Source organism: Centrocercus urophasianus, unplaced genomic scaffold, assembly GCF_019232065.1.
Source record: "Centrocercus urophasianus isolate 14NV4802_14NV808 unplaced genomic scaffold, USGS_Curo_1.0 seq_26, whole genome shotgun sequence".
Lineage (NCBI taxonomy): Eukaryota > Metazoa > Chordata > Aves > Galliformes > Phasianidae > Centrocercus > Centrocercus urophasianus.
In genome coordinates, this window is record NW_024884822.1 from 7,197,030 (window position 1) to 7,268,811 (window position 71,782).

General features: G+C 46.5%; 1 protein-coding gene across 1 annotated transcript; it reads right to left on the reverse strand.

Annotated features, from left to right (window-relative positions):
- Positions 1–15,870: 15,870 nt before the first annotated feature.
- BOD1 (biorientation of chromosomes in cell division 1) lies at positions 15,871–21,025 on the reverse strand. Its single transcript, XM_042826677.1, is given in 5 exon segments — positions 15,871–16,747; positions 17,921–18,121; positions 19,675–19,799; positions 20,785–20,988; positions 20,990–21,025. Coding segments are annotated over 4 exon segments (564 nt in total). The 3' UTR covers positions 15,871–16,747; positions 17,921–17,922.
- Positions 21,026–71,782: the final 50,757 nt, after the last annotated feature.

Sequence of the window (71,782 nt, forward strand, 5' to 3'; positions counted from 1 at the left end):
TCCAGGGACAGCTAAATGGACACATCTGGGCTGGCCTGAGAGGATTATCACAGGAAACAAGAAGTGTATATGAGACAGTTACGTTCTGGGCAGTCATCCAAACAGGTCAGAAAAAGGATCCAATGACACTCATCAGATGGCTGTTTCTGACCTCAGATGTTTAATCTTGCAGGTATGTGAACTTCCAGTTCTGGGAGAGCCACAGCTCTAGTTTTAAGTGCTGCTCTTTTTTTCCCATCAGTTTTTGAACCAGCTTATCAGCCTCAGTGTCAGCATCACATCTGACCCTTTGCTTTAGATTTGCAACAGCAGCCACAGGAGAAGAAAAGGGGCAGGAGTGTCCCCAAACAGCTCCAAACTGATAGATTATATCGGTGCTTGCATTGCGGGTTGTTTAATGAGGAGTGTGACCTTACTATCCAGTTTCTTGATGACAGCAGGGAGGATGTTCTTTTAGTACCTGTGCACAAAAATACAGGATTTGGCTGTGAGCTCTGACTTATGTTCTCTTCTGAAGCTTCCATCATGTCCCTGAGACATGGCCGGGGACCAGGAGACAGCGCGGTGAGGAGGATGATAACTGCACCCATCCTTGTGCCTGTTCATTCACTCATGTGCTGTCTCCCTAACTCTTGATAGAAACGGAGCTGTAGCATTAAGGAGACTTAAGGATTATATTTTATGTGTTAAGGCTGAAAAAGGCGCAGCTAATTGTGTCTTGAGACACTCTGCCAAGGACAGTGACTGTGCAGCGTAGCGCAACGGAGGGGAGAAAATATTTGAGGCAAGGAGCAGTGGTGTTACAGAGGATTATAAAACAGATAGGATCTCCCCACCCACTGCTGTAGGAAGCTAATATGTCATATGTGTGAAAGCAAATGAGAACTTCACAAGAGGAGGGTGTAATGACTCAGGGGAAGGCCTAGCTGTTATACAACCAGGACCTCCAAAATATTCTACAGCATAATATTTTTCCCTATTGTTGAAAAATCCAAGCAAGCGCTCCCTTTCAACATCCGATCCAGAGGTAATCTGCTGTCTTGCACTTTGAAACAGCAGTTTGAATGTTTCGTCTGTTGTGCAAATTTCAAGAAAACTGAGGCAAAAAGAAAATGCTGAGGTTTGAAAAATGTTATTATTCCCTGGCACAGTGCATAGTCTTCGTGCTTTCTGCTTTGCTGCCACCTTTCAGGCATTTGGGTTCCAGGAAATGTGTTCCAAGAAATGGTAGGCAAAAAGCAGGGTTAGCTTATTTCTAACAGAAAAGACAGTCTGGAGACACCTGTCCAATTCTATTGAGATGACCTCAAGTGATAACGAAGGGAGAAGTGTATTGTTAAAGTGCAGTGGTGCACTTTCAGACCATCCCCTACAAGGAAGAAGTAATGCTGTTGCAGCAGCACACTGCAAGAAAGGGACGAGATACCTCTTCCAGAATGATAATTTCCGTCAGGAAAAAATGAAATGCTTTCCCAGAGGTGGCAGCTCTGCAATAAGGATCTGTGTGCAATGAAGCTGCTGGGAACTCTCCTTCAGAACAGTGCTGGGCCTGGCAGAGAGCGGGGCTGGGGGCAGGTCTCTCTGCTGCTGTGAAACCCTCCTGCCAAGTGCAAGGGATGACAAAGGCTCATTTCCAGCGACAGCTGTGTGTGGTCACTGAAGCTGTCATCAGTGCAAACCTGAGCGGGTGAGTTCCTGCTCTGTTGCTGGATTTCCAGCCCCAAGAACAGGGTGTGATGTGCAGCATGAGATGCTTACCCCGTGGTGTTGCAAGTCAGGTTATGTTTAGCCTCTTGGAAAAATTCCCAGCCCACCAGTATTCACTTTTGACTCACAGGCACCCCTTAATCTGTCTTAATCTCCTCTATAATTTTACACTTGTTTAGCCTCATCCCAATAAAAACCTGCAGTTGCTTACATAATGATTAATGCGACCTCCCATCTCTCCTGGGAAATAAAAAGTATAATCTCTGAAGGAGCAAACTATCCCTTGGTAAGGTGAATAACATCTCAAATGTGGGAAAACCAGCTCTGATGACAGACGCCAGCATCCCGTACCCACAGATCCCACTGAGAGGCCTGTGGGCAGGCTGTGGTGTAGGGAGCACTGCTGGGCCAACTGTGGAAGGGGACAAACCACCCCCGATCCCCAGTGGTGTAAATGGGAGCAGGGCTTGTGCATTCCTGGGGGGCTGTTGGGAAACGCTTGTAAAACGAAATACTCCAGAGATGCCACTGAGTACGGACTGTAATATCTGCAGAATCTGGCATTGTCAGCAAGCTATAAAACATCCCGGCTAGTTTGCTTGCAGCTGCTCCCAATTAAAATTTGCCAAAGGTACAGAAACATCAGGACTGATTGCACAGCACCTTGCGCTGCCCCTTGCTCGAGCTGCACTCATTCCAAGGAGACAGTGGTGTGACAGAGCCATGGTGCTTCTGCTGCGACAAGCCCTTCCCAGGGACTTTTCCAAGTGTTTTTTTCTTCTGCATCATTTGCTCACCAGGATGTAACTCTTTTTTCCCTTGGCAAGGAGAAAGAACAGCATGTATTCTTCATCTGCTGCTTTGCAGTTCTCCTGGAATGAGGGATCTGAAGGCTTTTGTGGGGTTAGACTGCACTATCTGTAGCTGAGCTGAACTCTCATGGCTTTCCAGAGAATATGGGCGTGTTTTTCACCTGCTGTGAGATGTGTAAGGACAAGCTGCTGGAGGAATCTCTGCATGGGGTGTCCTAAGTACTAGAGAGCTGCCAGCTTGGAAGGAAGGAACAGGCTCTTGTGCAGGTGGTGGTTAGATTTCATAGAACTGTTTGAGTTGGAAGGAGCCACTAAACTATTTAGTCCAACATCCTGCAATGAACAGGGACACCTACAGCTCAGTCAGGTGCTCAGAGCCCCCTCAGCGTGACCTTGGGTGTCTGCAGGAACAGAACATTCATAAAATCATAGAATCACAAGGTTGGAAACGACCTATAAGATCATCCAGTCCAACCGTCTCCTCATCACCATTGCCACCACGAGCACTAAACCATATCACGCAGCACGTCATCCAGACACCTCTTGAACACTGCCAGGGGCGGCGACTCCACCACCTCCCTGGGCAGCCATTCCAGTGCCTGACCACTCTCTGAGAAAAGAAGTTCTTCCTCATGTCCAACCTAACCCTCCTCTGATACAACTTGCGGGCATTGCCCCGTGTCCTGCTCGTTGCCTGGGAGAAGAGGCCAAATCCCTCTTCACCACAGCCTCCCTTCAGGAAGTTGTACAGTGCAATGAGGGAGTGCAATGCAATTCATCACCTCTCAGGCAACTTGTGCCACTGCCTCACCACCCTCTCTGTGAAAAGCTTTCTCTTTATATCCATTCTAATAGACACTCTCTGAAGAAGGCTCACACTTGCATAGTTTGCTCTGGTAGCAGAACAAATAGCAGTGGCTGGAGAAGTGGGGGTAAAGATTCAGAGTTGATCACACAGCCAACACCTGAAACAATTTCCCCTCTTACTTTTATCACTTGAATCCTTAGGTGGTGAAGCTGCTTGTACAGCTGAGGGAGGAATTTGACCTTGTTATCAACTCTTTTCTGGTGTGGTGGCTTCCTTTCTGCAGCACAGAATGGATAGCAGAAAAGAAATGGTGATAGATCAATAGGCATGGTTGAGAAACTCATTCCTTGCCTTGCTGGTGTGCCTTGTGACTGCCAGATATTTCTCTGAGTTATGGGGAAGATGGCAGGACTGACCTAAAAGTTTTTCAGGAAGGTGAAAGAGAGGGGATAATTTTCAAATCATTTTTTTAATCAATCCCTCATCCCAAACATTATTCTTTATTATAGAATGTCCTCAACTTTGATGGAAGATACAAACACAACAAGGAAAGATTTGTTCCTTTTGAAACTTTTGGTGGAGAATAACAGAAGTTGTTTTGTTGGGATTTGGTTTTAGCAGCTTCATGACACAAGGCAAATCCAAGTCAGGAGGTCAGATTACTCCATGTTTTGGTTCTAAAACATGAGACTTAATTTTTGTTTTTATCTGTCATAGTGATGCAGAAGAGATGGATGAGCAGCACAGTAATTAAGTTTGCAGCTAGTTCTAACTGGGGGAAGCACTGCAAAGGGTGGCGAGGTGAGAAAAGTGGTAAGATAAGGTTCAGCAAAATCAAACCGTGGGCAGGAAACATATGATGAATTTAAAAAATGAAATACTGTATTAAAACAAAAGAAAAGGGAAAAAAAAAATCTGAAATTCAGAACTCGTGGCTCTAGTGGTCAGGACTAGTAAGTAAGGGGAATGGGAGAGAGCATGAACTTGCTCTGCAGCATTTTGGATGAAGATACAGGTGTGGAATCTTGTGCAAAAATGAAGAATACAGGAACGGGTGCAATTCTGGAGGATGAGAAAGACATGGCTGTGCCGCTCTGGCTGTGAATGTCAGCTCTGAGCGCAGCTTCTTTCTGAGCCACTGCATTAAATACATGCAGCAGAGTATTGGTCACAGTCTGGATACAGCCTTGGCTGAAAAATTTGAAAGGAGAGTAGCTGAAGTGGAAGAAGCTGCCTCATATGGATGTCTGGAAGACTGAAACCTAATACAGGCGTAATCTCTCACATCCCGTCACAGTGTCTGGACTGGCATTCAAAAGGGCACTCTCAACTAAGGTCAAAATTTGAGGTGTTGGAGAAAGGCAGAAAAATGTACGTGGAAAAACTTGCCAATACCAGGCAGCCTTTGGCTCTCCTTCCCCAATGGGGACTTCACTTCTTGATCACAGACTGCCCAGTCTGGGTGCTGAGGACAAGGTTTCCCCTTTGCTCTTTGCAATCCAGACGTAACTGGGAAGTGGAAAAGTGGAGAGCAAACCCCAGGAATTATCATAATCACGGTTAAGGATCATATTCGACCACTAGACCAGGTCCTTCTGGTGCTACCTGTTGCAGAGTTTGCTAAAACTCTTAGAGTAAGAAAGGGTGCAAGAGGAGTAAACGGGGACAAAGAAATCTGACCATTCCCTCACTGAGGGGGGCTCCGAGCCACCCGACTCCAGGGCATCCCAAATGCTGTTCCTTCCATTAATGGGGAGCAAAGGGACTGATCCAGCAGTAAGGAAGTGCCAAGGGGCAAATACACCCAGCATGCTGCCCAGCTGCTGTAGCCTAAGTCTGTAGGGCATTTTCCTTATTTTTTTGCTCATGTGGGGAGATCACTTGCCTTCAAAAAGATCTTTGAGATGTTATTCCCAGGCAAACGACATGGTCAAATATGTCCACAGTGTGCAGGCAAGAACTGACTTCAGTCACATTTCCACCCGAGAGGGATGGAGCACCCCAAATATAGACACAATCATCAGTGTTCTTCCCAAGCTTGGAGAGAAACCACCTCCTATTAAAATAGCTTAGAGTTAACATAGGAACCAAATTTTGGGGGCATTATTTTGGCCGCACCGCTGTTGGGGAGCAGCTGTGTGCTTAATCACTGCCTCCTTAAAATCAATGGGATCCGACCCACAGCCTACCCGTTCCTGTGGCATCTGGGTACGTGGCAAAAGAAAGGCTGAATGATAAAGCAGCAGTGAAAGTAAGGGGGGGCTGAAAGGAAAAGCCTTCCTTTGAACAAAAGCCTGCCTCGAAGGTACAGTGTTCCTCAGAGCTCTGAAATGCACGAACTGTTGCTTTCTTTTTTTGGCTTTTCAGCGTTCTATTTTGTTTCTTTACGGACAGTCTGTTCTCGCTCCAGTTATTACTCTTAAGTACTGCACCCCCATTGGTTGGGGGTGTTTTGTAAATGACTTCATTAGCATTTATTTAGACCTCTGCCTTAGGAAGCAGCCTTGATTGATGGGCTCATTGTCTGGACTTTCCGAATGACTCTGTGCCTGTACTTATCTCCATTATTCCATTCAGTTTTAAGTAACTGTGACCTTTTTTGGGGGTGTGTGTTGGGGCTGTTTTTAATCTTTAGTACTTTCTTCAGACCTTAATTCTAACAAAGCTGGTCCGGGTGAATGTTATTGCCCCTTTCCCTTTTATAAGTTCGGGGAATAGATGCAGAGAGAGCAGAGGTTTTGCTATAAATCAAGCACGGCATCCCAGCTGGAGCTGGAATCAGAACAGAGGAGATCCTGGCTCCATCCTCAGCGTTCGGGCTGTGTTCTGGGCTTTGCACTTTGTAGCAGAGTTAGGAAACACAAAGACAGCAGATATGGGCACGTGGGGATCAATCCCATCTGCTGTGAGTTTTCATACCAGAAATAATCTCCCTGTTTCACACCCAGGTTTTTTGTAGGATACCAAAGTGGATATTAAAGGGACACAGACTGCCCCGTGGATAACCTGCAGCCATAGGAAGTGGTGTGTCTGTGTGGCAGCTCCATGGTGGGCAATGGCTGAGTGGACTGGAAGAGGTCATCTGCCTTCAGCTGAAGTTAGAAGGTCCTGAAGCTACTTAGTGATGCTGTGAGCCTATGGTGGCTGCTGTTAACTGTGTTTCTAATGGGAGGTACAAGAGATATATCAGCCTGCAGGAGCAGTGAAGATCCCACAGTGTACTTGGCGTGGTTTGGGTTGTTACTTTTACAAAAACAGATTCTGATTCTGGTCTTCTGATTCTGCAAAATACTGCATGTTTTTGGGTAGCCATGGTTTCATGGAGAATGGAGTTGTTGGCTGCTTAGTGCCTCACAGACCTGGAGCCCCTGTTGGATGTAAAAGATGCTATGAAAAAAAATCAAAGTAATTCCTGTTTTCAATAATTTATCTCAGTATCCGAATTTACTTTTAGCAGAAACTAGTACAGATTTAGTACCTATGGAGGAAAAGGGAAGAAAGCGAGTGACTAACAGGCACCTTACGTTCGGCACATGTAGCACAGAGTGTTTCACAGAGGATGAGGACAGCTGAAAATTCTCACTCTTTCCTGTTGCTGGATCAGATTCCTTCAGTAGAAAGAGGGCAGGCTGCCCTGGGAAATATCTCCGTAGGCCCAGGCCCCCTCTGACATGGGGTCAAATATTCTGGGTCGTATAGCTGAAGGCCGTGTGATGAAACTCAATATTACAATAGATCAAGCGCCATGCCACATGGAGCTGATGTGCTGCTGTGTGAGCAGAGGTGCAGTGCCCAGCAGATGCTCAGGGAGGACCAGGGCTCCAGGCAGAACCACGGCTTGGCTGGGCTGCAGGCAGGAGCCTGGGCCTTGGGGGATTGTTTTCTCTGCCCTACATGGAGTTTGAAAAACTGGAAGCCTTGAGGTTCCCAAAAAGAGAAAGTGGCACTTTCCTCTTGTCCGATGCCAAAGTCTTAAATTAAAGCCTATTAAATGTCTGGGTGCAAAGAGTGAAAAATTAACTATCACTCGTATTGAAATGTGACTGACAGGAGTTTCAGGGCAGAGACTGATCCCTCACCAGGCATGTGAGGCAGCCTGTCCCCTCTTCCAGAAAAACAAATCCCCATGACTTGCCTCCAAACCTCATTTTCAATGCTCAGATCACTTTACATCAATTTCTGCTGCAGATATCAAAGTAAGCCCCCGTTTTCATCTTTTTGTTTTCAGATAAAAAAAGACTTATCCTCTGACATTTGGGAAAGGTGAAGGTGTTGCCAAGCACTGAGCTGTCACAGTGTGCTCTCTGATTAAGTCCCATCAGTCAGATTTTGTTCTTCTGCTCCTATCCCTGCCAGAAACGCTGGAGCTGATGGCAAAAACTCCCATATTCTGCAGAAGTGGCACACACAGTTTTACAGCCTTATTCTCTGCCTGCAGCCCAAGGCACGTTGCACGTTAACATCTTGAAATCTCAAAGCAATGTGGAAAAGTAAGATTGAACAGTGAAACCCCAAACTATTTTTACTGCAGTTCACCTAATAAAATGCTCAGAATTCCTAGAACTTTTAAGACTTTCTGAAACTTTATTGCCACTTAGGATTGTTTCTAATTTTCGTACCAATAAAATTCAGATCTTCAGGATAATATGGCAAGTGTCAGCAGTATTAATGTTATTTTGTGGAGTCAGATGAGTGCTGGTGAAAGGAGCTGGATGTGAGCAGACTGCTCACAGTGAGGTGCTGCTATGGCACGGGCAGTTTTGGTGTTCAGTTTCAGCCTCCTCCTTCTGTTTAGGAGTGCCTATGTCCACTCAGGTTCTTTTTCCCTTCGCTAAAACAGATAAAAAACCCTTCTCCTTATTTCTACTAGAAATCTTGGGGTTCTGACCAATTCTTGTCTATGTGTCACTAAGCAGCTTTTCAGTGAGAGTGATATAATTACTATTATGAGCCAGTATCTTGTAAACTTGTTTCTTTTGGAACCCTCTCCCAATCCCCAAGAACATTATTTCCATGCCTTTATTTCTCTTGGATGGGATCTCACACTGCAACCGCCCTGGGTTAACACTACCAGAAGCCTGAAGTGCTGGCGTGGCTGGGAGCTCTCCCATTGATCACCTTCCAGTAACTCCCAGTGCCTCGGTGTCCTGCAGGCTGGTGGCTGAGCTGTGCCTTTACATCAGCCCAGTTGCATTACCATCCCTTTGATTTCGCTCTCTGCAGTCAAATAAAGTGCAATCACAGAAGTAAGGGATGGCATACGCGTTGTAACTACAAACATTACAAATTCTTCATCACAAAAAGATTCAAAACTGTGAGAGAAAGGGCGTGTTCTGTGATTCCTTCCTTCTACTGCCTCTCAGACCTACTCTCCTCCAAAATTTGAAGCCTCTGGGGTGACACTGTTCTTCCAGATGGGAGAGGGATTTTGTTTGTGTAACAGAAGGTGCTGAGCTGGAGAGGGACAGACTCCTAAGCTTGTATCTGTCCTGCTAGGAGCTGAGTTCCAGGCAGCTAATTAACTTTCAAATACATCTAATGGTGAGACAGCAAATAGTCAGAGGAACAACCAAATATGTCCTTAGGTTTGGAAGAATCCTATCCAGGAAATCCTACGGGGCCATGTCTCTTTATTATAAGCCTGGAAGTTTTCCCTGCTTTGTGAAAGCAAGCACTTCTCTTAAATGTGGTTGGGTTTTTGTTTTGTTTTGTTTTACAAACTGCAGAGGAACCTAATATTTATTTCATGGTTTGCTCTACTCACAGCTCCCCAGATTTCTTGTGTCTGGAGTGCTGGCCAGGAAAACTCCTTTCCGTGGGTGTTGTCAGGAGTTTCACAGAAGCTTCTATAAGCTTATGGAACTGCCAGCCTACAGAGGATACCATGCTGTAGAGATGGTTCTTCCTCTCATGGTAGTGCTTCATCCCTTCTCTTCCTTGGATCTGACACACAGATCCCCACTCTCTCTCCCTTCAGGCAGCTCTGCAGTGCAGGGGGTTTTGGTCTGTGCACCACTGCCACCTGTGATGCAAAATCTGAGGGTCACCCACCAAACCTGCACTTCTGTTTTCTGGCTTCCCAAGAAAGCCAACTTGTGCATGAATGCAATCTGAGGGCAAGTGAAGCTTCTGACCACATAAATGGTGTATTTGTGTGTCTTGGTGGATGAAAAGCTGGACATGAGCCAGCAGTGTGCACTTGCAGCCTGGAAGGCCAACAGTGTACTGAGCTGCATTGACAGAGGGGTGGCAGTGGGAAGGGAGGTGATTGTCCCCCTCTGCTCTGCTCTTGTGAGGCCCCATCTAGAGTACTGCATCCAGGTCTGGGGCTCCCAACACAAGATGATGTGGAGCTCTTGGAGTGCATCCAGAGGAGGGACACAAAGATGCTTAGAGTGGAGTAACTCTCCTATGGAGAAAGGTTGAGGGAGTTGGGCTTGTTCAACTTTGAGAAGGTTCCAATGAGACCTCATTGCAGCCTTCCAGCATTCAAAGGGAGCTTATAAGCAGGAGAGGGACCACTATTTTACATGGTCTAATAGCGATAGGACAAGGGAGCATGGCTTTAAACTATAAGAATGGAGATTTAGGTTAGATGTTAGGAAGAAATTCTTTACACAGAGAGTGGTGAGTGACACTGGCACTGCTGCCCAGAGCTGTGGGTACCTCATCCCTGGAGATGCCACAGCCTGATTGATTGGAGGCACTCATCCCACAGGATGGGTTGGGACTGGATGGGCTTTAAGGTTGTTTCTAACACAATCGATTTGATGATTCTGTGATTTCTTGTCCAAAACCCTCAGCAGCTCTCAGTGAGCTGTGCTCTGGCATGATCAATCCTGTTCCAGCCCTTTGCCGAGGAGCCCCACAATGTCCTCAGCAGCTCCATGGTGACAGTGCTGCCAAATAGCAAATTAGCCTTCAGGACAGCATCTGGTTTTACCAGGAAAAAAAATAAATAATAAACAAAAAGAAAAGAAAAATTTCAAGTCTTGAATGATGCCACGGGGTTGTCCTTCCTGTCAAACACTTCTTTGTGGGCTTGCTCTCCCATATGTGGAGCTGTGCTGTGCTGCAAGCCGGGGCCGTGAACCCAGCGGCCGCAGCCCCCCCATGCTGGCTGTACCCTCGCCGGCGCACGTCGGCAGTGGCGGCCGGGAGGAGGGTGAGGGGAGTTAAATCACAGTTAAATAAGGCGTGCTGTTCTCTCAGCAACCCCCTCCCTGCGAGCTGGAGCGAGGTCTTGCCGGACCCCTGCGGCTCTCCGAGACTGATGGAGATGAGACTGGGGAGTCCCTGCCCCGCTGGGTTTCTGGGGAGATTTTGTAAGTTTCAAGGCAGAGCAATGTCCTGGTACCCTCCTGATGCCCCCAGAGAAACAATGTTGGGTTTAATCATTTTTACAAAGCAGAAAGAAATATGTCCCTATAAAAATCTGATGAGGTTGGCTGCCAGACCCCTTTTGCACCTTCATGGCATCCCTACAGGAAAGAGGAGAGATATTCTGGGGAGCCAGGAGACATAGGTATTGCTCCTGGGGTCAGCAGCTGCCCAATACTTTTCCATAGAATTTTTTGGAAGCCGGGCTTTTGCATCAGATGATGGCTCCCTGTGGGAAGAAGCCCTTGGAACCAACTCCAGCTCTCTGGAGGTGACACTACACAACACAACCCCAGGAGGGAGGGAGGACAGCAGCTCAGGTGTGTGCTGGGTGCAGGTGTGCTCAATTTGTGTGCTTGAGCCCCTCAGCTGGAACTGAGTTGGGTGGGAAGCATAGTGCTAGGGCTGGGAGTGAGTGCAGTGGGTGTCTCTCCAGAGCAAGGTAAGGCTGAATGGGGTTTTCTTTGAGTTTTCTTGCAAGTTCTTGTGTTTGTGGCATGGTTTTTACTGGTGGGGAGGCCAGTAGGTGGAAGGCAGGGAGCTCAGGCTGGTGCTGGAGGATGCTCTTTGGGAGAGGTTGTTTTGGTTGGGACTACCCTTGTTTTGCTGCATTTTGGTGGTAGGAGTTGGAGATAACTTGCCTGGGGCACAAAATTGAAGCAAGAGGACTTGGGAGGGGTGATGAACACGCTGGTGCCTCACCAGGAGTGCTGAGGAGGAAGTTTTGAGGCTGGATTTCAGATTTAGTTTTTGCTACAAATGTGTTGTCCCCCTTGTAGAAAACGTGAAATCTTTAGAGGTTCTCTGAAGCAGGATCATTTTATCTCTCTTTTGCAGAGTTGAAATGAAATATGAAGCTCGTAGATGTAATGGTTTTCTGTTTCTGTTACAAATCCTTTCTGAAGTTGATGCATGTACTGCATGGAGTTGCTTGTCCTTCCCAAGGCCCAAGCTCTACAAGGCAAGCTGCATTGCTGTGTCCTGCTGTGGGGGGCATTTCCTGGCTGGGTGGCTGCATCAGGATGCTGCTGTGCTGTGTCTTCCAGACGAGGGCAGATATCAGTGCCGTGGGTGCTGCCCACTTGTGTCTCAGAGGCTGGCTTGGTGCTGGTGTGGGCTCAGCAGTAGAATGACAAAAATGCAAGAACGGAAGCTATGATTCTGACATAATCCTGTGGCACTGACATCTGGGGCTATGGGCACTAGCATAACTGAGCCTCAGCATGTTGGTGTCTGACCAGATCAGTGAACTACAGAGTGGGAAAGGTTGGGATTTATAGGATTTCACCACCTAAATCTATGCTTTGGAGCTGATTGTGTCCTTCCCTCTCCTCCCCAAGCTCTCTATAATCCTGCCCGTTTTGTGGTGCTCGCTATTGAACCTCTTGAGAAGCTGAAATATTTGCCGTGCCATTTGTGTTTGAGGACTTCCTGCACACCTTGCTGCGTGATTCATTCACAGCTCAGTGTAAGACGTGGAGCTTTGCCTCTGCTCTGGCGTTGTGAGCAGACGTGGATTCTGAAGCAAGAAGCAATGGCTTATCTCCCTCTTATGGCCACACTGAGAATGGCCGCGTTGCACACAGCCTCTTCGTAAGGATCAAAGGGAGCAGGGAGTGCTGGTCACCTGTGAGATTTGGTTCTTGTGGTGTGGAGGCTGTTTGCAAGGAATTAAGCTGACCTTTCCACTACGATATGAACAGGAAAATACTGTGAAGCGGTCAAGCCGATCTGGTTTCCTGAGGGTTTGAACTGGCAATAAGAGAAACTGGTCTCCAGTTTGGCAGGAAGATGGAGAATGGGATCCCTTTTGACTGAAGATCCCTGTAGATGTGGTAAAAGAGCCAAATGCTCCCTTAAGGCTCCCGTTGTGATTTCTGGACCTCTTGGCACTCCTCCTTTCAACTGAGATCAAAATGATGTATTGATAAATCTCTATGGCAGGCATATTGTCTGTGCCTTGTCAGAACCAGCCATGCTTGTCCTAATATTAGGAGAGGAAGCAGAGCTGAACATGGTTTGGGTGTGAGACACCCGAACTGCATAGCTATCTGTGTGGATCAGAATACTTTGGCAAATAGTGCCACATAAGCAGCAGCATCCCTGACTGATGGTGAGATGCCTCTTCTGCTGATGATGTTAAATTGATGTTGTAGTGCTGGGCCTGAACCAAATGAGCCTGCTCTAATTGAAGGTTATGGGCAGGAAATCAGAAGCAGTCTTGTTATCACAATTTCTGAAGTTACTGCTTGTTCTTTCAGATGTGTTAACTGATAGAGTGCAGGCCTCTGGTATTTTGTAGCAATGCTTCAGATGCTCAAGAGCCCACTTTGCACTTGCAAAAGGACTAGGAGAATGCATGTGTCCAAAATCTAGGCTCAGGTGACACACTGTGGTCTTGACAAGGTGGTTGGCAGCTGTTTGAGTATCTTGCTGATTGATGCCTTACCAGCATTGGAATGCCACGTCTGTGAAAACTTAAATTCATTTAATAGTTTTGGATTAATCAGAGCACAGAACACAGTTTACTGTATTGCTGGAACTGAGATCCGTAGGTTACAAACACTCCAGGACACCTTGCTTTGCAGGAAAGCTGTAAAGATGTGTGCTATACAGTGTCCAGACTAATTCCTCAAGCCTGCTTTTGCCAGAAGGGTCAGCTGAATGAGCTTAATTAATGCAATCCACTTCCTTGTGCTCTGCCATGTCTGGCTAAAGTGACTAGAGAGATCCATCAAGGCAGCCAGGAAGGTGCAGCAGCTGATGCAAAGAACGTACGAGTATCCACATATGGCTTTTTCAGTGGATTTCCACTGTCTTAATCTTCCTCATCTTCCTTTACTGGGAATCTTTCTTTAGGCTATGATACCTTGCTTTCACTTATTCTATTGCTCCCTCTGAAGATCAGGATATTTTGCTTCACAGTGTTTTGGTCCCACAGGACACGTGGTAACTCCATTAATAGCCAAGCAACAGCTAGAACTTCAGTCACTGCCTAATATACCACTTGGCTGTGATGGCCAGTACAGGGACAACAGACTGCAGTCATGCAGTCCTTCCACACAGGTTTCCTTCTAATTCTGGAGTCATGAATAGACACTAAGTTGTGTAATTAAAGCCTGTATTCTGGTCTGCAAGATGTAGTATGGAATCATCTTGAAATCCACATCAGCTATAATGCCTAACCCTTAAACTTGTACACCATTGTATCACAACTTGCTGATATGCTTACTCTCATTCTCTTTTTTGGTATATTGATCAAGTACAGCATCCAATTCCCTGCCCGCTCCAGGACTTTAGGGAGGTAAAGTTATTTTAACTTTACAGGCAGGCAGACAGGTCGAACAACTTGCCCCAGTTGTGGCTGTGAGCTAGCAGGACTCTTCATCTCCTGGTTCCCCATCCAGTACCTACCTGCTGAGCCAGGCTGGCTCATGCCCCCTCTGCAATCTGCCCGTTTCCATAGGGCAAAGCAGACACTGAGTGGCAGGGCTGGTTTTGCAAGAATGCAACTCCCTGTTTTCTTTAGACTGCAGTTAGTGTCTTGTATTCAGCAGAAGCAAATACATGTGATTGGGGCAGGCACAGCCGAGGAGGCAGAAAATCTTTCAAGCTTCTTCACGTTATTAGTATATCAGATGGGAAAAAAATGTTGGAACTTATTGAACTTTATTGAAAGCACGAATATATTGATATAAGAAAGCAAATCACAGAATCACCCGGGTTGGAAGGGACCTCAAGGATCATGTAGTTCCAACCCCCCTGCCTAGCAGGGCCACCAAACACACACATTCAGATCAGGTTGCCCAGGACCCTGTCCAACCTGGCCTTAAACACATCCAAGGACGGGGCATCCACAACCTCCCTGGGCAGCCCGTTCCAGGGCCTAACCACTCTCCTTGTATAGAACTTCCCCCTAACATCCAACCTAAATCTTCCCTCCTTCAACTTCGATCCATTTCCCCTAGTCCTGCTGTTGTCAGCCCTTTTGAAGAGTTTACTCCCCTCGTGGGTGTAGGTTCCCTTCAGGTATTGATAGGCTGCAATGAGGTCACCCCGCAGCCTTCTCTTCTCCAGGCTGAACAAGCCCAACTCCCTCAGCCTGTCCTCATAGGGGAGGTGCTCCAGCCCCCTGATCATCTTAGTCGCCCTCCTCTGGACCCTCTCCAAAATCTCTATGTCTTTCTTGTACTGAGGGCTCCACACCTGGACACAGTACTCCAGATGGGGCCTCACAAGAGCCGAGTAGAGAGGGACGATCACCTCCCTGTCCCTGCTGACCACCCCTCTCCTGATGGAGCCCAGGATCCCATTTGCCTTTCGAGCTGCCAGAGCGCACTGCTGGCTCATGTTCAGTCTCTCGTCCATCAGGACCCCCAGGTCCTACTCTGCCGAGCTGCTCTCAAGGACCACTCCTCCCAGCCTGTACGGGTGCCTGGGGTTCTTCCGGCCCAAATGCAAAACCTTGCACTTTGCCGTGTTGAACCTCATTAGGTTCACCCGAGCCCAGCCCTCCAGCCTGTCGAGGTCCCTCTGAATGGCAATGAAAGCAAACTTGATGTATTAAATGGCTGTCCAGGAACAGTCAACCTGTATGTGAGTAGGACTGTGAAATCAGGCCATGTGAGGCTCATCTTCCTAACGTACTGTCCTGCCTCTCCACCTCCACAAAATCTAACTGCTTATTGAATTACTCTAGTCTTAGACCTGTCAACCTCACTAGACTCTTTAGATAGCATTTAACATATCCAGCATAGCAACGTAAACCAACTGATCAGTTAACTTTACTCTGACACCCTACTAGACAAGGGAACAATTTCACTTCTTCAGCAGGACCTATCTTGTGTTCTCAACTCTTCTTTGTTCCAGCATGAAGCTATTAAGGCTGACTCTTGTTTCTGACAAATACATATAACCAATGGACATTACCCAGCACTGCTTCTTTGTGATAAAAGACTAAAGATGTGTTTCCAAAGCACATTGTTATCTTATAGACTCTCATCTGAGGTTAACAAAGTGTTGTCAGAGCTGGATTTATCTATGAACTGTGTAAGGCTGCACTTCTGTTAGGGTTCCAGCAATCAGGATTCCTGGATTTTTTAAGCAGATTTTCCTTAGGAAAAAACAAAACAAAACAAAAAACCCAAAAACAACTGAAAGAGCTGGGAGTCATGCTTCTTGAAGCTTTTTATTGCAAAAGGTACGGACATTTGCAGGCAGAATACTTAACTGCATTTTCTATTTGACTGTCGTCAAGGGGACACTGCATGCATTCAAGCTGAAAGCACTGGGCAGTTTCCACTAGGCACCTGAGAAATTTCATGGGAAAGTCTTTCAAGTTGAAAGAGACAAGTTTCAAACTACTTTGGTGCCCTTTGCTTTCCACAGTTACCTGGGAAATAAGAATTAAACCAGCTATAGTCATAGCTAACTGTAAACGTTTTCCTGTGATGCAACAGAAATTGAGATAATTGATCCTGAAGTGGTCTTTCCAGTTTTAAATAGGAAATGTACTTTTTTAGAGCAATCAGTGCAATAGATTACAGCTGACCTGGCCCCTATTCTCCCCACTGCATTATGCAGCTGAGGTGTAAGATTTTCTTTTATACAGTCCCAATAAGAGGAGACATCATACAACTCGTATGTAGTCACCAACAGGCTGGCCCAGACCCCAGAAAGGCTTTTCTCCCTTCTCCCAAGTCTAACATCAACTCAAACCAATTCCTTATTCACTCCAAATAAGATCAAGTTCTTTTTTTTTTTTTTTTTTTTTGTCCCATCCTCTTGCCTGAAGGCATGATTACTAAGAATACACACTGCTCTCTGTACTGCCATTAACACCAAAAATATCTCCATGTTTTTGGCTGTCCCTCCACACACAGAACTCTGGGTACATCTGAATTTCTGTGCCTTCCAACGAGTCAGATACAGGGTAATCATCTTTGACAGACACCAATCCTGCACCAAATGGAACAACTAATCCATTGTCAATCTAACAGGATGTGTTTTCCAACCGCAGCTGCTTAATATCAGGAACTCACTGCAAGAAAGAAAAAAGAGTTTAGAGGATGGCACTTTCAAGAATAAATGCATTCATGTATATAAGAATATATTAATTAACAGCTGCTCTTAGCTGCAGGTCATAATGGGTTTCAAATTAGTTGAACCAGACAAATGCAGAGATGTTTCAAGGCACTATGTCTGCAAGTCACAGACAACTTGGGATGATAATATGGGCGCTTTAACGTCTATCATTTCATTAAAATCCCATGCTAATTGATGTAGTCATTCCAAGCATAAATAACCTACAGTAGCTGTTCCTACTGCCATCATAATAAATCAACGGTAGATGGAAGAAAAAAGCTTGCTTTCAGAAAGCACTAGTAATAGGAACAATTCATAATTAAAAACCACACTGCATGACAAAAGCAAGCTCGCCAGCAAAGCTGCAGATTGGAAATTTGTGTTAAGACAGTGTTCCTCAGTAACGTGCACAGTATGACACAGGGCCTCAGAAACAGGGGTGCACAGTCATCTGTGTGAAGACAGAGTGGTAATTATTGCCCCCTGAGGCCCCTTGAGTTATTTTAATCACAAAAGCCAGAATGAACTTGTCTGTGACAAAGGCACCTTCAGTCCTTTCAGCTGGAAAGATACAGGTTGCTCTATTTAAACCAGTGGATTGGAAATGAAGTTACTTGCTCTGAGACATTACCCTTACTGAATATTTCAGTCATTAACAATTCAACACTCCAGTGTAAGTTCTAAAGAAGAGCTATCTAAAAACTTCAATGCTAAAGCACAATAACATGTCACCACTCTACTTTCAGCTGTATGTCAGTAAAAGATTTATCTTTTTAATTCATTTGATGGCGTTCTGAAAGCCATCCAGCCAATTCCTTGCTGATCACTAGTAGTCATGCTTTTACAGGAATAAAAGGCCTTTTGGTCTGATCCAAAACCAGCACTCACAGAGCCCACGGTGTTCCTTGATAGCTGTTTTACATCATACCTATGTCTTCAGTTCTAATATATTTTTAGCAGATACTTAAGTGGAAGCAGCTCAGATGACAGTCTGACACGGACAACATGCTGACGACCAAAGTGTCCTCCCAGTCAAGCCAGAAAGAACACAACACCTTCTCTATTTTATGTTATACAAACTACAGACATGAGGTACACGAAAACAGTAGTAAGTGCAGAAATACAAGACCTTTAGGACGCATCCTGAGATGGAGCAGGAGGATCTTTATTCTCGGGCTCTGGAGGAGGAGCTGGCACGCTTTCCTCTTTCTTTTGTGCAGCCAAAAATTCATGAATTGCCCTCTCTATCTGGGGCCTGAAGATGTGGTTTAGTTTTGGATCAACCACCTGAGAAATAATTCTGTCCACTCCAGCTTCCAGCATTCCTGACCTTGAACAAAGACAAAGAAGTCATTCAGTTCCTCTGAAAAACTTCTCCCCAATCTCCTCCAGTAACTCTCTAGAGCCCTCCTGTCAACTGCAATTAGCATTAACATGGTGAGAACTGCAGCCCACTCAGAAGATCCTTAACAGGGAACTGTTTCAAACACCTATTTCTTCCCAACCCCCTCTCAATTTTCCCCATGGAATTAATGACTGACATCTGGTCTTCCAGGTACTTACATGGTATGTTGGACAAGAGCCACTTTAATAGGGTTTATGTGGAAACGAGGTCAACATGAAAGCAAATAAACACATTTTGGCACAAACAAGGGAAATAAGCTATTCTGAGAAGGGCAGGTGAGAGCAGTCTTCTTTTTTTTTTGGCTAACTTGAGGGAGAAAAGGCCTTCTCCCTACTAACACTGCTGTCACTCACTCCTTGTAACTGTTAGTCTAGACAGATGGGTATTAATTAAAAAAACAAGCACACGTAGCACACGGCAACGTTTCTGGAACTGAGCACCAGTAACCAAAATGACTTATTGCTTCAGGGGCTGCGTCAGACTCTTGGATTGCAGGGCACAGGCAGTCTAGCGGGCTTAAGTCATGTCTGCAAGGGAGCAGGGGCCAGGAAATGAAGACAGTGCCTGGTGTTTAGAAAAGCAGCCACAAGACTAATAATGCTGTGCATACCGGTGAGCAACTGGGTGCAGGGTCACTGCACATCATGTCACCTCCAAGTAAGAGCATGTGTGTATGTGCAGCCAAAGGACAGCTATCTAGAGGCATGCCTTGACAGCCTGCAGCACTTGATCTTGCACTTGCAGTAGTGACGTGGATTCCTCAAACTCCTATAGCTGCTTGTTTATTCTTTATACCAGTAACCTATATACAGTGAGCATTTTATGTTCTTCTAACTACAGACTCTCTGATACAACATTTTTCTATTGCCATTTTATTTTTGTGGTTGATTAGCACGAAATAAGAGGAAGCTTGAAGTGATAGAAGTGCTGAAGACTTCAAGTATAGATAGGAAATTCTGTACTTCCAGTGAATATCCTCTTCTATCATTAAAGAAGAAACACTGAAACTAACATTAAATACTACTGATTCACAGTATCCATCAAGAGAAATACAGTTTCTTCTGTGTGCAAAACATTCTAATAACTTTCCTTACAAGCATAAATGCCTTTATAAACTTCATTACTTCCTTCTTCCTAGAGCTGTAATGTTCTTATCCATGACTTTTAGTCAAACAATCTAAGGTTTATTCTTCAGGCTGTGATGAGTTAGCAGCAAGAGGTACAAAACCTGAATCTCTAAGCAACAGACTTCAATCAGGCTTTCCTGTTGTGCTAGAAGTGTATCTTCAAGAGATGAAAAAAGCTATCCCTTAGCTGCAGGAAATCAGGCTAGCCTAGTTCTATTACTGCCTGCTAGTGGCTGGAGACAACAACAGAAAGTTGTTCTGCAAATTATTAGGCTTCTGTGATGAGACACATAATTGTATATTGTTTATCAAATAGCATTACCAGTGGTACACAGAATATTGCTTACTTACTGAATCACACTCTGTCTTAGTCCATTTCGTAATTGGTTTTTGTTCATTGCTGGATTCCATTCCTGTTTGTCCAGATGGGTCGATACAAAGTTGTCCACTTTCTGCCTCAAATTCTGATAGGCTGGCTAAAAAAAAAGTAAAATCCCATTAAACTGGTAAAAGATCTCAAATCCCTTGCCAGAATCTTTCATAGTACTTCTTTTGTTGTGTACACTACTGTTTGGTTGTCCACATTCTGCATCCCTTCACTTTCTGAACAAAGGTAAGCCTGTGCTTGACACAACTGGTAACTGCAAAGAACAGTTTGTCAGAGTAGCATTGCAATAAGTGATTAGCAGTTAGGAATAACTTATTAGCAGGTTTCTTTAAAAATTGTTGTCTCCTCATAATGTTACTCAGTGAAATGCAAGCTGCATGTGCAGGCAGGTGTTGTTTAAACAGAGCTGTTCTTGTCTGGAAATCTTCTAACACAGAATTCCTAGGAAAGTGACTCATATTGCAACTAACAAAGAAATAAGTTACTTGTTTCTGTGACACCTCTGCAAAAAATTCAAAGAGCTTCATCAATAGAAGCATGGATCAGTTGCTGGTCACTGGAATTAACACAGTCACTGGAATTAACTACAGTCATCCAGGAACAGCCAGCGCAGTGCAAGGAAAGCATGTGACAACACGTTTTACAATGTGATGGCATGCAGATGGGATTAAATGCACACATAGTGATGAATGAGCGCTGGTAACAGAAGTGCAGCACCACGGGCAGCAAAACCAGCCTGGGTGTCCCAGTCCTGCAGTGCTGATCTCACTGTGGCCGCCTTGTGCAGCCCCCTGGCAGCTTTTGGGACGGTTCTGCAGTTGAGGGGCGCAGGCTGGCATGGCTGCAGGTGCCGCAACGGGGTCCTGGCTCAAAACTGGAAGTCGAAGGGAGCAAAATACGATTCTGACTGGTAGCTGACAGCCGGCAGGCGGCTCGGAGCACGCGTGGTAGCTGAGAAAGAAAGCCGCTCCGACCGCGTTCTGACAGCACCTGCAGGATGCTGCGACTGCGCGCGTTCTGAGCGGATAACGCACCCTGAGGGAGGGCCGGGAGCTCAGAAGCCGCTCCGTTACCTTGGTGTCCACGTCGGCCAGGCAGTCCCGGCGGAAGCCATCGAACAGGCCGCGGCTCTTGAGCTGCTCCACGATGATGGCGATGAGCTGCGCGTCCCCAGGCGGCAGCGAGGCCGGGTTGGTGGCTCCGGGCCCGGAGCCCGAGGCCGCGCCGCCCGCGCTCCCCGCACCGCTTCCGCCTCCCGTACCGCCGCCTCCCCCCCCCCGGGGCGGCCCCACCGGCGCCTCCGCTCTCGGACATGGCGCGCGGCCTGAGCCCGGGGCCTGCCAGCGGTTCCGGCCGTCCGCAACGGCGCGCGCGTTTTGCGTAGAAGCGGCGCGTTGCATCACGGGGAAGCGAGTCCTCCGCAAGGGGAGTCCTAGCGGGCCGTGAGGAGCGGCGTGGCTCGGTAGAACTACAGCTCCCAGGGTGCACCGCGAAAGCACGCCGCGGGACGGCGGGAGGGGAGGAACGCGTGGCTTTCGCAATGCATGTCGGGAACCGTAGTTCGGTTGGGCCGGGACCGGCCTGCCCGCCTGAAGGGCTGCGGCTCACAAAAACGACGGCTGCGGTCCGCAGGGACGCGCGGCTGGAGCGGCACGACTCGCAGGCGCGGCTCGGCCAGTCTCGGCGCCCCGACCCGAGCTCCTCGGGTGCGGCGAAAGGCGGTTCCCCGGCAGAGGGCACCCCGAGGCCGTCACTCGGCTGTGAGCGGCGGCCGGGCCCCGTCCGTGCCGCAGTTCCTGGCACGTCGCGGAGCGGCGGTCGCGGGGAACCCGGCCCAGGGCCCGCTGGGGGCTGCCAGGGCTGACTTGGTGTACTGGGAATTGTAGGTGTTGGAACTGGATTGTGTTGAAGGTCCCTTCCAACCCAAACCGTTCTATGATTCTATGAAATTCTGTGAAATGATCCAAAGGAACCATGAGCAGCTGCAGTGCAGGGAGCCCTTTGTGCGGCCTCCGGTGTCTGAGTGGTTCCCACGAGGTTTCACGCCTCATCCCATGCCTGCTCACTGAACTGCAGTGTGAAATAAAGCTGCCCGGCAGCCTCACAGAGAGCTCTAGCCCTCACCCTCTAAGTCCTATTTCATACGGTACCGTTGGTTTCATACAATTGATAAGGTTTCTTCCTCAGATGATGTGTGATTTTAAGCATGAGGCTCTGCCCATGAGAATTTAGGAGCTATCACTGTGGCTGGAAGAGAAAGTCCACCTTCCCCTCTGGGTTTTCCAGCTCCTGTATCAGTGCTAAATGACTGTACAGCGGAAACACAATTGGTGGTTTTACTTCTGACAACCTTTGTCCACAAGCCCAACAGCCAGTTGTAGAGCCCAGTTTCTGATGGCTTTGTCTTTACCAGTTATCACATACAGAGATCTGGGGCGGGCAGCGTTAGCTGGGCACTAAGCAGGGGATGGTGGGACCACTGCGGAGGTGGCAGACAAAGCTTTGTACGCACGTGTACTCTTGTGCACACATAGACTGCTAGTGGCAGAATTGCTGCTTCAACTGAAAACTTGTAGTGCTTCAGCAACAGTTCTGGCTTACTCAATGAATTAGAGCACTGAGCTGGGACCATGATTTTTCCATTGCCCATGTGTTCTGGGTTTGGGAAGAGGGTAAAGAAAGAGGAAAAAAACATTGTTAGCCCCAATGGGAGATCAGACAGAGCTCATTAGGTATAGAACCACTGAATGGCTTGGTTTGGAAGGGACTTCAAATATGTCTTGTTCCAACCCTCTGCTTCAGGCCGGGTTGCCCACCACTAAATCAGGCACTGTGGTGCCCTGTGCCCCATCCAACCTGGCCATATGCAGACTGTCCCTTCTCTGGATAAATTTTCCTCCCTAAATTCAACCACTTTATATATAAGTACGTTCACATTAATTTTAAAGATTTCCTTTCTGATATCCATGTGGGAAAAGTCCCTGAGGAACCAAAAAATGAAGATAACCCATGGGAAGTGATGCTTCATCACCACTACCACTTTCAGTTTGCTCTGCAGGAGAGGTTTTCTTGTTGGACATGCGGTCACAGGAGGTGGAGAACACTGTGCATGGGTCTCATGCTCTGTATCCCTGCAAGTTGCTGATGGAGGCAGAGCTGATACTGAACAGCTTTAGCCTGTGCAACACAAAAACCCGCTGCTCCGGAGCTGTAGGAACCACCTCCCTTCCTCCCAGCGCTGGGACCTCCAACAGTACAGACCCAAATCTGCTGTGCTCTTAGCAGCTGAGCTTTTCCCTGGTGTGTTTGCAACCTAGATATTACCCCAATATATCTGTGCATGAGAACTTTAAAGTGTGTTTTAGTGCAAGCTGACTTGGAACAAAGGTTAATCTGGCAAGACATGTGCAGGACCCACCGGCTTTGTGCCAGGTTTGCTTGTTCTGCACTGTTACTGTTCTGCAGAAGCTCAGACTCTGCTCCCTTCACCTGTGCTGAGGAGCACAGCTCCAGTCCCCTGTGCTGTGCTGGTGACGACAGAGCCATGCAGAGTCCTCTGACTCAGAGCAAATGTGAGTGTGACAGCTTGTTCCTTTTGGTGTCACAAGCTCCAAGCTGTCTGTTTGGTTTTTCTACCAGACTTTGAATCAGTAAATACAACACTTGCCGTGTGCTCAGGGTGCTGGGGTCAGTGCTGCAGCAGGCTTGCTTTGGCAACCAGGGGAAGTGCTAGTGTTTTTATATCCTGTGGATTTACAGAATGAACAGCTTGGCTACACAGGTGGCAAATTATTGAAAGAGTTGAGAAGTCAAAGGAATGCTCACCAGCCCATAATTCTCTCCTGAAGAATGCACACCATGCACTCAGCTTTGCCAGCCAAAGCCCCTGGAAGAAAATGTGTATTCCCTGCATGTTTGCCATTCATGTTGGGCAACATATCATCCACAGAGCATGTGTTCTAAGTATTACACACATTCTACATTGGCTTCTACTCAAACTAAGCCCCGAACCCTGCAAATGTGGATATGGCCTAAGCATACACCCAGATTTCCTAGTGGTAATGATTCCAAGCACTGATTTATTCCTGAGGTTCAGTTTTCATGAATTGCTTGCAAACTTGGGCCCTATTGCATTATAAGTATTACTGGTGTGATACTTCGTATTGCAGTTCATATGTTGGCTTATTTTGTATGCATACCTGTACATGTGTGTACATATGCATAACAGACCTGCTGAAATATTGGGGTGTTGTAACAGCAGGTACCTCGAGACTTAGGCAAACAAATTCTGAATATAATGTCAATTTCCACATATATACAATATGCGTTATTTTTTATATATTTTATGCACACACTGTAGTTTATACCTTGTGGCCGAAGCATTTGGGAACACAGAGTACTGCATCTCTAAGGACCTAAGAAAAATACGTCTGTGAGGCAGAGCTGCTGCAGAACTTTTCAGAGGTGACGCATGCTGTGTCCTCAAACAGAAATGTCACTGTTGTTCATTCTTATGTCATTGTTTCCATTATTATGAAAGGCTGAAAGCATGTGGGAAAAATAATATAAATATTATTGCCGTATATGCAGAAGGGGGTAATTTTCCACACTAGACTGTCAAAAGAAACCTTGTAGTGCCTCTGTGTAATATAATACATTGGGATAATTGGCTTTCATCTGAAGTTTTCACATGTTTTATAAATGTTTATTAAAAAAATGCTGATGAACTTGTTAAATTCAGTAACTGCCTTGCTTTGCAGGGAAACAAAGGCTTTTTGGTGGTAAGGCGAATTACTTGTGATTGCTCTGGAATGCAGTGTCAGAGAAGAGAATAAATAGTATCTGTGCGAACTGCTGGACGAATTCAGGTTCCTCAAAGTGCAATATTTACCTTTCCTGGAGCCCGTGCTCTCACTGAGCAGTATCTCACTTTCCATGCTGTGAATTTTACCAGTGAGGGCAGTACTGCTGTAGAAACCTCTCTGAGGAGTGGTGTGCGTGGGATAAACAGCTGCTTATTTCTGATCTTTGTTTTAATATCTGTGTCAGGATAACATGATAGTGGTGCATTGCTTGTTCTCACTGCATTACCTTTCCTGAAATGCTTCCCTGGCATTTTCTGTATTGAACCTGAGCAGTGTTTGACCCTTTTCTTCTCCTTGCCCTCTCCTACCTCAGCCTGGGGAATGAAACCTCATATTCAGAGCTTCTGAGTGGGAGGAAAGTGTGACATGCTGTAGCATTTAGGGACCTAATGCTGTCTGACAGCTGATTGGAAATACATTGGTGTCAGAAAGGGAACCAGCTGTTCACTTACCTTCTGGAGGGAGGCAAGGACTGGGCTGTCACATGCAGGAGTGGAGCAGCAATTACCCTGACGTTAGAGGATGAAAAGATGAAAACGAGTAGGCTGAAAATTAATTTCTTTTGCCCCTCTGTTTCATGCATCCATCAGCGGTACATCTGGGCACCATGGATCTAATTTAAATGTGTCATTTCCGTCCCAGAAGACCGTATTTGCTGTACTTTCTGTTCTCAAGTCAAGTTCAAGGGGGAACAAACATGAAGTAGAGGTTATTTCTATGTTCCTCTTTGGCCTGTTTCTTTGTGGATAAGTGCATACATACATCTGTGCGGAGACTGCTAACACATGCAAGTTACTTGTCCCTTATTTACAGCTTGCAGTTTTCCTCCCTTCTCCAAGGACCTGCAGCTCTTGACCTTTTAGCCTAGTAAATTATTTACACATGAAACAGTGAATCAAAATGATGGGTCTCAGGAAGATGCTGCTTATTCTCAAGGAACAAAACCACATTTCTTCATGAAATCCCCTTCCTGAGGCTTTCATGCTAGGCTTGTGTGTCCTGTCTTCCTCATCACGACCCATTATGAGAAGTAGAGGCCCTCCTTTTTCACACGGCTGTTTCATTTGCAAAGGGAAATTCTTTCTGCCTCTTATTTTAAAATATCCCCTTGACATTTTAAGGATGGGGTGAGAAGATATTAATTTGATATCCTTCTGGAATTGGAAAACAGTGACAGAATGCAAAGAAAAGGTGTGCAGAATAGCCTGAGTTGCTACAGAAATCCTGAACTGAGGGAGACACCAGCAGACTTGGAGATGCTTATAGCTCTAAGCTAAAAACCATCTGCTCCGTGGAGTTTCTGGCTCATTCCTTGTGTGATAACTCTGCATGACATGCAGGCTTGTTGGTTTTGATGTGCTGAACGTTGTGTCTGGAGAGCACTGCCATGGCTACACAGTCCTGCTTTCATTGAGACTGGGAGGCCATTGGTGCTCTCGCGTCAGTACTTGGTGTATTTCCCCATCATGGCTTGAGGCCATGCTTTCCAGCATGGGAAGCAGTTTGCTTTAGAGGACATCACTTGCTGGCTGTCCAGGTACTGTGCCCTGGGGCTCACTCTGAAATCACCCGAAGCCCCCTGCTCCATCTCAGCTTGCAGCAACCTCGTACTTTTGAAGTCAGAAATAAAAAATGCTTCGAGCTGGATATTAAAAAGAACTTATTTCACATCAAGGACTTCTAAAAGGTTATTTTTAATGCGCTGTAAAGTACACATAACACTACTCAGTAAAGCTCTTTCAGATTCGTTGATGAAAGGCGCAATTATAAGTGAGACAATTGTGTGCATGGGGTGCTGGGGAATTTCTGTCTTAGAGTTAAATGAATAGAATTGAGAAAATTGTGCCCCAGCCTTTGTAGCAAATACCTCACTGAAAGTCACACGGTTTTATCTGCAGCACAGAGAAAACACACACTTAGAAACAAAGACCCAAAACAAAAGTGGTTTGAAAACAGAAAGTTAAATACTGTGATTCCTTACCATGGAATTTTGCCTGTTGAGGGAATGTGGGAAAAGAAACAAGAAGACAACATTTAAAAAAGCAAAGTTTTGTTTTGGAATTATCTCTATCACCTTTTTTTTTTTTTTTTTTTCCTGATTTATTTAAAAAACAGTGTTTCCCTTCACATTAAAAGCTTGGAACATGTAGAGCACCTCCTTTGTAAAAACAAACCCTGGTTCTGAGTTAAAAAAAGGGAAAGAAAGCGTTCTTATATTATAAAAGTGAGCATTTTCTCTGATTAAAGTGGTTTATTTTCTCAAGAGCGTGAGGAATTTCATAACCATGCATATTTCATGAGGAAAATGGCCACTCTGTGGATATTTCATGAGAATTTCTACATTATTGCATGGCCAGAGAATAAATTCAAAAAGGAACAGGTATGATTTTTATGAGAACTTTTGAACTCGTTTGGTTCACTGGCACAGTTTGTTAGTCCTGCTGTTGTTGCTACCAGTCATGCAAAGGTGAGCACTGTAGCTGACGTGTAGCAATGTGCACCCACATGCTGCGTTGTGGGAAAGGAAGTCTTCCATAAGGGTGCTTCTGCACACAACGTGGCTCTGAAAGGAAAATGAGGATGGTAATTATCTTCAGTTTTATTTTTGCAAAAATAAGAAATGCTGGGCATGATCATGTAATCCTGAGAGTGAAAAACGTCTTATTTCTTTTTCCTAATGTATGACTGCATAGCACTGCCTTCTGCTCAGCTCTGTGCAGTGCTCAGTGCCCATCACTTGACCAATGCAGAGTAGCCACCACACTGCAGCTGCTATCTGAGATCCTTTTATCCATCCTTCCTCATGCACGTGCACACAGAGACAAGAGTTAGTTTCCTTCAGGCAATCCAGAGACCTGGGAGAATGGCAGTTTCTCTGATTGCTTATTGTAGCTGTAGCACCAGAGATAAAAGTTTAATGCATTCTTATTGTCTCAGTGCTTTTACGTATTCAACTGCACTGAGCTATGCATCTTCATCCATGTAACCAGCTGAATGCAGCAGTTTAAGTTTAACAGATACAATGTCAGCATCGTTACCTTTTTTCATTAGTGCTCAAGAAATCTGAGGTAAGCGTAGCTGTAACCACCTCTGGCAGATGGGAAATGTGCAGCCCAGGTACGAGACAACGCAAAGTGGCTGGTTCATAGAGGCAAGAGCAGCGATCCCCAGATATGATATTACTGTAGCAAACGATGAGCAAAATGGCTTGGAAACCCTGGGGCTGACCCAGAAGGGCAATCTGCTGCAGTGGAGCTGGTGGGCTGAGCACGCTGGCTGCTCCTGTCTCCATCGTCCCTTCCATCTTCCCAGGGCGAAGCTCTTAACCAAGACAGAGACTGCAATGCCACTCCTATTAGACAGAAACAGAAGAAGAAGGAAGCCAAGTTTTGTGCTGTCCTAATTTTAGACTAACACCTATGTATCTCTCTTGCCTTTTTGTCACCCTGTTGGTTTCCCCTTGCAGCTCCTACAAAGATGCTTGTTGTGCTATTTTCCTGGTATTTCCTCTCCTCTCTCCTCACCACCATTCAGGTCCTGTTGCAAAAGGGAGGTCAGGAGAGAAATGCCCTTTTGCTGACACTCGGGTAACCCAATCCCCTGCCCTGTTGGTCTGCTGTGCTGAATTTCAACTCATCTGATCGCACTGAGGGCTATTGTACCAGCCCTGCCATCAGAGCTGAGTAATTGATATGCTTGAAGGGACTTTAGCAAGAAAGAAAGCTAATTAGTTAATGTAAGGAGTGAAAAATAAGTCTGACAACCTTGTAGTCCATTTTGTTCCAATGCAGCTTCCCACAGTGCTTAGCATGGAACTTAATTTTGAGCCAAGCATGGCTGAGCTGAAAGATTGGCAAAAAACAAATGCCAGCCGTGGCTGCAGAGCAGAATGGCGTCAAAGCTCCGGGTTTGTGACTTCAGGTTGCATATTAGAAAAAATTTCTTCTGAGAAAGAGTGGTAATGCATTGGAATGGGCTGCCCAGGGAGGTGGTGGAGTCACCGTCCATGGAGGTGCTCAAGATCTGTGGAGATGTGGCACTGAGGAACATGGTCAGTGGGCATGGGTTGGGGATGGACCCGATGATCTTAGAGGTCTTTTCCAACCTTAATGATTCTGTGGTTCTATGATGTCAGTGTGCTTGGCGAGGCTTGGTTGCGTGCTGGCCAAAGAGAGAGCACCAAAGCAGAGGCTGTGTCTGAACTTCAGATGTTTGCAGAAATTAGCTGAAGATGGGAAAGTGGCAAAGTATCTGATCTAGGCTGGGAATGGTGACTTTCAGGCAATGTGGCAAAGGATTGGTTGTGTCATGCTGGAACTCAGGATTCCAGTGACAGTCTTTCTCTCTTCTTTTTTTTCTTTTTTTTTTTTTTCTTCAGTCCCTGTTCAAACAGAAACTGTAGTCAGAACAGTCCCTTCTAGCAGAGCTCAGTCTTCCAGTGATTTCTGAAACCTCCCTGATTGGCATAGCACAGTCCTCACCTCTTTGGCTCTTGGAAAAATAGTCTGAAATGGATCAGAGAGAAAGCCCTAGATCATATATCTCTTCTGGTCCTCATTTAGTTCACAGGTTTAATGCTTTCCCCCCTACTTGGACACTCTAAATGAGGTGATGGGTATGAGGTTTTGGAGATCACCAAACACTTTGGGGCTTTCCTTCCTGACTCTGATGGGTACTGACCTGTTCTTTAGAGATGAAAAGACAAGGAGGAAGGAGAGAAGGATGGGAAAGAAGGAAAAAAAGAAACAGAGTAGGAATATGACGGCAAAGAGATGCACCAACAAATACAGCTGAGCAGGCTTTGTTCTGGGTAAATTTTGCTTCCCATTGTGGCCTTCAGATCTGCATTCTATGCAGAGGGATTCGCTTTCTTCTAGCAAGTCCTGTAAACACCACCTGCTTCTGGTGCTTTAGATAATGAGATGGGCTGGAACCAGACCAGACCTTGGGCACAACTAGGGCCGAGGCTGATCAAAGAGGGGAAGTAGCAAGAACTTATCAATTATTTGAGAGAAAAGTCTCAATACAAAGTCCTCTTCAGTATAAATAGCGTCTTGTTGAATAAGTTGGGACACTGGGGAGTGAGCTGTTCACATGAGATGAAACTCTGCTGGTTGCTGGTGATAAATAATGTTTGAAGACATCTTTGTGATATAGATCTAATGCTATGTCCTTGCTCTCAGCCCTGTCTTGAGAGCCTGGGGACGGTGCACAGCTGCGCTCTGAAGGCCAGTGCATGCCCTGGTCCTGTTTCCCTGTTAATACAGTCATGGTATCCTTTTTCCCATTAACAAATTCTCTCTCCAAAGTTACTTTTCATTCTAGTGTCACATCAGAGCGGGAAAGCAATGAGAAAGAGGTCTTCAGGTTTAGGAGAAAGGTATTCACACAGCCAAATGCCTGCCACCCTGCTGTGGGTGCTGTCACCCTTGGCAGTGCCTTAGATACTCTGTGCTTGAGGGCGTTTCTGCAGTGCTGTGCCCGTTTCTGTGCTCCATAGGAAAAGAGACTATCACAGAAACCTGTGAAAAGCCACTCTTGTATTCTAGGGACTGAAGCATCTCTCTGATGCTGATCTGAGGCTGAGAGCTGGGACTGCTCAGCCTAGAGAGAAGGCTCGGGATCTCATCATTGTGTACAAATACGCACTGGGGGAGGATGGATTCAGAGGGGCTTTTCTCAGTGGTGCTTGGTGACAGGTCAAGAGGAATGGGCATAAACTGAAATGCAGGAGGTTCTGTCTGAACATAAGAAAATATTTCTTCACTGTGAAGGCACTGGAGGACTGACACAGGCTGTCCGGAGAGTTTTTGGATTCTCCATCCTTGGCAATATACTCTCTGGGTATCAGCCTGGGGGCTGGACCAGATGACCTCCAGAGATGCCTCCAACCTCAGCTGTTGTGTTACTCTGTGATGTGTGTTTGCATGGGGCTTCTTTCTCATGAGAGTGCAAGTTTCTGTGTTTAACCACGTGCTCTTAAGCAAAGGTGAGTAGGCAAGTAGGTCAGGTGCATTGGCCCCAGTGCCTGTGCCCCTGTGTATCCCTTGCTCAGAAATGCTTGCTAGCATGCTCACCAGTACTCACATACCACTGCAGTGCGTTCACAGGTGCTTCACGCCCACACTCTCCCTGTGTTGCTAGTGCTGCTGAATGTCTGTTAGCAACCATGAGAAAATTTCCCAAAAAGGCCCTTTTAATGGGTAAACTTGAGAAAGGGGAGGCACTTACTCTGCTGCTTGGTAGAAGAGGTGCAAAGCTGCCGTTAACAAGCAGCCAGCTTCGAGGCTTGGGTTTCTCAGAGCTTTTCTGTTTGCTTTTGTGCTCTGGACCTTGGAATTTTAACGCTATGTCATTTAAATTGCAACATCTTGGTGTGAATATTCATTGCATCAGTGTTCTGCCAGCCACACCTCCGTGTCCTAGGTGTGTTCATTAAATATGTCAGAAGAATCATTATCAGCTACGAATGTGACCGAGTATCTGGGACTTAATGAGCACTGTTTTTCTTTTAACCTCCATCTTTTTTTGCAAAATGTAGGCAGTTCTTCACTGTATGCACTTCAAGACTTATTTCCAGGTTGTGCAGCTTGCCTGTCTGCCTGCCCAAAGCTCCCTGTTTCCCTCAGAAAAAAAGCCTTTGGCCAGATTTCAGCTGGACTCATCAAATCACAAAGAGAATGAAATTTCTACAAATTTTATGAAAGCTGATGACTGGATAGCAGAGAAAGTCCAAAATTAGTTCCCCAACGAGAGTAAGACAGGCAGAATTTAGCAATCAGCCACTGTTTGTAGCTCCCAGCCAGCCAATAAACAAGTTTATAGTTGTGACCCAGCCGTAGCTCCTGCTCCCTCATGCCATGCCAAGCAGAAGGGAAATGGGAAAGGGAGATTCTGGCTTTTGGGAAGATAGCTGGGGACAAAGGACCCAAAGCTGCAGGCTTTATTTCTTCTACTGCATGTGGGACAACTTGTTTTGATATGGAATTCAGAGACCTTAAAAAAAAAATCAGTGATGGTAACCAGTGCTCCCTAGCAACCGTACAAAAACAAAGCAGTCTGTGCAGTTTCGCCTTCGTGAGGAGCCGTATTTGCCTCACTGCAGTAACAGATTTCATCTTGAGCCTTTCAAGGGGTTCCAGCAAGCAGGGAGCATGGGAAGGAGCTCTGGCGTGTCCCTGTGTGATGGTGTCCAACCCTGCATTCCTCGTGTCAGGGCGTTACTGGAGGGACAGGGTGTGCAGGGATAAGGCTGGAGGTTGGTGCTGTGCTATTTAAGCTAGCAGGAGTCATGTGTATGGACAGGAGATAATTATAAAGCTCCTCTGTTGCCTTGCCTTGTGTTTTGCCAGTGGAGCACAAAAGATACAGGAACTTAATCGCATATTAAAGTACTTCTTATATAATAATTACTGCGCGCGTGCCCATGAGATGCTCTTGTTAGGGTTCAGTATGGATTGCTGAGCTGAGCACAGCGCTCTTAAATCCTTTACAGGCTGCAACTGTCTCGCTGGCATTTATTTACAGGCAGATGTATCCTTTTAGCAGGGTAAGTTTTCTGAGACGAAGGAGAAAGGTTTGCTGCTGGATCACATGTGGCACAGGGGGGAGAAGGGGCAAGGGCCCTCCTGTAGAATTCAGTTTGTGCCTGTGTGGGAGCAGCAGCTGCTTGTACATCCCATGGCACTGAGCTCAGAGCCTCTGCTGTAGGTACTGCAAACAGCCCTTGTGCTTTCTGGGACCTGACAGAGCAGTACATGACACAAATTACCCTGTCCCATCCTGGAGTCTGCTTGCCAAACATGGCCCCTCATCTTGTATGTCAGGGAATAAGAAACTTTCCAGATCTGACAAGCTGTATGAGCTCTTGCAAGACAGTTTGTTAATATTTACTAAATTTTGTAATGACCTCTGGGCTCCCTGAGCAGTTTTGGGCGAATCATATGAGGCTTCTATTCTGGCTGAGATTTACTGTGTGCAGAGCAGATTCAAATCCCATCTCGGAAAGGGGGAGCTTGGAGAGGGGGATTGGATTGAGCAACACGTGGAACAGACCTGAAGAAGCTGCTCCAATCCTCTGTGATATGAACCAGCTGAATCTCACATGCACTGAGTGTCTCCGTGGTTGGGCTATGGGGGATCCCTGGAGCTGTAAAACCCACAAATCCCATCCCTTCACCCCAGCATGACTTTCCAGTGCCGTTTAAAGCTGCTGCGTCACAGCATGCCTATGCAGCACGTCAGGCCAGCATCAGCCCGCGGAGCTGCAGCGTGTCCTCCTTCCAGCGGGCGAGCTCCCAGGGGGAAGCATCCCCAGAGCACGCTCCAAAACAGGCAGCCGGGAACGGAAAGTTCAGCGCGAGCTCCGAGCGCCTGCGAGTTCTGCTGCAGTGTCCTTGAGTGCCCTCCCCCTGCCCCAAGCCTCTGCCTCGAATGCTTCCCTTCAGCCTAATCCATTTCACAAAATGTTCCCTTCCTGTTTCTCTCTAGCTCTGTTCCAGTCTCATCTCTTCCAGCCCTTTTCCCTTCTGCCTTGCCTCTGCCTTTTGAGATCACTCTTTCCTACGAGGGTTTTAGATCCCAAGCATAAATCTGTTCCTCGAGCTGCAGCTCTGCATCCTGTTTTTCTCTCATTTTGCTCCCCTGATTGCTCTGTCTTGCAAAGCATCGTGGTTGTAAGATGTGATTAAGACCAGCGTTCGATCCTGGCACATAGGGCTTAATCCCCTGTCAAGCTCTGGGGTGTTGGGAGGGTGTGGATAGCCTGGTTCAAAGGTACATTGTATTATAAAGCCAATATACATTTTAATCTATTTTTCCCTAATGCTTGTCTCTCTAGAATAATAAGGTGATGTTTGCCTTTGCACTCTCTATAATATTTATAGCTTCCTTTGCTAAAAGCCAATTCAGAACGTCTTGCAGGTGAGAATTTCCAGGTATGTCTCCTTAGTGGTCACTGTATCAGGTCATCATAGGCTGAGACAGAAACCTGGAGGCACAGCACACACAGACAAGGGGCTGATGTTACTGAGGGCTGATGTAAAACGGGCAGTAACAGATCCACTGCTTAATGCAGCATTCAATATGAGCAAGCAGAAACCTTTGTATTGCAGCACTCAGCATTCCAGGTACACTGGGTGGGGAATGCTGGCTTCCATGGGCTCAAAAGTGCAGTGCCAATGGAAAGCTGTTCTTTGGAGCAGTATTCTTTCAAAGCTTCCCCAGAACTAGAAATAGGAAACCTCACAGTCACAGCTTTTCCATTAAGGCAGAGACATGCCAAGTTCCTTTAGATCCTCCTCTGTTCTCTGCTATAAAATCAAGCAAAGTTCTGATTTCATTTGGACCACTGGAAATTGAGATCTGTTATTTCTGAATACTTAGAAAGTTTTCAAGCTGTGAGCTGACAGTTGTTCTGGAAATCAATAATAGCAGCTCAGTGTCACTGCGACTCCTCCACATTGACACAGGTACAAATCAGTCAGGATTTGGCCCTTACCAAGGAAGGCTTGTTATGGCTTTGTAGCACACATGACGAGAAAAATTTCTTTAGTGATATGGAAATATTAATTTCCAAACGTTCCCCATATGGATTTCAGTGCACACACCCCAGTCTAGTGGCACCTGAACTGGGGTTACTGGAAATGAATGGTATTAAGAGGAGTAGTGAGAATAAAGATGATGTTTTATCTTTTATTGCATCTAAAGCTTCTGATGCACAGCCAAATCTCTGAGCATCTCCGCTGTCACTGCCTTGGGCTGTGCAGAGCATTGACATTGCTGGCCTGGGGATGCTCCCCACCTTACCAGTGCTGCCCCCAAGAATGCCGCAGCAGCTTGGGAGGAATGCCAAAGAAACCATACAGTGTATGAAGAGCTGACCTTGGGCTGTTTGGCTGTGTGCCATAGGCCAAGACACTGCCATCCTGCAAAATAAACACCTCCTCGTCCTTAGCGCAGCAACATCTGTGAAGGATAAAGGCCAATCCAACTGCTGATGCTGCCAAACTGTCATCCATTGCAGCACGGGGAAATCTCAGCCCCTCATCCCAGCCCTGACGGATGTCGCCCAGCCTCAGCAATGAGATGTGAGTGCTTTGATTTGCATGCCTGCAGCCGGTGGGCTCATCCCAGTGGAGCGGCCATATGTGCAAACTTCAGGTGTCCTCACCGTGGCTGCATATGCTTTAACGTGATTTATTTATTTATTTATGTTTGGAACTGTTGGATCCTTGCTGCCAGGCTATGGAATGGCTTTTCAGCTTTTCCCCTGGCACCCCAGATTGTATTTTAATGGAGTTTGTCTTGTAGCCCTCTAAAATGAGATGTCAGCGGGTGACTTCTCACTTTTCTTGTGAGAAAGAAGACTGCCCTCCCTCCAGTCTGCACAAGAAGCCTACAGGTTCCCAGGGGATTGGGTAGGACTCAGCATCTACAAGCTGGTCTTGTTATAGTTCGGATTAAGGAAATGTCCATACTGGATACCCAGAAGCACATGGAATGAGCATGGGGTGAAGTTCAGTTTCATCCTGGATGAAAGCAGCTGTACCAGGATTTTTTTTTTTCTTTCTTTCTGATTTGGAGCTTTAATTAATGACAGTGGTATTTGGGGCATCCTCAGTCATTATGGCTTGAGGGTGCTGCCCTGTAAAGGCAACAGCTTGTAAAAGGAGCATGATAAAACTTCCTCTGACTTTCTGGCCTTTGTGTGTGCATGTGCAGCTCTGCTGGGTTCCTCTAAGATAAATCTTTCGTGTGATGCCCACATTATACAGGGGAGCTTCCAAACCAAGGCATCTAACAGTGGCATTTTGGGCATTCATTGCCACCGATCCCCCTTTTGTGTGGCTCTTCTTTGAATCAAAGGTGTTTTCTGAATGATGATATACAGTGTTGACATTGCAGATTTAATTCTTTCTTGGAGTACCACCCTGGTGACCTTGCCATGAGTTTCACTCTGCCATGTTGTCTGGCTACCTGTATCCACTCCCCCATATATAACTGTGTTTCTTGTGCTCTCTGAAAGACTCTGCTGTCTTGGAGGACAAAAGATTCACGTACAAAATTAGCATATTTATAGATTATGTAAATAGTAACATAATTTATACCCAAAACATTGTGTGCTGCACAAATATAATCTCCACTGCCCCTGTCGCGCTTACACATCAGATCACAAAGTACCCCGGGCTTTACTCAGATATCCCAGCCAATCAGTGCAAGGATTCTGAGTGCAAAGAAAGACATAGAATATCTATAAGAAAAAAATCACCTCCTATCCTTCCTATCTTTTTTTTTCCCTTAACCAAGAACCTTCCCAAACTCATACAGTATCACAATGTAATACCTATGAAAACATTTGCTTGGTGTTGTGATGGGGCTGGCTCCTGATGTACCAGTGGTGGAGTAGCAAGCAAGGAGCAACCAAGCAACCACACTTGGACCTTCAGGGTCATGCAGCACAGACCTGTTTGCTGCCACGTTTCCCAACTTCTGAGGTACAAAGGAGCAAATTCACATTGTTGGTTATTTTTTTTTTCTTGAAGCAGGACTACCCTGGGGATGAATTTTGTCCCAGGAGAGGGCTATAAAGCGACAGGAAACGACACAGAGGTGGGAAATGAGAGCAATTAAAAAAAATGAACCTGCTTGACCCTAATTTGGCAAATCTCTAGCTGTCAAAGAACGTAGCTCAACTAATTATGTTTCCATGTGAAATTATGGAATCATTACAGCTCTGATTACACAGGTCCCCCAGCTCTTTCTTGCCATGGTGCCAGGGCGTGTGTGCTTTCTAATGTGTTCCTTCATTTTATGTTTGTTTTCTTATTTGAGCTGTCCAGTTCTCCTGTAGTAACCAGAAATAGGCCACCAAAAAAGAAATAATTGCAGCGTGCATCTGAGATGTGCTGCCCTCAACTGTCCTCCCGCTGCCTTCCTTTCTCTTTCTCCTTTTGGCCTTTGGAGACTGGAGCCACCGCTGCAGTCAGGCAATTACACTTCAAAGCTGAGAACTGCACTGAACTTTGCCAAAAACTGCTGAAGCTGCGAGTGCTCCAGCTTTGAACATGTGGTGTGGACGTGCAATCACTTCCCAGCCTGATGCTCTCGGGGTGAGAGCAGGCAGCTACGTTAGAAATGAGCTCACGTGAGTGTTGGGTGGCTGAGGACCTTTGACTTTGGGTGGCATGTTGTGGAGTGTCTCTGATGTAAAATGTTTCTCCAGTTATATACACACATATATATAGCAATATATATATGCTTTATTTGGATTTTTTTTCCCATTCTCTAACATCTCATTACAAAATCCATGCCTTTTTTCCTTCATTAGACTGCCACGATGCACAGTATAAGAATAATTTGGGAATCCAAACCTTTATCAGGACCTTGCTCTGTGAAATCGGTGTGACCTGCCATTCCCAGCAGTGCCAACAAACCAGTGCCTGCAGCTCTGATATCAGGAGCAGCGCTGTGCTTGTTGCTCTGAGCCTCTGTGTCTGTGCCCCAGGGAGGGCACTGGAGCGAGGAGGACGTGGAATCCAACCCCTCGTCCTCGTCAGCAACTTTACATTAACAAACTGTGTGCCCATAACGGAGCAGCTGGAGAAAACAAACCAAACAGCCATCTGCTGCAAAACACTACTCCCAAAATAGAGATTATTGCATGAAACAGAGCGCAGAGAAGGGAAGGTTGATTCGGAAAATAGGTTGTAACTGTCCTTTATACAGCTCAGTATTGTATGGTAAATAATGTAGAAATGAAAGGAAACTGCAGGCTCAAAGTGGAGGTGCCAGAAAGTAGCACCAGCACCTGAGTCTTTGGAGACCTTCCAACAGCACAGAAGCACACTGCAGGCATAACCAGTTCCTCTAACAACCTCTGGCCTCCCTTACTGCTCTGAGGAATCCAGCTACGAGTATTTGGGGAAATCTGAGCTTCAGCTTGGTGACCCCAGCAGCCATGCACAGATGCAGAGGGAAGGCATGGGTATGCTCTGTGCAGTTCCAGCTGCAGACAGAGGTGCACAGGGAGTGGTCAGTCAAGGTTCAGAGGTGAGGAGAAGCCCACAGCGTCGTTCTGTTTCAAGTACAGCAGGATCATTCATGGCTCTTCTGTGCTCCCAGGTTGTGACAGCACTCCTGGGAGCCCTGGCTTCAGCCCACGGGGTGACCTTGCTGAGCTGCAGGCATGGGGCTGCAGCTGCTGCCCAACATTTCTCCCCTGGCACGCAGGGATTGCTACTGGCTTTCCAGGATTCTGCCTTCCTGGCTGCTCCCACTGAGTGATCATATCCATGTCCCAAAGTGATGTGATCTGGCAGCACGACTAATTGGGTTAACTGAACTGATACAGAACAGGTATCCTATACTGCAACCACCTCTGCTGAGAGAGATGTTGCTGTTTCTAGCTCTCATTTGATGACTGGTTTTGATATTTTTCTTTTCTCCTTCTCCCTATCCTTTTTTCCTTTTTTTTTCTTTCCTTTATTTTTTTTCCTCCTCTTTTCTCCATTTTTCCCTATTTTTCCTTTCTTTCTTTCCTTTTCCTTTTTCCCCCCCCCTTTTTTTTTCTTTTTTTTTCCCCTTTTCTTTGCTTTTTTTTCCTCCAAATTTCATGACAGTGAATTAAAACACTCGAGCTTTAATCAGCAGGCTGCATCCACAAAGTAGGGCAAAGCTGCAGACCCAGAGGGCGAGCGCTGCGACAAGAACACAGCAGTTAGGAACAGGGCCACGTGCCCCGACCTCTTATCACCTTCTGCAACAACGTGGTGACATGAAAGCAGCACTTCACTTACAGTGACAAGAAGACTGAAAGTAAGCTAAAACTTCACTTCCAAGGCCTCTTTGTCCTTCTAGAAGGGGGATTTAAACCAGAGCTTGCGTGAGCGCATGGAACTGCCGTGCTGCTTTCCATAAAGAATTCGGGCTCGTTACAGAAATGGGCAGCAGATTAATTCATGTATAGATTTTCTGCGTACTGAAAATAGTTTGTGGAAGCAGGCTGCGTGCTTCGTGTAGTTCCACACTTGCAAATGTATCCTCACTGAGATGCTAATGTCTGTCAATGTGCGTGTATAAGCAGCAGCATTTGCATGCTTAATCGGGCACGTGGCCTTTGTTAATTAGACAGTCAGTTAATGCTTTATGTCTGTGGGTCTGCATGAGCAATCATTTGCCCAGAACCTCATTAATTTTACTGGCTGCCCCTCCTGTTGTAGTTCACAAATCAGGCTGAGCATGCACACAAATCCCTTTGAGTAGGTTTCTCTAATAAAGCAAATCAGGCATCAGAGGAAACTCTCAAAGAATATTGAAAACAACAAAGCTATAAGGGCTGACCTGGTGATTTTGCAAAGCGTCTTTGTGCGATCAAATGAGAGCTGCCAAGAGCAGCTGAGAATTCCAGTTTGCAGCTAGGGGCAGGCAGGGCTGCTCCGTCATGTAGTTATGTGCAGTGTGTGTCTGTGTATATATATACAGCAAAACACAAACATGCAGTCATTGTCCCCGGGAATTTTTGTGTGTACTCAGTGGAGATGTCTCTTCTGAGCCCTCTGCCTGCAGGACACAGCATCTGCCAGTTACTGCATCCACAGAAACAGTCCCAGTGCGCAACAAGGGAGCATAGACCTGGTTGTACAGGTGGGCTGTGTGTACCCAGGGGTACAGTGGTCCCACCTGCCTGTTCCCTCTTGTGATGCCCCCTCAAGCTGCCCAGGAGAGGGGAAGGCAGCCAAGAGGCTTTGCTGAGAGTGCAGTTAGAGACAGAATATGTCACTCACGTTCTAGACTGTGGCTGAATGCAGCAGTGAGGCCCCAGGACTGGTGGTGGCTGTGGACATTTTCCATCCTGGTGACCAACAGGGCAGTAGGGTGGAGGTGTGAGATTCCTGCTTTCTTTCCCCTCTGCATTCTCTCATCAACAAAGCAAAGAATGTCACCGGAACACAGATTCAAAATGATCCTGGGGTGAAATCCTCATTCCCACTGCAGTGCAGACAGCATTGCACTCAGGATCTTCTGGATGTTGTTCCATGTAATTGCTACCCCAGACAGCACCTTCTATAGATAGAAAGATGAAGGTGAAAATGTTCCAGGAGCAGCAGCCTCTCTTTCCCTCCTTGCTATCAGTGTGTTTTGCTTTTTTCAGCTGCTCTGCTTATGCAGTACACCTCGATTGGTGGAGCCACAGTATGAGTTGTGCCTATGTTTTGCCATCTGCACTGCAGTCCCCATTACGGATGCAGCGCTGAGCAGCTTATTTCACAATTGACTGAAGGCAAGGGGAAAAGCACGTGCGTGTGTGAGGTTATTCCTTTCATCATTCAAAACTGATTCGGAGGTTGGCAAGGTAAACTGCTCGCTTAACTGTTCTCTGTGAAAATAAAAAGACCAGTTATCGTTTCCAAAGGGCCAACCTGCAACGCGGATTTGGGCATAATTAAAAAATGGGTCTGTATTGCACCATAAAAAAGACGTGCTTGATGTTTTAACTGCATCCCTACACTGAGTTCTTTGTTTAAACTACCCCTGCACTAGGGAGTGTTACTGCAGTACAAGAATATCTGTGGAAATGTAGTAATTACGTGGCTAGGTTTCGCCTAGATCTCTAAGCTGGACTGTGTTATTACTGTGCAAAGGGAAATCTCTGCTGCAGGGAGAGAGAAATGGTAGTGGAACTGAGGTCTTAAAATAGAGGAGCTATTTTCTTTCTTCCTTTCTTCTTTTCTTCCTTTCTTTCTTCCTTTCTTTCCCCCAGCTGTGCTTGCATAAATCTAGACTTAGTTCAGACATCTCAGGAGTTCCAACTGCTTTGGGAAAAAAAAAAAAAAAGAAAAAGAAAAAAAAAAAGGCATAGATGTTGCGAAATGAATGTCTCTGCCCTGGCTGAGTTGCTGGGAGGACAAGGGTGAGAGAGACATGCTGATGTGACTTTAGCTGCCCTGAGCCGGCTCCAGAAGTAATGTTTAATCAAAGCAAGCTGACATTTGTCTATTGAATTGTTATCAGAATTGCTTAGTCGTTCATGTGCCATTGTGTTTCAGAATGGAGAGCAGGGGATTTATTCAGCTTGACACGAGCTGCTCCCAGCCGTTAGCATTTCCCCAACATCCGACTGATATCTTCATTTCACACTGCTTAAAGAGTCACCTTGAGGCCAAGGTGCTGCTGACCCCTGTGAACGAGGTTCCTTGTTAGAGCATCCCTGGGAGATGCTTTCTTCTTTATTATCAGTAATCTCCAACCTCTTGGAAGGGCTTGAGGGGACTGAGGGTTCTGTGTGCTGTTTGCATACTGCTTTGATTGCATGTCATATAAATAGTGTAAACCTTCTTAGGTTCACCTTTGTTGTAAACAGGGTTGGAGGCTGCAGGATCACTGAGTTTTGAAATCAGTGCTGATGGAAGCCTCTGCTCCCTGTTCTGCTGGGTCTGAATTTTCAGGCTGTGAGTTGGAGGAAGAGCGGAGGTGTTGTTTGGAGAGGAGAAAAGAAGGGATATATCATTTGTGTGTGTGCACATGTGAGGGAGATGCAGACAGACAGACAGCCAGACAAGACAAAGCGGTGCGCTGCTGAATTCATGAGCAAGGGAGCTGGGAAGAGTGTAGCCATAGAAACACTGTGTGCTTAGTTGTGATCACTCGGAACGATATAGCCCATCTCCTCAGCCTGGGGGAGCCAGAATATTTCCTTGAAATTTTGGGTCTGCTGGTGTGCATCTGCCCTGGGCATGCAGGTGCATATTTCACATGTCTGTGGCTGCTGGTAATGTATGGGTGACTATGAGGACAGAAAGTGGATAGGTGGCATGGTGCTGTTTAAAGGATGTAATGAAGGAAAGAGAGAGAGAGCCCTGAGCTTATTGCAGAGCCAAGGAGAAAGGACAGCAGTGTGATGGCAAAGGGCACAGCTGAGCAGAGCAGGTAGAGATGGACTGGGGCTGCCCAAAGCACAGCTATTCCATCTGGGAGCAGAGCAGTACCATGGTAAAAAACTCTGTAGAGAGAGGATCTCTGCATGGATGGTCACAGGATGGGCAGCGGGTGTTCTCTGAGGGTGGAGATTTGTGCTTGGTTTAAGCTGTTCTAAGTCCATGCTGCTGGGTCATGTGTTCTTCTTTGTGCCAAAATCAGCACTTGAGTGATCTGCCAGATTAGGAATCTGATCCCTCTGAACACTAACCCAGCACAAAGGGAAAAGACAAACAAATAGTTTCCAGCTGGATCGCTTCCTCGGCTTGGCTGATGCTCATGCCAGCAGAAGGATGCAGGTAAGGACAGGAGAGAGGAAAAAGCAAAAAAGCACCTTCTCCTGTCAGTTTGAGCTAGGCTCAGCTCAGTCACAAAACCACTGATACCTGAGTCTATGCTGTCTGCACAGAAGAGCCATCAGAGTGGACAAGGAGCAATGGGCCACCTTTTCCTCTCTGGTTGCTTGGTGGCAACACCGGACAGACAAGTGGTCAGCAGCAATGCAACCCGTGTCTCCAACTTCTGGCACAACATGTGTGAAGCCATGCAGTCAAGGTGGACGATGCCTGTGGTCTCCAGTGGTTGCTCTACAGCATTCCCAGGAAGTCTGGGAAGAGTTGTGCTGCAGGTTGTAATTCAGTTTGAAAAGTGTAATGTCAGTTTCTGGGCAACAGGGAAAGGAAAACTAACACCTCTTATAGCATACAGCATGATGCAACAGCATCTTTTAAATCAAAATGGTGTGCTGAAAATTTGGGATCTTCATGGGTGTGTCCTTCAAGGAAAAATTGACATTGGAGTTTGCCCTTTTTGATGCAGTTCCCATTTAGACATGGCCGTGTCCATTCTGTTGTGCAGTGAGCATGCAGAATATATGGGTGCCCATGCCAATTGATGCCACATGTGAATGTTGTGCCTCAAAGAGCTGTCCTGTGCTCAGTGCTGCTGAGCACTGCTGGAAATAGGGCTGCTGTTACCTGGGCCCAGCTGTTGCCTATACTCTGTGGTCACCCCGGGCTGGAGCTCCTACGGCCAGGCCTGGTGTTCTGCCTCTCTCTTGCTCTCCTCCCATGTTTTTTCATTCCTTCTCTCTGCTACAGCCCAAACCCCAAACAATAACCAGAGGAAACCTCTGGTCGCATAGTTCTCATTCCTGGGCTGAGCTGCATGTGGCTGTGCTCAGGATGGAGGCATGTGTGTGTTCAGACTGGGATTTTCTCCTGTTGGTTCGAACCTGAGCAAAGCACAGCTGCTGTAACCAGTCCTATGAGCCCAGACCCCAGCAGCTGTGCAGGAGCAGAACTGGCTAGGTGACATCAGCATCCCCTTGCTGTGCTCTGAGGTCATTGGAACTCTCCCCAGTGCTTGCACTTGTGCAGTTACATCCCTTTTTGAGAACCTGTCTGCATATTTGAGGATTAATGTAAACATGTGATCCCTTACTGATGTGTTAAAGTGTTACATCAGTGATACAACTTGGTTTAGTGGTGTACTTGACTTGACAGCTCTAACTTGGACAGATCTTCTGTTGGGGGAATGAATATAATCATAGAATCACAGAATCATTTGAGTTGGAAGGGACCCTTAAAGGCCATCTGGTCCAATTCCCTGCAACAAACAGGGACACCACAGCTCCATCAGTGCTCAGAGCCCCTCCAGCCTGACCTCGGGTGTCTGCAGAGATGGGGCACCACCACCCCTCTGGGAATCCAACCTGTGCCACTCCTCGCCTCCCTTATTGTAAAAAACCTCTTCCTTACATCCATTCTAAATCTTCCCTCTTTTATTTTGAAACCATTTCCCCAGGTCCTAACAATCAGAGGTGGGATCTCTGATTCTAACTTCTTGTGCTTAATGGTAAATTTTATTTTGTATAGAATTGCTGTGAAATAATCTTTATGTTTTCATAAAAGTGGATTTTTTTATTTTAAATGTCACAAGCTTGGGAATGGTTTTCTAAGGGAAAGTGCATAGACAAGACCTTAATTTCTTCTGAGTGAGCATACAGCAAATGTGCTGCTTGAAATGTCACTGGTGCTCCTCTCAGGAAAGAAAAAAAGAAACGAATCCAAGGTGGGAGACAGAAAATAATCACAGAACCTCAAATTCTTGTCATCTCTTCTAGAAAATACAAGTGCTCCCACAAGTCAGCGCCAGGGATAATAAAGCTGTGCTTGAAGCAGCCATGTGGGAAAAATTGATGATTTAATGGGCAGCAGGAAATCCTTTTTCCTGTTGCTGAAAAAGAAAAAATGGAGTGTGAAACAGATAACTTTGCTGCCTGCACTCCTCTCTAATTGGGATGTGCAGGAGCACTTCACATCCTCTTTCTGGCAATAGGATTTATCCTGGACAAATCCCTGTCGTTTATGTGCTCTCCATGACCAGCAACGGGCAGAGGGAGCAGAGGAGCCTCGCGCCTCCACCAGCAGTTGTGCCTCACAGGAGGTTCAAGGTGTGAAACCAAGGTCTGTGATCCACAGATCTTTTTCCTTGGTCCTGACATGAGCTGGCTGGAAACATCTTGCTGCCCACCCTGCACTCTGCCCATCTCCTCCCAGCCTGCTGCTCTCGAGCTCAGAGGCTTTGCGGCATTTTGTGGTAAACAATAAATCTGATTGAGGTTTATCTCTGAGTGCTGGCTGCAAACGGTGCCTTCAGACACAGCCCCAAAGGCGATGCGGCGCAGCACATGGACCTGGCTTTGCACTGCTTGTTCCCCAAGCTGCCTGAATGGGGCTGATTATGATGTTGGCTTTACAGTGGCAAATAACTGAGGAGTAATTATGATTGAGATACCATTTACTTTTTTTTTTTTCTTTCTTTTCAGTGCTTCCATGCTGTATAGAAATAACAATAGATTTTCTCGTGCTTTCTTTGTTCTGTCTTTCAGCTCTCAGCTCCATATCCCTGCAGCAATGTGGCAATATCCAGAGCCCACGCAGCTGCAATCCCAGGAAAAACTGGGCACTGATGCCCAGCATGGTGTAGGGTGCCTGCCTGCCAAGCCTCCCAGAAAGGGGAAGGTATCACATGGTGCTGCAGCAGGGCTCGTCCTCAGGATGCGCTGCTTGCCGCGGGTGGGCTCGCTCCTAGTCATGCCCTGCCTGAAGGCACCAAGGGAGCCAAAGAGAGGTTTTGTTATCTCAGGAACCCACAGCTGGGGTCTGGGCAGGATCCTGTCATGTGGCCCTGGGACAGCTGCTGGGTGGAGGACCTGGGTGTGCTATTGCATCAGAAATAAGAACCGTGGCCCCCCACATGGTAAACACATTAATTAATTAAAATTTGCCTAAGCATTCTCAGTATCGGTGAGCACATCCTTCATTTTTATGTCTTTCAGGAGGGAACAGGGAAAGGCATTTTTTTTTCTCCTTTCCTTGCAGTGAGCTTGCTGTGTGCAGAGGGTCACAAAGGACAGAGTTGTGTGTGCATAGCAAAGAGCAGCAAACGCTGCCAAAAGCTCTGCATCTACAAATTGAGATGTTTCCCTGCTTCTTCATTGAATTATCCAGCGCTTGTGGGTCTGGGAGGCTTAGATGGGAACAGATGTTCTTCCAAAATGTCCGGGACGTTGTGTTTCAGATGGAACCAGGAATAGCACAAGAACAATCACTCACAGTAGCTGGCACCTCCCGCCCCTGGCCCGGCCGCAGTGCATGCAGAGGCTGACGCTGCACTGAAGCATGCTGAAGGGAGGGAGCTGGAATCTTCTGGACCTGGAAAAAAGGGCTTTCAGCCATGGACCAGAGCCTGTAGGGTTCTGCCACTAATTCTCTAGCCTGGCTTTAGTAACTGGAGTTTCAGTGTGGGCGTGTTTTGAAGGAGAAACTCATTATGACGGGCGGGTCTGGATGGGAATAGACGTGCTGAATGGATCGAGATCTTGGTGTGTGTTTTTGGATTGGGCATGTCTGGGTCTAATTTGTTCAAATGATGCTTCTGTTCTGGGGAAATACTGATGCAGCTTTTGCAGCTCGAGCCCAGCTGTTCCTCAGTTCTGACTTTCTGCATCCCTTCTGTGCACCAGGAGATGCATCTCTCTTCCCTCAGTCTTCCTACACCCATCTGGTGTCAGCAGCATGTAGCTGTCTTGTAAAAGTGTTTCAGGTCAGTGGATAGCCAGCAGCTGAGAAAGCTTTCGTGGATGGACATTTCTGGAAGAAGCTTCCCTTTAGGAGAAAGGAGGTTGTTTAAAATGCTACACAAATGAGGGAAAAACCAAGCCAAGCCAACCCAGTCCAAAATATAAAGTTGTAGCAGGGACCCTTTGGTGTTCTCCATTAGCATGTCAAGATGCTCTGTCACTTGTCCTTTTGTTTCCTGGTCACTTGTGTGCAATACAGTGCAAGATGCAACACGTTTCTCCTGTCCTCCAGACTCTGATTAAGGGATCTTTAAAGTGCTGTGGGATATCCCCACCACCGCAATCTCTTCCGTAATGGCCAAGCATTTTTAGCAGCTTACCAAAAGCTTTCAGGACCGAGACATCACAGTTGATTTTGTCCCATGTTTTCTGCAAACGATGGCAGATCCAGGTTCACATCTGCAGGTGCAGAGAGAGATATTAGTTTTTCTGAGCCACAAAAGCCACTTCCCTCCCTGAAGAGCTTTGCTGGGGGAGAAGCTGGCTGTGTTTGCAGCCTTACCCTCCCCTGGGCCCCTGGCAGGGGTCGGAGGGGCAGTCCTTCCACTCTGGCCATGCCCCTCCAGCCTGCTCCATCTGTTCTGGGACCACATGCACGACCAGTCCTCACCAAAGGGGAGGTTGAGGCTGCTGTGTGCTGTTCATTTGAGCCGATTTCTTTTCTTTCTCCTCTTGTTAGTGCTGGGAGCCCTGCAACCAGGCTCCCATTAGTAGAAGCTGCCACAAATTAAAAACAAATTTAGCCTTGGTGTCTGTGTTCTCAATGAATTTCACCTCAGCTGATTATTTTTACGCCTTGTTGACAAAATGGTATGTGTGCATGGGGAGTCTATTGAAGGTCCCTGGAAAATGCCGAATGAGTCACTTTGGGAATGCTAAAACACCCCAACATCCCTCCATGTGGAGCATGCACATGTGCCCACATTTGGGAGACTTCAGGGCCAGAACAGGTCATCCACTGTGATTATTTGTCTCAGTAAATGATTTTTTTTCTCTTTTTCTGGTGCGTGTGCTCTCACTGCTTTGTCGTGATAACTGCATCTGCTGTTTCAGGCTCATCATAATCACCCCCTCCCCCCCCTCGCCCCCTCCTCTGAGTTGCCAGGCAGCGGACTGATGGTTTCAACGCCCATTGGGAACCCATTACTCAACCCATCGTGCGCTCGGGATTATTCACATTCTGCTGATGATATTTACGGTCACAGCTGCTAAAACGGTGTTTGCAAATTTATGCTGATTTGATTAGCCAGTTTAGTCATCATAGCTTCTAAGAGCAGGATCTGGCCATAAAATAGCTTTCTGCTGCATGTGACTCGCTAATGGTGTGTCACATGAGAGCACGAGCCTCAGCGCGGCGCGGGGCGGACAGAGACCATATGGTGGATCGAGGTCCCTCTTTGCCATCTCCAGAAAATGTTACACCTTCTGCAACTGCACAGCAAAGGATTATCAGCTCTGTCAAACCGTGTAACCATTCATCCGCCTGAACCTTATACCGGTGTGTTTGCAGGGGTTTGATCAAACTAGCCCTAAACCAGCTGTGCCACTGAATGCATGTGGTTTCCTTACTGCGCAGCATCCTTTGTCCCATAGGCTGGTGTGAGGCTGCTCTGCCCCTTGCAGAGCTGTTTGGGTTTGTGCTGCCGCTGTTGTACCCAACCTGCTTTTGTTTCTGTGAGCTGCCCCATAGGTGCAACCCTTGGTTATACTTCGTGCCTCTTTCCAAGGTCTCTCCCCAAAGGGTTTGGGCACAGCTCACCATCTGGCTTTGGCTGTGGTGACACCGCTTTCTCTGCAGCAGCTACAGCAGAAATAAGCTCACTCCACCTTAAAATCCTGCCTGTTGACGTTAATAATACTAAAAAAGTCCAAAATTTTCTTGTCCCCCAGAGAGCTTTCTAAACCACTACCACTACTACAGATACGCTTTAACCATCTGTGTAATTTTGAATACTCTCTGGATGAGAAAGGAGCATTTGTTTAATAAGCCCTGTGTAAGGTGTGATGTTCTCTTAATATTTTAGGGCTACTTTTGCACTGGTAACGTATCAGTTCAATCTTTTGTGGTGATTTCTGTAGCCTGGGCTGGGGCAGCAGTGCTGCAGTAGATCTGTAGACTTTCTCTCCTGGCAGCTCTGCCCCACAGCCTGCCATTCACCATCCCTGCTATTGCTGCCCTCACAGGATCCCTTCTGAGACAGTTTCTTCATTTTCTTCAAAGCCACTTTATTTAAGTGTCTTCTCAGACAAACACTGCCATGCCTCAGGTTTCTTGCTTGGTTTCTTTGAGCTTGTCCTCTCCTTCCTCTTATCCCCCAGGCCTTTCAATTACTTTTTAATGTTCTTCTGGCCTGTGGCCCCATCCAGGCAGTTTTTGAGCAGGGTACAAAGCAGTCGCTCAGCTGGGATGCCAAGATCAGAGCCTCTAACTGTAAGGCATAGGATAGAGCTGGACCTCCTGTTCTTCCCCACTGGGATTGGAGGTGCCAGGAGATTCAATCAAGCATCTGGTTATGCTGGAGGTGGGGTTGGCTTCTCTGGCTGCTTTAACACCTCACTAGATCCTCATCCCTCTTTCTCTCTTCCTTCACTAAGTGATTCATAAAGCAGTGCCAAGCCCTGTGACACATTTCTAGGAGGCAGTGGCAGGGCCAGCAGCAAGTTGTGATGGCCAGGAACCATGAAGCAGGCAGCTCTGCTGGTGCCACTTGTTTTCCAGTGCAACTGCCATCATTTACCACCATGACTTTACTTTTCTGCCTCCTGTAGTGTACTGGATGTCTGGGTTCGGAAGCAATCCTGAGCTGAGGAGCAAAGCAGTGTCCACCTCCATTCACAGAATCAAAGAATGGCATAGTTTGGAAGGGACCTTAAAGATCGTCAGGCTCCAACCCCTGCCATGGGCTGGTTGCTCCCCACCAGATCAGGCTGCACGGGGTCCCATCCCACCTGGCCTTGAACACCTCCAGTGATGGGCATCCATTCCCCCGGATGGCTGCATCCCACCCACCTCAGGTCCAGGGTCCCCCAGTCTGTCCCTGGTTGGTGGATAGATGTCATCTCCAAAGGAAGTGAAAATAGCACTGCAAAGGGGGAAGTGGCTCCTATGCAGTGCTGACCACGTGTGAAGGACAAGAAGAGGATGTGGTGCCTGGGTGAAGTGGGCTCCAGGTCTCCACTGTGAAAAGCACATGGCAGTAGTGGGGAAAGATGGAGGAGGAGGGAGAGGTTGGGGAAAATAAGCACCAAATTTTGGGAGAGGACAGCAGATGAAAGGGAGATGGGATTTGTAGTGGAAAAGAGTTCATTAGGAATTTATACTTGGTTTTAGGATTGTTCTGAAGAGAAGGAGCTCCTTATAAGGAATTTGTATTTCTTTAAAAACTGAATTGTTTTAAACCATTTAATGCTTTGTGGTAGATGTACAGCTCACAAAAATGAGGACTTTTCTGGATTTTTTAGGAAACAGTTTAACCCCGATGATTGTCGTGCCACTAAACAGGCAGAGCCACCTTTGCCTCTGCAGCCTGGAAAGGACATCAGCATCGGGCAAGTTCTGCTGCTTCAGCCCTGGTGGCCCTGTGGTAGTCCTGTCACAGGCAGCCCACAGTTCCTCTGCCAAGGCACTGTGGTTCTCACGGTGGTGCCACGGATGGAGGAGATGGTTTAGCTTTTTTCAGAGGAGGGAACGATCTGGTGCAATCAGACAAAGCAGGGAGGGAAAGCATGACAAAGTCCATGCACCCAACTGGTCCTGCTTTGGAAAGGGTTGCTGGGGGATTTAATGACAAAAAAAAGGTGTGCAATAAGGTGCACACCTTCAGATCCTTAGCTGTGTGTCAACATGGAGATCCAAACCACAACCTTTTTTTCCAAGCTGTGTGGTTCCCCTCCTGGGCCAGAGATCTGCATGGCTATTGCTTGGTTGTGTCTACAAAAGCTTTGTTTGATGTCTTCATTGTGCTTCATTTCAGCAAAATGTTTTGCTGTTTCTTTGCCATGAGTATTTAACACCTTATTCAGGGCTTTGTTTTTTCTATTCAGAACCTCAAGCTGAGGGTAGAGGGCAGATTTCGGAGAGAAGTGCGCAGATTTGTACCAGGTTTTGATCAAGCTTATCTGTTCTGCACAGATTGCCTGCCCATATGAAGCAATTCCCCCTCTTGCCTGCATTAACATTTCCTGATGAGCCAGTGTGTTAATTTTGTGCTCAGTGGCTCTCTGCTCCCAGGCTGCTGCTGGCAGTGCGGCTGCCTCCCTTCTGCTGAGCAGAGCTGTGCGCTGTGCCCGGCTCTCACCGGGCTCCAGAGAGCGAATCCCTTCCCCAGCCAGGCAGGTGGCACCTCTTCTCCTCCAGATTTTATCCAAGAGGAGCCTTTTGCATTATCATATCTATAAAGAGATAGACTTGCTGACTTGGTCGAGACATAAAAGACATCTTCCGGAGCTCGCTGGCATGGCACCAAGCAGTGTCCCCCATTTGAGCTGATAAATTCAAGGAGAAGCTGCTCTTTCATGCCTCTGGAAGACTAAATAGCAAGCCAAGATGTGATACTGCAAGGCCACGATAAGAAGACACTAAATGACAAATGCTGATTGCATGGGAAGAACAAAGAGAACAAGAGTCCTGTGCTCCAGCGGCAGCAATGCCCAGTGTGCATCCTTTGTAGAGCAATCCTTGCAGCTCAGGTGGAAGCAGCAGTTTTTCTCCATCCCAACATTCCTTCCTCTCCACTATTTGCTGTCATCACAAGTATGAGGAGCCAGGAGGGGGAAATGCCAGTGAGAGATTGGCTCAATTAAAAATAGAGAAAGTCCCCAAAGCTCTGACATGGTTTTGTCAGACAGGACTAATGACAGGTGATTCTGGTGAGGATTTCTCACCCTTGGGAAATGCTTCTCCGTTTGTCATCGCTGGGTGCAGGGCAGTGGGAAAGATGCAAAGAACAGAGGAAGCCCAGGAGGAGCACTGAGGGAGCCAACCTTGGGCTGACTGTAGCAGAAAATTGACATGAAAATTGCATTACAAATGTTTTCTCTTGCTGTATGCAGTGCAGACATTGCGATAGTTGGGGCAGGAACTGAAACTGCCTCACTACAGCCTGAGCCAGGACACAAGTCTTGTGACTCAGCCCCTCAACCTCCCCAAATCAGGGGACAAGAGTGAGAACCCCCTCCCCTTTCTCAAACAGGGGCTCTCTGGGCATACGAAGCATCAAGCTGTGCTCAGCACCCAGCAGGGCTGTACACTTGTTATAAGAAAAAGATGAAGTTCTGCATTTTCCTCCCCTTGATGCAGCAGCTGGTGCTCTGAGAAGCATCCCTCCCACCCACCTGCCCCTTCACCACACCTAAAATGTCATAAGCATTTCAGCAAACCCACGAGGACTGGCAGGATTGCTGAACAGAAGTGGCACAGTGATGCCATGGTGATGGTTGCTACTGAAATTCCTTCTCTAGGTGGGAGCTGATGAGGGAGGGAGCCTGCTCCTCGCCAGGCTGGGGTACAGGGCCCAACGAGAACAGCCTCAGTGCTTTCTGCTCAATTGAGATTATCCAGCTCCTCTTCTACCCCTGGCCCTGGTTTAAGAGAGCATGCTGCTATTTGTAAATGTGTAACATGGTTCAGTTTCACTGCTTGCGAGCTGATAGCCAGCCCACGCTCCAGCATGGGCCTTCTTCTCCATCACACAGTGACACTACAGGGCCATATTTCAGAACCATGGGAGAGCACAGGCTGGCTGATCTCCAGCCTGATCGTAGCGGAAATGCTCAGTCATGGCCTGAAGCAGTGATTGAGCACCTGGTGGGAAGGCAGGACCAACGCTGGGGAGCTCAGGTGCATGCAGTATACCTGAGTGACCAGAAGGGATGGAGCCAGGATCCACCCCTTCCCAGACCTCATTTAAGTGTTGGCAGGGGAGTAGTAAGGGTGTTCTGCTGGGGAAACTTGCTTACCTGAGGCCTTCTGAAGGTAAGCAACTTTTTTTTTTCTTTTTTTTTTTTTTTTTTTTTTTTTTTTTTTTTTTTTTTTTCCTGTGTCCCTAGTTTCTGCATTTGGGCTTCTTCTTACTTGCTCTAGCCAAGGAATTTGCTATTCTACTGTCATTGCTGTGCATTATCAATCCCTCCTTCAAAGTGCTGCATTTTTACTTTACCTGTTATGCTGCTAAGAACATGCTGAACTCACCCAAAATATGCTTTTGTGTAAGTTAATACAACTCAGTGATGTAGTGGCACCCTTTTGAATATACTCATTCAAGGTGCTTCTCCTTCTCTATGCAAATACTGGGTAATGGCTTTGAAGGGAGGATGCTGTTTTGCTGCATGTTCTTTGCAGTGAATCAGGACATCTTGTCATGGTAGTTCTCCTTCTTGTGAGCACTTGACTCAAACCATCCAGACAGGGGAAAGGAGGGGGCTGCTATTCATACCAACCTATTTGTCTACTCATTGCAGTGAATATGTGGGAATGCATGGGAAGAAGAAAGCTTCCACTCTTTCCCTGTAGACATGTTGGGGCAATGTGCCCTTATCAGATCGGTGGTTTTTAGATGCTCAGACAGAAAGATAGGGTTGCTTTGGTCTCAGCTTCTTGTATATTCTAATGGATCTCGTTTTCTCAGCCTTGAAGGCAGGTCACTAGACAGCCTGTCCTGCCACCCATGACCTCAGAAGGAGCTATAGGGCAAGGCCAATAAGTTGGCATGCTGAGGGATGGCTGCACTCCATCCTCAAAACACTGTGGGGTGCATCCCAGTGAAGTGGGAGCTTTGCGTGGCTGGCGTTGCAGGAGCTGTGCCATGTTCAGGGCACAGGCTGTGTGTAACTTGAGATCTATAGTCATCTCTTATTGAGTCAGGCTAGGCTTGTGTGTGCACACAGCTGTGTACCTGCCCTAGCATAGGGCTGGTGCAAGGAAGCTGTGCATGCTCTCAGGATAGCTGCTTCTTTCTCAGAGAAAGAAGGACCTTTCTCTCAACGTCCTCTTTAATATTTTGGGAATGGAAGGAGGAAAAAAAATCCTTCCCTTATGTTCTGTTGTGTTTGCTTATGCTCACAGAATGTAAAACATGGGAAAAGTGACAGAGCAGAACTTGGAGATGCTTGGTGGAATTTGTCTTCATTTTTTGAACATGTGTGAGTTGTCAGTGTCCCCGCTCCATGTGGCAGAGGTGGAGGAGCCCAAGATTGTCAAGTAAGTGTTTGCCTTGCCCAGAGCTATGGTCAACCTTGGCATTTGCCTCAGCCCTCTTTATGGTGCTCAGCTGAGCATGGTTAACCCTGGGGAATGGCTGTGGGCTTGCAGGTCTCAAAGCCCATTCATTTTCCTGGGCTTCTGTTATGTTTTGGGAGTGTGGAGGTGATAAAAGCCCCCTACTTTGTGGCTGTACCTCTGATAGCCCGCTCTTGGGCACATATGGGCCACAGAGAAGACTGCAGTTTATTTTTGAGGGGTCACTGCCCATATCACATAGCTCTCAAGCTTGTTTTCTATTTTTAAGCATACTAAAATTGCACACCCAGTGGTGAGCTTGTTAGGTGTTCAGGCTGCCTGCACAGCAAGCTACGTGCTGTGCTACTTCCAGCTCTGGGCAAACCCAGAGCCCCGCCAGTTAATGCTGTCTCCACAAGGAAGGAAGAGAAGAAAGTCACATCTATGGTGCTGTGTCAGCTTTCATAACCACTTCAAGCTATTAGCTCTGAAGATTTTTCAACTTCATCCATATGAAATGCATTCTGCCATTCTGTTCCTGGTAATATGCGCTAGACTCATTTATTTATACTGCTTTCAAAGTTCCCAGGCAATATATTGGTACCAGAGATGTGCTGTCCCTTCATTGAGCACTCTGGGAAATGTCTGAGGACAACGAGCACCTGATTTCCCCTGTAATTCTCTAGAGATTTATGTGCTACTGTAATGAGAGTGAACGTGGAACAGCAAGCAGATGTCAGAGATGTATAGCTCTGCCTATGGTTTTGGAAGAGGACGACCTTTGTATTCTTAGTTTGTGCTTTGAGTAGGAGGATGGGGAGAAAATAACCGTGTGGAGCTGGGAAAGCCAAGCTGTGCCACATAAAAGGGATTGTTAGAGCTCTGTGTTTGAGTTTGAATCATTCCTTAGGTCTGATGGGGGGTAGCTGATGGTCAAGATGTTTGTATCTATCAGTGCAGCTCCTTGGATTGGCTTCCATTTGAACAGGGATCGACTGGGAGACCTTTCTGCCTGGCACCTCAGTCCTGGCCACTTCTTGTTTACATGAACTTAATTTTCTTTCCCCATCATTTTGAGCTTTTTGGTGTTGAATCTGGGAGCAGTCTCTTCTTTGTATTGTTTGCCTTTGCAATGAACTTTCCAGGTGAATGCAAGTTCAGGAGAGAGCAGAGGACTCCAGTGCATTATGCTCAGTTTGCTATAGTGCAGCACAAGCATTACCTACAGCCTAAAAACTGGTGTCAGCAGAGTGTGAATGATGCCAAGGACAGACACTAAAGCAAGTAATGCTGTGAGGGAAAGCAGCACAACTGGAGATGTGTTCTTTCCATGCTGTTTGAAGATGGAGCCAGTAGATGTGGGAGAACAGAAGTCTACACAGGGCCTTGCTACCATAAATAAATGTATAGGTTTCAAACTGGACCTTGGCTTTTGCTAGATACATTGCTAGTATTGTTTGCATGCTCATCATGTGGTTCCTGTGCAGCAGCACAGGAGGGGCACATACAGCTTCTGTCCTGTATGCTTACGTGGGCTTCTGTGTGAACTTTGTTTCAAAATACCTTTGGAGTGCCCTAACTGTAAGCTCTGGTTTTGTCCTAGCAATCCTGTGCCTGGCTAGTGGATGTTGTGTAGTATCAGTAGATAAGGGGTGTAATTTTAGTTTTGTAAGTCACTTTCCAAGTTGGAAATAGGCTATGAAAAGCCTGTGTGTAATAAGACATCTGGGGCTTACTCATCTGGGCTCTCACATGGGCTCATTCAGTGCTGTGGTTTCTTTCCAGAGTGATAAAGCAGAAGTTGTCACTGTTAATTGAATGCAGAGTCCCAGCACCCTCTTCTAGATGTATAAGCTGCCATGTACTGAAGGAGGCAAGAATCAGAGCTGTAACATTCAAATCTCGAGGCATACGCCATACTACATGTACGTTGCTAACTGCAGCTGCATCCCGCAGGTGATGCTGTGCTCCTCAGCACGATTAGTGATTGTGGCTTTGTGCATCTCCAACAGATGATGTGGCTATGCATGATTTATGCAGCATGGAGACAGCTTTGTACGTGGCTGAGATGTGACATTGGAGGCTCTTTATGTGCCTCAGTAGCACAAGGCTGGAGCTTAATGAGGAGGTAATTCATGTTCTGTCTGCTTTGTGAGTTTGCTGCTGCAAATACCTGCGGGCCCATAGAAATGTACCCATGTTGCTCAGTGCTCCTGTACCCACAGGGTGACCAAAGGGGAAGGGTTGTGGGGATGCCACATGACATGAGGGCTGTGTGGTGGGTATGCAGCTGAGCTAGGGCAGGGACCTGGGCTGAAACCTGCCAGCTGTGAGCACTCCCATGGACTGGAGGAGGAGGAGGCAGCTGGGCGTGGGACAGCCTACACCCTCTGCCCTGCTGTGTCCAGGCACATGTATTTCTCTTTACATACTGCAGATGTTAGCTGCTAAGCTGGTTTTGGCTGGGTTGCCCAGCTGCTCCTTCCTGTCCCCAGCACAGTGAGGGCAGCTCTGGCTGTGTGAAGGGGCATTCTGCCCCATCCTCACCTGCCATCCCTCTGGGTGTTCAGCACATCTGACTTTGTGCCATTGCAGTCACCACTGACTGTAGCAGATTCACACAGATGAAATTCATCTTGGCAGATATCTGGGTTGTTTGTTTGAGGGGAAAAATCCTCCTCGTTTGGATGAGCACCCCAGAATTTAGGGACAGCTTTGTCCTCTTTAGCAGTACCGCCTAGGACTGCTTCCTCACCTTGGGTTTCCCAAGGAAAATGGGTGACCCAGGAAGAGAAAACATGAAGGAGCGGGCCAGATAATTTATTAAGGGCTTTGCAAAGGCTTAGACTTATAATAAGGGAAGGTTGTTTTTTTTTTTTTTTTTTTTTTTTTTTTTTTTTACATCACATCCTCAGTGAGGGCAGAGTATGGTCTCATACAAGCTGTAATCCCATTTTAAAACAGTGAGTAAATGGGGTGCTTGCAGAACAGATTAGGAATGGAGCCTGGTGTGCACCAGGTGCTGCATGGCAGCCTGCAGGGCTGTGTCCTGGTGCTGAGGGCCCCAACAGCCCCTGTGCCAACTGATAAGCAGGGAAGGCAGCACGTGGGGGTTGCGACCAGCACTGGGAGCCCCCAGGTCTTGGTGTTGTGCTGGGCTTATTGTTTCTATGAGCTGATTTCATTCCTCTGTGTGTGTGTTGGGAAGGTTGCTTTGTTTGTTTTTATTTTGACACTGCTTAAAAATAAACTCCAATCTGCTACAAATTTGGCATTTCCCTCCTGCTGGCTGGGTGCTGACGTGTTCCAGGATAAGGAGTTGAAGCTGGGAGTTGTGCAGGAAAAAACATTTGAGCAGGTTGGAGTATGGCTTTATGCTGGAGTGCCCTTAGGAGCTATCCTGCCCAGCATCATGGGTGCACCCTTGTCATTCAGGTGGCTGGGGATCTGTAGGAGCTGAAGCCACTGCCTTCATGGAGAGGTATGTGGCACTCAAGGTTATAGGCAGGAGAGGCTCTTCGGTGAAACTGCACAGACATCTTACAGCAAACCCTGTGTTTGCAGCCAGCCAGACTCCCTCTCTACCTGTACATTTTGCAGTCAGGACAGGCATAGTGCCAGGACCCCCACATCTGATTCTCTGAAGAGATGAGTTTCCCCTATTTCTCCTCCCAAACCGTGCTACCCATGTATGCGTGCACACCCACGTTTGCTTTTTTCTTCTCCCTGCTGCTGGTGCACACAGCATGAAGTACCCTGCCTGCACTCACAGCCCCATGCCCTCATCCCAATCTCCTAGGGCACAGGGGCATCACTGCCCCCTGTTTGGTCCAAGAGCAGCAATGGGATGGGTGGGAGGGAGGCAGTCCTTTGAAAGCTGTGTTGCCATGGCTCTTAGAAGCACACTGGGAACACAGGGCTGCCTATGCATTGCTATCAGGTTTGTTTTGTTTCATCCTCATGCAAGGATGAAGCTTAAAACAATATCAAGTGAATGTGCTGACGGGGGCAGAGGGCTGGTAACAAAGGAAGTTCCTGAATCACATTGTGCTAATCTAAGCATTTTGGGAGAGCTTGTAGTGTAGTCTTTGTGAGCAAACTTCTCATGTTAGGATGAGGTCGGTTTCGGAATTGTCAAATAGAACATGAGGAGTTTGGCATTGGTGAGAGATGCTGTCACACAAACCCTTCCATCTGTCTCCAAGAGGGAAGTTAAATGCAATTAACAACAAAAGGCTCCTCTATGCTGCCCTGCTTACATGCATAATTCGGGTTGTAGGGGCGAGCCTGTTCTCCTGACACGTCCCATAAGCAGCCTTGGGTAGCAGTGCCAGCCAAGATGACGATATGGACAAACACCAAATGTTGCTGTGTTCTGAGATGGAGATGCCTGCCCAATGGAAACTGGATGGGAGCCAAACTCATTTAGCATCAGCCATCAAACAGTCATGATTTGTATCAATTACAATCATAATTGTAATCTTTGACAGGTGCATCAGGGATACTTCTGGTGAGACTGCTGCTTGCCCTAAGCACATCCAGAGCTGTGTGACAGCAGGGTGATCTTGTCACAGCCTGCGTAGCGCATCACCAGCAAAAGCTTTTGGGAAGTAACTTGAATATCTGAGCAGATCTGTTCTAGCCAACCCTTTGTGCTGTACCTAAACACGTACATAGACACGCAGAGATGCAAGGTCACTCCTATTGGTCTTTTGATGACCATGGGGTGACTCTGAACATGCTGTCCTGGCAGCTTTGTGGCTGAGGTGATCTCACCGAGGTGACGCAGCAGGGCTGCAGTCCAGCCAAGAACAACCCAACCTCCACCTGTGCCCAGGCAGCAGCTTTAACCACCAGGCTGCTTCCTGCTAAATGTGTCAGCTGGCACTGTCAGCAAATGCAGAGCTGTAAGTCTTTGCCCTTTGTGTATGAACAGTACTTATGAATGGTTCATGCATGGATACTAAAACCTGGCAGTAGCAATATGCAAAGGATATAAATTAATATTATTATTGCACATGTTTGAGTGTCAACATGTTGTTTTTGCTCTTCTCATCATTTCTAACATTCTTTCACACTCTGCTTCTTCCAGGGAAGCATTCAGTGGTGTATTTGCAAAACTCTCACCTGTTGAGCAGCTTTCACAGGCAGAACTGAATGGTGTTGTCTTATGGCTTGGTGGGAAACCGCTGAGGATCAGTGGTCAGAGGATCGAGGGCAGAGGATATTCCTCTGAAATGAATTAGTGTTTGCATACCACACTGGAAAATATTGACATTAACTGATTGAAAAATGTGTGTAAATCTTTGGTGACAGTGGCTGAGGTGCAACTCCCTGTGTTTGCACTGTGCAGATTACTAAATATACCATTAGTGCAGCGGGGCTGCATGTGCACTAGGTGCTGTATTTACATAGAACATGAGGATGCCACGCACAGCTAATCCAAGAAACACCAGTTGTGGGCTGATCAAGGAGATGCTGGCATCATGGGAGCTGCAGGGGGAGGCTTTGGGGATGCCCTTTATGTCTGTTCAGCTGTAATCCTTAAACCCACTTCTGAGTTGCTCCCATGCCTGTGGAGTTGGGCAGCAGGAGCAGAGGGAAGTGGGCTTGCTGTGGGGCCTCCCATGGTGCAGGCATCTGCTGCTGGGCTGCAGGCAGGGCAGCTGGGAGGCATGAGGAGAGGGAAACAGCAGCAATGCATGCTGGCATGCTGGGCTGGGCTGCATCCAGCAACTGCAGGAGAGAAAATGGGGGCATGTCAGCAGCAGTGCCACCAGATCCTCGGTGTTAGCAGGAGGAAACTGAAGCTCTATTTCCACTGGACGCAGGCTGATGACTGGAAAAATGTTTCTCTGTTTACAGGAATCTGAAACCGTGTAATTCTCCTCTGCTTTCCCTCCCCTGTGCCTTCACTCTCCCCTCTGCTGCCAGCCAATTGTTAGCAAATGCACTTGCAAAGGAAAGTTTATTTTGACTCAAAACCTCTGCAATTTAATAAGAAAAACAATTTAGGAACAATAGTAACTGCAGCAGCATGATAAACAAAACGTTTGGGCAAAGTGCCCTGAAATCAGAGGTGCTGCTCTCCCTGGTACAGAAGGAGAGGAGCAGCACCAGTGCCTGCAATGCATCATCAGGGGACTGAGCTCAGCTCCACCTGTCCCCAGTGGCACAGGAAAGCTCAGGTGGCTGAAGGGTGTCCTGTACCCTGTGAAGGTCTCAGCCTGGTCCTGAAATACAGCTGGTTTATAGACAGGACCGTGAGTGCTGTGTCCCTGCTCCTGCTGCGTGGGTTGCCATGCAGTGCTGCTGGTGGTGTTTGCAGTGCTCTGTGCCCTTCCTGCAGTGAACAGATGTTATCAGATGAAAATTCACAGGGAATAAAGCCTGATTCAAGAAAAATTCAGATAGTGCAGAAGAAAAAAAAAAAATAGGCCTCTCTTTGTCTTTACAGATTAATTTCCAGGGCACTGTGCACTCTTGCTTTCTTGGGCTGGGCTCTTGCTTCCTTTCTCCATTTCTTGGCTTCTTTTCTGGAGACATAGCTGCATCTCCACTCCGATAAAGGAGATCTCCTAAAACCACCATATAAACCAGAGGAGGTGCTTATCCTCTTTCTGCAGCTGTAAATCTCTCAACATTCAGAGATGAGGATAGAAATGGTCAGGGAAACAGGAGGGGACATTTGGAGAGGTCTCTTGTGAACCTGCAGTGCTGCCCGTTGGCTCACCCTGCTTTGGGCAGGAGCTGCATGCACAGCCTTCAGAGATTCAGCAGGCATTTTCTCCAAATCACGAATGTTCAGTAATTTAAATGAAAGCCTTCAGCTTGCTCCCCCTCTGCAACGTGGATTATCTACGTGATTACTTTCCAGTCTTGCAACATGCAGGCCATCATTGTTTAACAGATCAATGCAAACATGGGGCTATCAGCACTGTTAGATGGTTTGTTTCCTGTTTTGCCTCATGCACTGCTTGTTTGCTTTTCTGGAACCCATTGTGACTTATTTTGTAGGCCAGCGCTGAGCTAAGGGGCTGTGCTAGCTGCTCATTGCCGGAGAGGCTCTAGCACCCAGCTGCAAGGGAACAAAGGAAGGACAAAAAGCCCCAAACAGCTTAATAGGAATTTTCCTTCCTCAGACTTCCCTTATTTCAAATTCATCCCTGTTTAATCTTTACTGTTAATTGGGGGATCATGTGTGTTTGAATACCGCAGATGCATTATTTAGCAGCAGAAAATTCTGGCAGGTCTGAGAATACCCTGAAATCCTGAGTGAAACAGGTACCTCCTGAATTATTCACCACTTGGATAGACAGCAATCACTGCTGCCACTGCAGCAAGTTTATTATTTTTAAACATTTCCTGATATGTGTACATGTGTGACTTTTTAATGTTTTTTTTTCCCTGTGCTCAGCAATGACTCAAACTTTTCCAGGTGTGAATATTGCCTGAGCCCCCTCCTCCCTTTAGATCACTTGCTCAGGAAGAACAATTGATTTTCATGTAATAGTTTGTTGCCATTCAACTTCAGCAGTTCTTTTTGTTGGGTCACACAAGGCACAAACACAGAGGTGCTTCTTCCAACAGACGAGCAAGATGGAGTTGCCCTTTTTCTCTCCAATTTTGTATTTAGAGGCCCAGGTGTTGCAAGATTTCTTCTACAATGTTTTCTTTCCTCTTTCCCTTTAAATCTTGTAAATAGGCTCCTCTGCTCCTTGAGTAATTGCAGTTATTTTTGGAGTACTGAATTCGCGTTGAAGCAGAAAATATTTATTGCAAAAGGCAATGTAAAGATGTACCTGCATTAATGTGAGCACCACTGGGCTGCATCCCATGGATGTCTTCTGTTCTTGTGGCCAAACTCCACTTCTTACGGCCCTTCCTGGAGCGCAGCTCCTGGGGAAGTAAGTGCCATTTGAGCAGTGTATCACAGAGCCTGGGGGGTGACGGGAGATGCTCCTGCTAGGGAGAATATGGCTCTTCCCAAAGGATCGGGGTCTCTTTAATCCCCACAATAGCCTGATCTCCCCTCCAAGCTCTGCAATGGAAACTACACTTTTGTGTAGACACATTCCTCCATAATCTCTCCTCTTCATTTTTCGTGGCTTTCAAAAAGTGAATTTGACAGTGGGAAGAGCTGCTGTTGTGATAGCTCTGTTGACTGAACTCTTTGGGGAAAAGAAACACCCTATTGTTACTAGAGAAGAGCTGAGGGAGCACTGTCTGCATTGAGTTGGATCAGTCTGGGTGCTGGCATGCTGAACCAGGGCTGGGCCTCTTGTCCTGCAGCATGTGGTCCAACGAGCTGTTCTCCTGGGAAGTCAGCTGTGGATAACAGACGCCTTATCAGAATTGCTACAGCCTCTGGAGTGCTTCTACAGTTTTAGCCGAAGTTTTGAGAGAAGTGCTTTTAAGATAACTTCCACATCTGAACTTTTTCCAGGAAATCATAGAATAACTTAGATTGGAAGGGACCTCTGGAGGTCACCTCATCCAATGTGCTGTTCAAAGCAAGGTCAGCTTCTAAGTTGGATCAGGTTACTCAGGACCTTGCCTGATTGAGCTTTGAATACCTCCAAGCATATAGGTGGAATGGGTGCTCCAGGCAGTGCAGACACTCACAAATTATTTTCTGATATCCAGTCAGAATTGTCCTTATTGTCACTTATGGCTGTTTCCTCTTATCTACTGTCTGTCCAACTCTGAGAGCAGCCAGACTCCGTATTCTTATTCTCTTTGGTTTGTGGAAGACTGCAATCAGCCCTCCCCAGACATTTCTCTTGAATGCTAAAAATTCTCTTGGCTCTCACAGCCTGGGCTTGCATGTTGCATGTACTGGCCCCAGTGCCTCTGTACCAATCTCGTCCCCTCTGTAGTCAGAACTCCCTCTCAGCACTTGGCCACAGACCCATAGGAGCTATGAGAAGGGCATGGCTCCTTACATTGTCCATCTGGCTTTGCTCTTGCCAACAAAACCCAGTAAATGGTTAATCTTCATTGCTGTGAGGGTGCATGGCTAATTTGTGTCTTACTTGATATCCATCAGCATGTAGCATAGCCAAGCAGACCCCAGCCTACCCAAAATAACTCCTTGCTGGTGCCAGGCTGGTCACGGGAACAGTGTGATGTGATACTGGATTTGAGGTTGTATGGCCAATGTGTCCTGGAAGTTTGTATTTGAGGGTTCAGCTACAAAGGTTCATGTGACAGCTGCATCACGTGGTAAGACCAAGAGGTTTTCTCCACTGCCTGTGAAGATTGTAGGTAGGTGAAGTTATTGGAAGAGGAATGGGAATAAAAACTTGGCAGAAATGCTGTTGTGGTTGTTGCTGTGTCAGGCTGAGAGGTTGCCGTCCCCTTTGATTTGCCAGTGTAACTGCACGTGTAATTGCTTCCTATCCTGGTTCTGTCAAAATATTTGGGGTTAGTTTAAATACGGGGAGGGAGATGATGTTTGTGGAAAGGATAGGGAGACAACAAACAGACTGAAGGCAGCCTGAGGATGATAACCTCTCTGCTGCTGCAGGCATGAAAAATGACAATATTTTGGCAGTGACATTTCTGATGTGTTTTCACTGCTGCAGTGGGATAGACGTGGGGCTCCACAAAGTCCAAGTGATGGGTGAGGAGCACCCAGAGCCTCCAAGGCAGCACCTGGGGGGGCTCTGTGAAAGAGGGACTGAAGTCCTGGAGAGCACCGACCCACAGATCTACTGGACCCCTATGAAATAGGGCAGCACTGAGAAGCAGAGTACAGGGCACCAGTGATGTAATGAGAGGGCTCTTATGCATCCCAGGTATTCACAGGGTCCATTCCTTCCCACGTGGAGGGTTTGAAGAGGCTATTCAAAAGCACAGATGGTGGGGGAAGCCAAGTCCCAGTGTTTTTGTTGAAGGGCACACAGTTCCCTTGGGCGTCTTTGAAAAATCCGGTTAATTAAATTAGGCTTGCAAGTGAGAGTTGAGTGGAATGAAAGACTGTTGTGGCTGGACGGGTATACTGTTCAATTGCACAGAAAATGGGCATTTGTTTTGATTTTTGCATGCACACTTTGTGTGGAAGGTTTGTGTTTGTGTGTCTGAAATGTCAGCATCCGATCTCTATTGGTCTGCAGCTTGTACTGGGATTACAGTGTATTTTGGGATGTGATGCTGCGAATAGAACGTGGCTCAGGGCAGTGTTTTATGTAAGGTAGCACTCTGCACTATTTTTAAATTTTTATGATATGGCAGGCTTGCTCTTGTATTCTAATAAAATGAGACATGTTCTTCCTTTTCCACAACAGCAGCAAAATCTAGTCTAGGGCTGCCCTGCTCAACAGCTTGCAGCAGGATTATAAAAAAGGGTTTATTCTGGGGCTAGATATAAATGTTACACGTGGGTGACTGCTGGACAGGATTGTTGTAAGGGTCACATCCAGTATGCAGAGCACCCTTTGCACAAATTGCTTCTAGAGATGTTGGCTGTCAAGTACATAGGGCTCTTATTTTTACCTTAAAAAAAAAAAAAATTAAATTTCACAAAGTTGTACATGTGGCTTTACCTGCCTCTTGGGAGAAAGGTTGGAACAGCCTGGAGCTGTGGCGAAAATGCACTGTGTATGGCAGGTTGTGTGTCTGTAGCTCAGCATGCTGTTTCCTTTCACCTTGCAGCACCCATTGGGTATTTCCTGAAGAAAAGCCTGGATTTATCTGCCTGACAGCAATGAATGCACAGAGAGATGCATGGTGACAGCTCTCTGCCTTCATGTCCCCACTGCTGGTGTCCTCCTTGTCCCACGTGGGCCACAGAGCAGGTTTCCTGCTCTCCCAGTATGAAGCACTTTGGCGCTGGAGGATGAGTTTGCATTTCAGATGTGCTATGGACATCAGCATCATCTTACCATTTCTGTCCTCAAAATTCCTTTCCAAAGGAAGTAGTCCTCCTCATTGGAGCCTATGATCTCAATGCAGCGTGTTTTTTTTCCTCTGCCATTTCCCCAGAAGCATGATGCTTTCTGTGACATTTTTTCCCCCCCAGATTCTGCCCTCATCGTGTCTCCACTCATTAATGTGGGGTATGTTTATGGATCTAATTCTCCACAGGTTCTAAGGCCGGAGCAACTCTGTTGGAGTTAAAACAAACACTCGCTTGCTTCAGTCATGTGAGCTCTGGTCAAACTTGGGTAAACTTAAAAGTTAACCAAAACTTGTTCAGGCTTTGATAGTTGAACTGTGTTTGAATGGATTTTATCAGATTTTCCCAAATGATTCACCTCCAGGCTAAAAAGTGAACAGAAGGCAAATCTGTGATTTACAAAGAGAGGCAGCAGCACCACAGGGGCTGCGGGGCAGGCTCCATCCATCCATGGCTGGCACCGTTTGCATGGCACCAAGGGCGGGTGGTTTGGGGACACATGGCAGCCATGGCTCACATGTCCCTAGCCCTGCCACGTGCCAGATTTCCACTATTTTTTTTTTTTTTTTTTTTTCCTAGGAGGGGGAAGATTACACAGCCTCATATCTTCTGGCTTCATTCATTTTTTTTGCTTGGACAAAGGCAAAGTTAGTCAAGTGGGTCTCATATTTATTAAAGGAATTTTACTTGTTCACTAGATTGGCAGCAGTGTGAAGCATAGAGGATGCAAGCCCAGTGGACGTTTTTATTTTAACAATGGAAATATGCAATCTGTCTCAGGAAAATACAGCTGCTGAACAAATTAACTTGTGTTGAATGCTTACTGGGGGTCTGCAACTCATTCTTTTGTTCTTCCTGTTCAGCAACTGTGTTTTTCTGACCAAGACATAATAGAACGTGGCTCTGAAGAGCCTTTCAATGGATGATCTCCAAGTACTCAACAAACATTAGTGATTTGCTTGGAAAAGACTAAACCTTACCATAAATCCAGAGGATATTACCTAGAGTGCAGGGTGAAAAGTACATTGCAGCTACCAGAGTGTTGCAGAATGGTGTGTTTAATAGGACTGACACATACCAGGGGATGTGCTCTGATGGGGCGTCTGCTGTCAAGCTGTGACATTGATTCTTTCATTTACTGAGGCATTAAGAGGATATAATAACAAGGTCTTAATTCTTTTTCCAAATTAAGGTGCTTGCGTGCAAGCAAGCATCCAGATCACTTCATGGCATTGTACCCAAGCCCTGGCTCCCACCCAGGTCTCTGCTGGCATGTCCCTCTTCTGCTCCTATAGGAAGCAGCCCACCCCACTGACCAGCTGGGAATGTCCCTGACACATGGCTGTTTGCTGGGTAACCTGAGATTGCTAAATGCTGTTGTGTTGCAAAGCTTTCCCTGGCCAGGCAATGAAGCATGTCAAAAGTGCCTGCATATTCACTATCAAGAGAATTTGAGCTGTAGCCTCTCCATGCTGTGTCTCATCTGGGTTGCAGTCTGCAGGCAATGTATGAAGTTAATTAGGAAAGCCTTGGTGCTGTGATTTAAGTAGGAGCTGGAGACTTCTCTGCCTGAATTAGGGACTTGCCTGGAGATTACTTGCTCCCTGTCTTTTTTGTCTTTACTCAAAAGCCACAGAATGCACAGCTGACACTGCCCTGTATCTGCCTTTGGCCTGCAGTTTTTAGACCCCATTGCTGTTATGCTATTCCTTTCAACCACCATTCCAAACCAAAGTTACAGAATTTCAGTATGAAATCAAGTATTTGCTCAAACGTAGGTGCTTTCACGTAAGAGTTCTGTGTTTGGAGTTAGACTGGAGCTAGAGCTGCAGAACTAATACTCCACAGTCATTTCTCTCAAATTCTCAGAGGGGGAAAAAATGTAACCTTCTGTATTTAGAACTATCCACACAACTTCCTTACCGGTGAAAGCAGCAGCCTTCCTTTCTGCTGTCCAAGGCAACAGGATCCTTAAATATACAGTCCTGAAAATACCACAGAAGAATCACTTTGGGAATGCTCCCTTGTAAAAACATTTCTGAATTCTGAGAGTGTTGGATCAAAGCGCGTGCTCTTTTAGACCCAGCTATGAATTAATTGGTAATGTGATTTTGTTATGCAGATATGGGAAGTCTGCATGCATCACCTATGTTGTCCCAGGTCCAAACCAAGCCCCTAACAGCTGGAGTTTCATACATAGTTTCATATGGTGCTGGCATAACCCAGTGGAGCAGTGGGAGGAGAGTGGGGCAGCACTGGGAGCAAAGCACTGGGTGCAGCCCCTGAAAGAAACAGAAAACTTCAGCTCTATGAGGGATTTACATAATGCCAGGAAAAGCGATTTAAATGCAAATAGCCTGGTAGGATTGTTAGAAATTTTGCAGTAGCTCTGGCAGCCAGGTGTAGCATACAGAGAAAGGGAGCTAAACAAATGTTTCCTTCCTTCTGCGAGTTCATTTATTCACAGCCCAGGTTCACTTCTTTGGCAGGTGTATTTTCCCCTTCATCTTCAAACAGAAAAAAAAACAAAACAAAACCAAACAAAAGGAGGCTGCCTGCCTCCTCCTTCCCAAATGCACTCTACATTATAGCAAAGCACTCACCCACCTGCAGGCAGATTTCCATGCAAAATATATTATTGAAATTGCCATCAGGTTCTATGAGGTGATGCAGACATCAGCATTTTAAGATCATTTCTTTTCCAGCTCTCTCCTCAGATCATTTGAGACACACAGATATTGGGGAAATAGGTTTTTAACACCAATCCTTCCCAAGCAAGATTAAACTCAAGATTTAGTTTAGTGGAGAGGTGGAGATTCTGTGGGGGCAGCTACTACCCTCAAATGGAAAGCAAGGCTGATCTGGTATGACTGAAGCACTGCTGCTCCTGGAGATACAGCTCCCTACTGGCTGCCCTTTGGCTGTGTGAAGACTTTGCCATGGTTGTTTATAACTCCTAAGGGCAAACTCTGGCTGAGTTGAATGCCAGAGGCCTCTGTTGTTGGTTAGCATCAGCTCATGTTTGTTTCAACTTTTGTGAAATAAGGCTGCTAATCTTTTCTACAAGTCTGCAAGGCTCTGTTAGTTTGTTGCTGGTATTGTTGCTGGTACAGTTGTGATCTTGTGATAGATCACTAAAAAAGAAGACAGACAATATTATACAACTTGTGTTAATTAGTTCCCATTCACTGTCAGAGCTGTGCTAGGTGTTCTGCTGCCTTCAGGTTGCAGAGGATACTCCTGGTGGACCCAGATTGTGGAGAGTTGGCATGAATCCCACCACAGCAAAAGTTTTGTCTGCTAACTTACTGTCTTCATTACATTGCAAATGTATTGGTTCTCTTGGGAGATCATACGTTTAGGAATTTGCTGTGTCTCCTTTGCATCTAGCAGCTTTTTCCCCCAGAACAAAGCAACAAGGAATTTCTAAATCAAAAGAGCAGGATCTATTTTCCTTGTGTGTCTCCCAAAACCTATGCAAGTTTCAAGAGCTGTGTCAGGCGGAGAGGAAATGCACATCTTCAGAGCGAAAGCCATGTAGCATCTGTTCAAACTTCTGTCAGCAAAAACAAACTGTGTTCTACAGACAGGCTATCTGATTTATCCAGGACAGCCCTTATCAAGAGCACAGGCAGCCTACATTTGCAGTGTTGTATTTTGGGACTTAGGAAGGAGTCTGGTCAGCCTGTCTGCTCATTGACCATGTGTCAGCAGTGCAAGGGCAGGTGGTGGTGAAGTGGCTGTGAGCATATTGAGCACATCTCCCCTTGCCATTAGGGTTTCACACTAATGGGTAGCAGACTTTTTCCTCGCACAATTTTGCAAATGCTTGCTTATGCAGGGACCTGCATCCCAACTGTCTGGTAGACAATTTAGATTGGAATGCAGGAATGCAGGAAGGCTCATAAACAGCCAGCAAGCCTGAGCTGGTTTGGCTGTACTCAGAATGGTGACTGTCTGGTCACTGTCTCTAATGAGGTCTCAGTTTGGCTTCTGAAGAAACCTCAATATGAGGAATGTGTTCAGCTTGGGCAAGAAGCCAGGTAATGCCACGGCTGTGCCTTCTCTGCACAGCATCCCTGGCTGCCTTTGTTAGAGCTCCAGGTCTTACCCTGCTTCCTCCATGTGATTGCCCTGCTCTAGAACAGCAAGATTATTATTATTGCTATTGGTTTTGTATGGACTCTTCAGATTTTTTTTTTTCCCCATCTGAAATATCCTTCTCCAGACTCAGCAGTTTGCTTCCTGAACTTCATACCAGTGGCTCCAGCTGAATCTACTTGGCTCAGGGAAGCATGTGAAGGTGTCTTAAGATAAGGAGTTAAACCTCCACCTCACTGATGACTGCATTTGGACATTCCTGCAGCCTTGGCAGTCCTCCGAGTCTCCTATCCCTCCTCATAGGTCTCAGCCTGAGCTTTCCCTGCCAGTCCTACTGCGCCCATAGGACTGGAAAAGTATCCACGTGATATGCAATATAATATGTGAGCACTAATCTAATCTAGCAATTATCTCCACTTGTGAGGGCAGATGAGATTATGCACTACCAGAAAGGTCATAACACCAGAGATCAGCCATCATGTGGTGTTTGCACACACTGATTGTTGTTTTATTGCTGGGTACTAAGGCACAACAGTAAGACTTATCGTGAAGCTGATGTGATTATAGGTATCTATCCCTATTGTGATTGGATTTCTCCTGGTAGCAGAGGAATGTTTGTGAAGGAATCCACGCTTGACGCTGCACTTCTGTATGCTCCGTGCAGTCTATACACTCTCTTTGATCTCCAGTGAAACCATGCTTCTGAGGAGAGTAGGTTGACCTTTGCTAGCTCTCAGATTTAAACAGTCAGCCAATGATCTCATGTAAAGTCTTCAGGCAAGAAGATCAGAAAATCTTGCAGAAAGAAGATGGGAGCGTGAGATTTGAGCGTGTTCTGTGGGATTTTGTACTGCTCAGTGTGTGTGACTGGGCCTTTTCCCTGAGCAAGGGAGACTTGCTTTTCTTAGTGATGATCTTTATAAATGTTATACACCCAAATCTACATAAATAGCCAGGAGACTGTTAAGTGAACTCTAAAACACCATACTATGTGAAAAATGACCTCGTATTAGAAAAAAAAAAAACCTACATAAAAGAAAAAATGAGTTGTGAAATATTATTCAAGTACAAATCACTGAATAGGCAACTAACCATCCTAGGAGAAAGGTCTTCCCACTATGCTGAGAGGACTTCTATGGGTATGCTGGCTGAGAACAAATAGAACTATAGGATCCTTATAAAGCGACAGTAACTTGTAACAAAGGATGTTGTGCTACTCCTAACCCAGATCTTGCAGTCAAACATAGTCTAATACTTTGTTTGGTTTCATTTTCTTCTCTCAAGTTTATTGCTGCTTGCTTCAGTCAGGTTAATCAATACTCTGAGGACTATTTTTGGATTCAGTGACAAGCTGACTACACCCTCAAGGCAAAGAGAAAAGTTTCCAGGTCTCTTTCAGCCCTCGAACAGCTTTGAGAACAGCTTTGTAGGAGAGGGAAGGTGACACCTTTCAGTAGCACAATATTTTTAACCTTGGTTTGCTGCTGCGAGAGGCTCAGGTTTTGAAATGTGTCACCGATGGTGGAGGAACATGACTGAGGCTGCCATTATATTGGAGGAAATAGTTTTAAAGCCTCACAGTATCAGATGATTCCATGTGTGTCCAAAGTACTGTTCCTCCCTGTGCTGTGCTTCTGCCTCAACGTTGACAACTCTGCACTTGCTTTTGTTTTTAACCTCTACCTGTTTGCTTAGCTGGGATTTGAACAGATCACTGCATCCTTGCGCTAATTGCAGTTTAATAATTAGTGCCTATCAAAATGCTGCCTTTCAACTGCCATTCAGTTTGCTCCTTGCTTGCCAAATAATTTCACCTTTCCCTTGCTGCAGCCACTGTGCTCAAGGGTGACAGGGTTAGCATTTCTTAATTTCACATCCAGATCTCTCTCTGTCCTACACATTAACCTCTCAGTGGTTTCAGTTTTACTCCCCAAGCTAAAAGACACAAATTGCACTCAATGTGATTGCAGAGAGCAAAAAAAAAAAAAAAAAAAAGCCTGCAGTTACAGTGATCCCACTGCCATTCTGTTCAGATGCACAGCTAGTCCTCCAGCAGCTGAAACATATGGGAGGTGGCAGCAGGCAGGTCAGTGCTATTGTGGGTAGCAGAGATCTAGCTAGCTTTAATGTATTTTTGGAGAACCAAATACGTGAGAAGCTATAGGCAGCCTGTTCTCTCGTCCCAGGATTCTAGGTAGCTGAGATGTAAGAAAGTCGTCAGGAAATCCAGTTCCTTAACTCTGACCCCAGTGATCAAATTGATTGGTAAAAACTAGAATTATGTGGCACTTAATCTAGTGACTTGGTGGCCATGCGGACTGTACAGCTGACCAGTACCATCTATTTGTTGGTACTGTGGTTCATACGCTGCGGCCTCTGCAACAAGATGCAGTTGTTCCTGAATGGCACAGTGTATTGAGGACATGGAGAGAAAACAGATTTGCTTGCATTAAAAATCATGGATCAGAAGGAAGCTGAAATTTGGCCTGAACAATTTTTGTGGATTTCTGTTACATTTCATTAAACTATAAGCCTATGGCAGTCAAAAGTAGAAGTGCTACAAATCAGGATCTACACAATGTAAGCTTTGAGCACCTTTGTCTCTTTTTGCTAGAAGCTGTTTATCTGTTTCTCTTCATTTTACTTGATTCAGTCTGTACAAGCAGCCCTGCATTGTCAGTGATGCTGCAAAGCCCATTCCTACTTCCAGCAGTGGATCAATAAACATTTGCCTCTCACTGCTTCCTGCCCATCCACTGATTTGTCCTCCAGAACTGGAGAAGTCAGGGCTTCTCCCCAGGGCTGTCCTCAGCTGTGTCTCTGCCCAGGCAATGATAAACATCAAGGAAAGCTGCAAAGAGGTCCTGTGCTGTCGCTTTCTGTACAGCTTAGAGGTTAAAAAAAGATTAAAAAGATGCTCCAGCGGTCATTAAAAAAAAAAAAAAGAAGAGTGTTTAATGTTGTTGCAGCAGTAATAGAAGTGTGTTGGATACAGTGCCAAGAACTGCACAGTGCCTGAGGCTGTACCTCCTGTTGACCTGAAGTCAACTGAGCCAAGGAACTTTTAAAGTTACCAACAGATCCATTGCTGGGGGGCTGCTCTGATTCTTCAGCGCCTCTTTTGTGGTCAAATTAGCTTTTCTACTGAAGCAACAGCAGTTCAGGTTAAAAATGTAATGCTTGTCCAAAAGGTTCATAACCCTGAAATATGTACCTTAATCTGAATCCTCTGCTCTTTTCAGCCATAGAAAAATACTAAAAGCAAAAATGAAGCAAACAACCCCAAACAATAACAAAAACAAAAAACAAACAAAACAAAGTGCAGATCTGTTCAGATCCCATTTTGAGGCAGGACAGGAACCAGCTCACCTCTGCTTTTACTGCACGGGGTTGCTTGGCCCTTGTCTGATTGGAGCTGCTGTCCAAAGCAAAGAGCTGCACAGAGAAAAGGCAGGGAGACCCCAGGCACGCAGTACAAACTATACAGACTGAGTTAATCTAAATAGTAAATACTGAGGGGGAAGCTTACGAAGCTCTCAGGCCCTGGAGGAGGGCAGTATGTACTGGAGCTGTTCCAGGACATGGGATGCTCTCCCTGGTGTCCATACCTGTGTGTGCAGTACCACTGATACCCACAGGCACCTGGCTCTGCTTGCTTTTCCTCCCCTGCAGCTGTTGTGCAGCTTCCCTGTATCTCATCCGTTAGAGAGCACAGAGGGGCAGGGGAGGAGGTGAATCCCTGCAAATCCAGCAATTCCCCAGAAGGGAACAGATGTGGGAGCAACATATATGTGGCTTCTATAATCTTCATCTTTTCTGCAGTGTTTGTCCTCACATTAGCATCAACAAACAGGCTCTGACCTTGCCT